This window comes from Panthera uncia, assembly GCF_023721935.1.
Source record: "Panthera uncia isolate 11264 chromosome D3 unlocalized genomic scaffold, Puncia_PCG_1.0 HiC_scaffold_8, whole genome shotgun sequence".
Taxonomy (NCBI): domain Eukaryota; kingdom Metazoa; phylum Chordata; class Mammalia; order Carnivora; family Felidae; genus Panthera; species Panthera uncia.
Genome location: NW_026057586.1, coordinates 60,954,035 through 61,025,110, shown reverse-complemented (window position 1 = coordinate 61,025,110; position 71,076 = coordinate 60,954,035). Strand labels below are relative to the sequence as shown.

At 42.7% G+C, this 71,076-nt stretch overlaps 2 protein-coding genes across 4 annotated transcripts; one reads left to right on the top strand and one right to left on the bottom strand.

Moving 5' to 3' along the window:
• Positions 1-13,017: 13,017 nt before the first annotated feature.
• AFG3L2 (AFG3 like matrix AAA peptidase subunit 2) lies at positions 13,018-52,781 on the top strand. Its single transcript, XM_049620453.1, has 17 exons — positions 13,018-13,349; positions 17,556-17,655; positions 18,067-18,144; positions 20,840-20,946; positions 21,085-21,237; positions 23,399-23,473; positions 27,071-27,195; positions 29,187-29,460; positions 30,844-30,981; positions 33,299-33,452; positions 37,148-37,255; positions 37,354-37,479; positions 39,946-40,056; positions 42,913-43,028; positions 46,356-46,556; positions 48,507-48,701; positions 51,970-52,781. The coding sequence occupies exons 1-17, from the start codon at positions 13,233-13,235 to the stop codon at positions 52,210-52,212; spliced, it is 2,421 nt and encodes an 806-aa protein (XP_049476410.1). The 5' UTR covers positions 13,018-13,232; the 3' UTR covers positions 52,213-52,781.
• A 2,182-nt stretch (positions 52,782-54,963) lies between these two features.
• On the bottom strand, positions 54,964-68,674 carry TUBB6 (tubulin beta 6 class V). Of its 3 annotated transcripts, none has more exons than XM_049620455.1 (4): positions 68,551-68,674; positions 68,061-68,169; positions 66,087-66,197; positions 54,964-56,472 (listed from the first exon to the last, which is right to left on the bottom strand). In XM_049620455.1, the coding sequence occupies exons 1-4, from the start codon at positions 68,605-68,607 to the stop codon at positions 55,409-55,411; spliced, it is 1,341 nt and encodes a 446-aa protein (XP_049476412.1). In that variant the 5' UTR covers positions 68,608-68,674; the 3' UTR covers positions 54,964-55,408. The 3 variants fall into 3 exon arrangements, with proteins under 3 accessions (XP_049476412.1, XP_049476413.1, XP_049476414.1); XM_049620456.1 differs by lacking the exon at positions 68,551-68,674 and adding an exon at positions 67,669-67,739 and having other exon boundaries at positions 68,061-68,144; XM_049620457.1 differs by lacking the exons at positions 66,087-66,197; positions 68,551-68,674 and having other exon boundaries at positions 68,061-68,140.
• Positions 68,675-71,076: the final 2,402 nt, after the last annotated feature.

Here is a 71,076-nt window from a genome sequence, read left to right as displayed (position 1 = left end):
TTTTCTCCCTCTGTGACTCCCATAATACATAATTTTATCCACTTATGGTATCCCACAGGTCCATTAGGCACTATTCATTTTTCTCCATTCTTTTTTCCTTTTGGCTTTTCAAATTGCAGAATTTCAATTTTTCTGTCTTCAAGTTCACAGATTTCTCCCTGCTCGAATGTGATATTGAACTGCCCTAGTGAAAATTTCATTTCAGTTATCGTATGTTTTGGCTCCAGAATTTCTCTATGGTTCCTGTTTATAATTTGTCTCTTTACTAATATACCCTATTTGTTCATACATTGTTTTCTTAATTTTTGTTTAGTTCTTTGTGCATGTTTTCCTTTAGCTCTTTGAGTGTACTCAAGGCAGTTGGTTTAAAGTCTTTGTCTAGTAAGGCCAATATCTGGGCTAACTAAGGAAAGGTTTCTGTCAGTGGTTTCTCTTAGGTGATTTGCTAATATTTTCTCCTGGACGTGCCTTGTCTTCTCATTCTTGTAACGATCCATTCATTCTTTCAAAGATATGAAGTTCTCAATTTTGATGAAGACTGATTAAAAAAAAATTTTTTAATGTTTATTTATTTTTTTTGAGAGAGAGAGACAGACAGACAGACAGACAGATAGAGACGGAGCATGAGTAGGGGAGGGGCATAAAGAGAGGGAGACACAGAATCCAAAGCAGGCTCCAGGCTCTGAGCTGTCATCACAGAGCCCGATGCAGGGCTCGAACTCATGGACAGTGAGAACCCAACCTGAGCCAAACCTCAGTTGGATGCCCAACCTACTGAGCTACCCAGGCACCCCTTGATGAAGACCAATTTATCAAATTTTCTTTAACAGGCCATATTTTTGGTGTTGTACCCAAGAAATCTTTGCCTAACCCAATATTACAAAGATTTGAAAATATATTTTCTGCTAGAAGTTTTAAAATTTGAGGCTTTAGATCTATGATCCATTTTGAGTCAAGGTTTGATTACGTTGTGAGTTATTATTCAAATTCCATTCATTTTGCATGTGGATATCCCAAATTTCCAAGACCTTTATTGAAAAGTCTGTTCTTTTTCCACTAACTTACCATTATGACTTTATTGAAAATCAATTTACCATTTATGTGTGGGTCTATTTCTGAACTCTATTTCATATCTGTTTGTCTATATTGACATCAATACATTGCCATCTTGATTACTCTGCCTTTAATATAAATCTTGAAGTTAGGTGGTATTAGTCCTCCAACTTTGTTCTCTTACAAAGTCATTCTATTTTAGGCCTTCTGCACTTCTAATTAATTTCAGAATCAGCTTGTCAATTTCTAATCCTGCTAGGAATTTCTAATTCTGCATGGATTTGATTGGGTATGCATTGAATATATACATTAATTTGGGGGAGAATTGACATCTTAACAATATTGAGTTTCCCAATCTATGAATGGTATATATTGCCATTTGTTTAGGTCTTTAATGTTTCTTAGCAGTATTTTTAGTTTTCAGGATTCAGGTTTTAGTCAACTTGGACTGCCATAACAAAACACCACAGACTGTGGTGGCTTAATTGGATGTATTTTCTCAATGTTCTGGAGGCTGGGAAGTCTAAGATCAAGGATCTGGAAGATTTAATTCGTGATAAGAATTCTCTTCTAGGTTTGCAAATGACCACCTTTTTGCTGTGTCTTCGTATAGTGGAGAGAGAGTACTATGGTATCTCTTTCTCTTCTTATAAAGGCACCAGCCCTTTTAGATTAGGGGATCACCCTTATGCCTAATATAACTTTTATCATCATCTCACAGGCCCTGTCCTCAAATAAGCCACACTGGAATTTGGAGCTTCAAACAGGTGTTGGGGGAACACAATTGAGTCCATACTAAAGTCTTTTACATATCTTGCTAGATTTATACCTATTTCACATGTTTTTATGATATTGTCAGTGGAATTGTCTTTGAATTTCAATTTTCAAGTGTTTGCTGGTAGTGTATAGAAGTACCATTGATTTTTGCAGGTTGATATTACATCCTGCACCCTTGCTAACCTCAGTTATTCTAGTAGATTCTGTGAAGATTTTCTACATCGAAGATCATGTTGGCACATATAAAGATAGTTTTTTGCCTTCCTTTCCAATTTAATGGAAAGAAATCTGCCTTACTTCCTTTTTTATCCCTCAGTGCACTGGCTAAAGCTGCCGTACAACATTGAACACAAGTGTTAGGAACGGATATCCTTTTTTGCCCCTAATCTTAGGGGGAAAAACATTCAGTTTTTCTCTATTAATTATGATGATAGCTGTAAATTTTTCATAGTTTTTTTTTTTTAAATCAGTGTAGGAGTTTCCTTCTGCTTTGAACATGCTGAGAGGTTTGTTTTGTTTGTTTTTATTATTTACTTATATCGTTTTTAAAATTTCTATTTAAATTCTAGTTAGTTAACATACAGTACAATATTGGTTCCAGGAGTACAATTCAGTGATTCATCATTTACATACAACACCCAGTGTTCATCATAACAAGTGCCATCCTTAATATCCATCACTTATCTAGCCCATCCCCCACCCACATCCCTCCATCAACCCTCAGTTTGTTCTCTATCATTAAGTCTTTTATGGTTTGTTTCCCTATCTCTCTCTTTATATGTTTTTTCCCTTTCCCATATGTTCATGTGTCTTGTTTCTTAAATTCCACATATGAGTGAAATCATATGGTATTTGTCTTTCTCTGACTTATTTTGCTTAGCATAATACACTCTAGCTTCATCCATGTCACTGTAAAATGCAAGATTTCATTCTTTTTGATGACTGAGTATTATGCCATTGTATGTATATATATATATATATATATATATATATATATATATACATGTATGTATATATATATACATACATATACCACCTCTTTACCCATTTATCAGTCAATGGACACTTGGGCTCTTTCTGTAGTTTGGCTATTGTTGATAATGCTGCTATAAACATTAGGGTGCATGTACCCCTTTGAATCTGTATTTTTGTATCCCTGTGAATACCTAGTAGTGCAATTGCTGGACCATAGGATAATTCTATTTTTAACTTTTTGAGGAACCTCCATACCATTTTCCAGAGTGGCTGTACCAGTTTGCATTCCCACAGTGCAAGAGGGTTCCCCTTTCTCTGCATCCTCCTCATCTGTTGTTTCTTGTGTTGTTAATTTTAGCCCTTCTGACAGGTGTGAGGTGGTATCTCATCCTGGTTTTGATTTGTATTTCCCTGATGATGAGTGATGTTGAGCATCTTTTTGTGTGTCTGTCAGCCATCTGGATGTCTTCTTTGGAAAAATGTCTGTTCATGTCTTCTGCCCATTTCTTCACTAGATTATTTGTTTTTCGAAGTTGGGTTTGATAATTTCTTTATAGATTTTGGATATTAACCCCTTATCAGATATGTCATTTGCAAATATCTTCTCCCATTCTGTAGGCTGCCTTTTAGTTTTGTTGATTGTTTCCTTTGCTGTGCAGAAGCTTTTTATCTTGATGAAATCCCAATAGTTCATTTTGCTTTTGTTTCTCTTGCCTCTGGCAATGTGTCTAGTAAGAAGTTGCTGCGGCCAAGGTCAAAGAGGTTGCTGCCTATTTTCTCCTGTAGGATTTTGATGGTTTTCTGTCTTCATATTCAGATCTTTCACCCATTTTGAGTTCATTTTTGTGTATGGTGTAAGAAAATGGTCCAGTTTCATTCTTCTGCATGCTGCTGTCCAGTTTTCCTAACACCATTTGTTGAAGAGACTGTCTTTTTTCCACTGAATATTCTTTCCTGCTTTGTTGAAATGAGTTGATCATATAGTTGTGGGTCCATTTCTGAGTCTTCTATTCTGTTAGTTGGCCATACATTTGTGGGCCCAATTCTGGGTTCTCTGTTCTATTCTATGTGTCTATGTCTATTCTATTCAGTCTGTGTGTCTGTTTTTGGAACAGTACCATACTGTCTTGATGGCTACAGTTTTGTAATATAGCTTGAAGTCTGGAATCGTGATGCCTCCAGCTTTGCTTTTCTTTTTCAATATTACTTGGGCTATTTGGGGTCTTTTGTGGTTCCATACAAATTTTAGGATTGTTTGTTCTAGCTCTGTGAAGAATGCTGGTGCTATTTTGATAGGGATCACATTGAACGTGTAGATTGCTTTTAACAATATTTGTTCTTCCAGTCCATGAGCATGAAATGTTTTTCCATTTCTTTGTGTCCTCTTCAATTTCTTCATAAGTGTTCTATAGTTTTCAGAGTATAGATCTTTTACCTCTTTGGTTAGGTTTATTCCTAGGTATCATAATGGTTTTTGGTGCAATTGTAAATGGAATCGATTCCTTGATTTCTTTTTCTGCTTCTGTTCATTATTGGTGTATAGAAATGCAACAGATTTCTGTACGTTGATTTTATATCCTGTGATTTGCTGAATTTAAGTCTTAGTTCTAGCAATTTTTTGGTGGAGCCTTTCAGGTTTTCTGCATAGAGCATCATGTCCTCTGCAAATAGTGAAAGTTTGACTTCTTCTTTGCTGATTTGGATGCCTTTTCCTTCTTTGTGTTGTCTGATTGCTGAGACTAAGACTCCCAATACTATGTTAAATAGTAATGGTGAGAGTGGACATCCTTTTCTTGTTCTTGACTCTAGAGGAAAAGATCTTAGTTTTTCCCTATTGAAGGTGCTTTTAGCTGTGGGTGTTTCATATGTGGCCTTTATGATGTTGAGGTATGTTCCATCTATACATACTTTTTGAGGGTTTTTATCAAGAATGGGGATGCCTGGGTGGCTCAGTTGGTTGAGTGTCCGACTTCAGCTCAAGTCATGATCTCACTGTTTGTGAGTTCAAGCCCTACGATGGGGTCTGTGCTGACGGCTCAGAACCTGGAGCCTGCTTTAGATTCTGTGTCTCCCCTCTCTGCCCCTCCCCTTGCTTGCGCTCTTTCTCTCTCTCTTTTTCTCTCAAAAGTGAATTAATATTTAAACAACAACAACAAAAAGCATGGATGCTATATTTTGTCAAATGCTTTTTCTGCATCCATTGAGAGGATCATATGGTTCTTATCCTTTCTTTTATTAATGTGGTGTATCATGTTGATTGATTTGCGATGTTAGTCTTTAATCAGGAATAGATGTTGGGCTTTGTCAAATATTTTTGTTCTGCATCTGTTGGGATTTTTTTGAAATTTTTTTGTAAATTTTTTTAATGTTTATTTTGGAGAGAGAGAGCGAGAGACAGAGGGAGCAGGGGAGGAGCAGAGAGAGAGAAAGACACAGAATCCAAAGGAGACTCCAGACTCTGAACTGTCAGCACAGAGCCCGACGCAGGGTTGGAACCCACAAACTGTGATATCATGACCTGAGCTGAAGCTGGACACTCAACCAACTGAGCCACCCAGGTGCCCCTATCATTCTTATATATTAGTCTTCACTACGGTGAATTACACTGATGATATTTGAATGTTAAAACATACTTTCATTCCTAGGATAAACCCCACTTGGTCATAATGTATTATGATTTTTCTATATTGTTTGACTCAATTTTTTAATATTTGGGTAGGAATTTTTGCATCTATGTTCATTAAGGATATTAGTATGTAGTTTTCTTTTCCTTTCAGTAATGTCTTCCTTTCAGTAATTTTGAAATCAGGGTAATGTTGGCTTCATAGAAAGAATTGAGAAGCATTTCCTCATTTCCTGAATTTTCTGTAGAACTGGTATTATTTCCTCCTTAAATGTCTGGTAGAATTCCCCAATCAAGCTATCTAAGCATGGACTATTCTTTGTGGAAGGTTTTTAACTAAAAAATCACTTCTTTCAATAAATATATGGCTTGTTAGGTTATCTGAAAAGTGAGCTTTGGTAACTTGTATCTTGTAAAGAATTTGTCCAGTTCATCTAATTTGTCAAGTTTATTGGCCTAAAGTTGTTCATAATATCAATTATTATCATTTTAATATATGCAGAATCTGAAGTGATGTCAACTCTCTCCTTCTTGATATTGGTAATGTGTCTTTTTTTCCCCCCCTGGTCAGTCAGGCTATTGATTTTCTCAAAGAAAGAGCTTTTACTTTCATTCATTCATTCTCTCCATGCTCTCCCACCCTATTTTCAATTTCATTGATTTTCACTCTGTTCTTGTCCTTTCTGTTTTCTTCTCGGGTCTTATTTCCTCTCCTTTGTCTTGTTTCCTAAGGTAGAAGCTAAAATCATTGATCTGAGAATTTTTTCTTTTCTAATACAAGTTTAGGGCAATAAAAATTCATCCAACTCCTGCTTTAGCTTTGTCCCACAGGTTTTGATGTACTTTAATTTTTATTTAGTTTTTAAAACTTTGTATCTTCCCTTTCCGTTTCTTCTGTGACCTATGGATTATTAAAGTATGCTATTAAGTTTCCAAGTATTTTGATGATCTTTTTCCAGATATATTTCCTGATATTGATTCCCAACTTAATTCCATTGTGGTCAGAGAACACACTTTGTATAGTTTGATTCCTCTTTTTTTTTTTTTTTTTTTTTGGCTCAGAATAAGTTTTAACTTAAATGCTCCATGTGCAATTCACAATAATGTGTATTCTGCCGTTGATGGGGGTTGTTTTCTATAAATGCCAAATAGGTTAAATTGGTTGATCATGTTGTTCAAATCTTCAGTATACTTGCTGATTTTCTAATTTTCTGTCAATTATTGAAAGAAGGATTTGAAAGCGCCAAATACAACTGTTAAGTTGTGGTTCGTCAGTCTGTGCTCCACACATCCTAAAGCTCTCTAGATGAGTGCAACGATGTTAGGATTATTATGTCCTCTTGATGAATTCACCTCTTTATCATGAAAAATTATACTTTTTCTAAGTCCTTGGTAAAACTGCTTGCTCTGAAATTGTCTTATATTTCTTTGCTTTGAAATCTACCTTGTCTATTCAGTTTTCTTTCGATTAGTGTGAGCATGGTATATCTTTTTCTATTTTTGTATTTTCCATCTATTTGTCTTTTTATTTAAAGTGGGATTTTGGGGGTTTCTGGTGGCTCAGTTCGTTAAGTGTCCGACTCTTGGTTTTGGCTCAGGTCATGATCTCATGGTTTGTGAGTTCAAGTACCACATCTGGCTCTGAGCTGATGGTGTGGAGCCTGCTTGGGATTTTCTCTCTGTCCCTCTCTCTCTGCCCCTCCCCTGTTCGTGCTCTCTCTCTCTCAAAATAAATAAATAAATAATCAACAAAAAAATTACTTTTAAAAAAAGTTAAAAAAAAATAAAGTGCATTCCTGTATGCAGATATGGTTGCATTTTTTTTTCTTTTTGCCATTCTGACAATCTCTGCCTTTAAATTAAGTTGTACAATTTAAATTAGGTTGTACAATTTACATTGAATGCGATTATTGATATGATTCATTTAATTTTTTAATGTTTTTTAAAATTTATTCTTGAGAGAGAGAGCACGAATGGGGGGTGGGACAGGGAAAGAGGGGGACAGAGGATCCGAAGTGGGCTCTGTGCTGGCAGCAGCAAGCCCAATGTGGGGCTCGAACTCACAAACCGCAAGATCATGACCTGAGCTGAAGTCAGATGCTCAACTAACTGAGCCTCCCAGGTACCCCTTATTTTATTGTTTTTAAGTTTGTTTATTTATTTATTTTGAGAGAGAGAAAGAGCATGCAAGCAGGGGAGGGACAGAGAGAGTAGGTGAGAAAGAGAATCCTAAGCAGGCTCTACACTATAAACCCGAAGCCTGACATGGGACTTGAACTCAAGAATCTTGAGGTCATGACCCTAGCAGAAACCAAGAGTTGGAAGTTCAACCAACTGAGCTACCCAGGTGCCCCAATATGATTGATTTTAAATCTATCATCTTGCAATTTGCTTTCTCTTTGTTTCATCTGTTCTTTTCTTTCTCCCCCTCTCCCCCTACCCTTTATTTTGGATTGAGTATTCTTTTATTATTTTTTTAAAAAATTTTTGATGTTTATTTGTTTTTGAGAGAGAAAGAGAGAGACAGAGTGCAAGTGGGGGAGGGGCAGAGAGAGATGGAGACACAGAATCTGAAGCAGGCTCCAGGCTCTGAGCTGTAAGCACAGAGCCCAATGCGGAGCTTGGGCTCACCAACCGTGAGATCATGACCTGAGCCAAAGTTGGATGCTTAACCAACTGAGCCACCCAGGTACCCTGAGATTTTAAAAAATAATAGAAAAGATCAATGAAATGAAAACTTGGTTCTTTGAAAAGATAAACAAAATTGGTAATACTCTAGCCAGACTCATCAAGGAAACAAAGAGGACCCAAATAAATAAAATCAGAAATGAAAGAGGTGAAATTGTAAAGGACACCACAGAAATATGAAGAATTACAAGAGACTACTATGAAAATTATATGCCAAATTGGACAAATCAAATTGGACAATCAAGAAAAAATGGTAAATTCTTACAAACACTAAATCTCCCAAGTCTAAATCATGAAGAAATAAAAAATCTGAATAGACCAATTACAAGTAATGATTTTGAAGCAGTAATTTAAAAACTCCTGAAAAACAAGTCCAGGACCAAACAGCTTCACAGATGAATTCTGTGAAACATTAAGAGTTAGCAGGGGGCGCCTGAGTGGCTCAGTCAGTTAAGTGTCCGACTCCGCCAAGGGTCATGATCTCACAGTTCGTGAGTTTGAGCCCCGCGTCGGGCTCTGTGCTGACAGCTCAGAACCTGGAGCCTGCTTTGGATTCTGTGTCTCCCTCTGTCTGCCTCTCCCTTGCTCAAACTCTGTCTCTTGCATTGTCTGAAAAATAAATAAACATTAAAAAAAAAAAAGAGGTAGTAGTTATTCTTCTCAAATTACTCCAAAAAATCAAAGAGGAAGCAAGGCTTCTAAACTCATTTTATGATGCCAGCATTACCCTGATACCAAAATACTAAGCCACTATGCAAAAAAAGAGAACTATAGCCCAATATCCTTGAAGAACATGGATGCAAAAATCCTCAACAAGATATTAGCAAACTGAATTCAATAATGCATTAAAAGGAGCATACACTCCTTTTAATCAAGGAGGGATTTATTCCAGGGATATAAGGATGGTTCAACATCTACAAATCAATCAATATGATACATCACATTAAGAAGATGAAGGATAAAAGTCATATGATTATCTCAATAGATGCAGAAAAAGAGCATTTGGCAAAATTAAACATCCATATGATAAATTCAGTATACAAGAAATGTACCTCAATATAACGGGTATGGAAGAAACAAAAATGGGTATAGAAGAAATGTATCCCAATGTAATAAAGACCATATATGACAAACATACAGCTAACATCATACTCAATGGTGAAAAACTAAAAGCTTTTTCTCTAAGATCAGGAACAAGACAAGGATGCCGGCTCTCACCACTTTTATTCAACATAGTATTGGAAGTCTTAGCCATTATATTGGGAAATAAAAAGAAATAGAAGGCATTGAAATTAGAAGGGAAGAAGTAAAACTATCATTATTTGCAGATGATATGATACTATACATAGAAAAACCTAAAGATTCCACCAAAAAAATATTAGAACTAATAAATGAGTTCAGTAAAGTCTCAGGATACAAAAATAACATACAGAAATTGGTTGCATTTGTATGTACTAAAAATGAGCTATCAGAGAAATTGAGAAAACAATCACATTTAAATTTGCACCAAAAAGAGTAAAATACCTAGGAATAAATTTAATCAAGGAAGTGAAACACTCGTACTTTGAAAACTATAATACATTGATGAAAGAAATTGACAACACAAACAAATGGAAAGATATTCCATGCTCATGGATTGGAAAGATTAACATTGCTGAGGTGTCCATACTACTGAAGAGGTGGAGGGGGGGGATTGATGAAACAGGTGATGGGGATTAAGGTGTATACTTGTCATGATGAGCACTGCGTAATGTATGGAATTGTTTAATCACTATATTGTACACCTGAAATTAACATAACACTGCATGTTAGCTATACTGAAAGTAACATTAAAAAAAAGAAAAAAAATGTCCATACTACCCAAAGTAATGTACAGATTCAGTGTAATCACCATCAAAATGCCAATAGCATTTGAACAAAGAACAAAGCATCCTAAAATTAGTATGGAACCACAAAGACCTCCAAAGAGCCAAAACAATCTTGAGAAAGAAGAACAAAGCTGGAGGTATCATACTCCCTGATTTCAAACTATATTACAAAGCTATAAAATCAAAACAGTTTGGTACTGGCACAAAAACAGATATAGACCAGTGGAATAGAACAGAGAGCTCAGAAACAGAACAAAACAAAATAATATGCATATATGGTCAATTAATCCATGACAAAGGAGGCAAGAATATACAATGGGGAAAAGACAGTCTCTTCAATAAATGGTGCTGGGAAAACTGGACAGCCACATGGAAAAGGATGAAACTGGATTACTATTTTGCACTATATACAAAAATAAAATCGAAATGGATTAAAGACTTGAATGTAAGACCTGAGACCATAAAATTCCTAGAAGAAACCATAGGCTGTACGCTCTTTGACATCAGTCTTAGCAATAACTTTTTAGACCTGTCCCTTCAGGAAGGAGGGCAACAAATCTAAAATAAATGGGATTACATTAAACTAAAAAATGTTTGCACAGAGAAGGAAACCATCAACAAAATGAAAAGGTAATATGCTAAATGAGAGAATAGATTTGCAAGTCATACATCTGATTAGGGGTTAATATCCAAAAGATAATAAGGAACTTATCTAACTTAATGTTTAAAAAACCCAAATAACCTGATTAAAAAATGAGCAGAAGACTTGAATAGACATTTCTTCAAAGAAGGCATACAGATGGCCAACAGGCACATGAAAATATGTTCAAAATCTCTAATCATCAGGGAAATGAAAACCAAAACCACAATAAGATATCAACTCACACTTGTCATATTGGCTATTATAAAAAAAATAATAATATGTGTTAGTGAGGATGTGCAGAAAAAGGAACCTTCATACACTGTTGGTGGGAATGTAAATTGGCTCAGCCACTGTGGAAAACAGTGTGGAGTTCCTCAAAAATTAAAAATAGAACTACCATATGATCCAGCAATTCCACTTCTAGGTATTATCCAAAGAAAACAAAACACCAATTGGAAGAGATATACATACCCCTATATTCATTGCAGCATTATTTATAGTAGCTAAACATGGAAGCAGCTTAAGCATCATAGATGAATGGATAAAGATGTGGTATATTACTCATCCATAAAAAAGAATGAAAATTTGCCATTTGTAATAACATGGATGGACTTAGAGGGTATTATGCCAAATGAAATAAGTCAGACAGAGAAAGACAAGTACCGTATGATCTCACTTATATGTGGAATAAAAAAAGAAAACAAACAAAACAGAAATGGACTCATAGATTCAGGAAACCACCTGTTGGTTACCAGATGGGGAAGGATTGAGTGGTGGATGAAATAGGTGAAGGGGATTAAGAAGTACAAACTTCCAGTTATAAAATAAATAAGTTATGGGGATGTAATGTACCACTTAGAGCATATAGTCAATAATATTGTAAGGACTTTGTATAGTGACAGATGGTATTTAGACTAATGGGGATCACTTCATAATATATAAAAATATCAAATCACTATCATGTGCATCTGAAACTAATAGGATACTGTATGTCAATTATACTTTGATAAAAAACATTTTTAATAACGATATGAATTTACCATTTTTTAAAAAAAAGTAGGCCTCATGCTCAGAGTGGAGCTTGAATTCATGACCCTGAGATCAAAAGTCAGATGCTTAACCCACAGAGCCACCCAGGTGCCCCAAACTTACCACTGTTTTAAACAGTCCCTTACAGATGAATGTTTATTTCCAATAATTGTGACTACAAACAATGCTGTAATGATTAACCTTGTGCTCACAGCATTTTGCATGTGTGCAAGCTCGTCATTAGGGTACATTTTCATAAATGGAATATCCAGGTTAAAGAATACACACATTTAACATTTAGGCAGACATTGCCAAATTCCCTTCTATAGGCTTTCACCATTCCGTGTGCTCACCAGTTATTTCTGAGAATGCCTAGCCAGCAGAGTGAGTTGTCAATATTTTGGATTTTGCCACTGTGACAGGTGAGAAATTTTGTTACCATTTTAATGTCTGTTCTTCCAGATCTTTCCCAACTGTATATGTGCATATACGACATTTCTGATGCCACCTTTGTACCCCTCCTCAGCCTCATCTCCTGCCTTTCCTGTTCCTCCCCATCCATAACATTAGCTATCATTTATATCATACATACTACTGGTAGAGCTAATAGGAAACAGAGGGACATGTAAAACTTGGCTCCCAAGTCCTCTCTCTACTTCACAGTCATGGTGTGCGAAACAGTGTGCAGTTCCACTGAGTTCATTTGAGAATCATTTTTCTTTGAAACGGTTCCTGATGGGCCCAAGCTTGATGTCCCAACACTTTTATTATTGCATTTAGCTCACTGGTTTGTGATTATTTGCGCTGCTCTCCTAGTGTTGGGGATGTGTGTTTTGGCATTTTCAGAGCCTTGGACGTTGCCGCCACTGACTGATTAGGCGCTCAATAAAATATTTCACGAGTGACTTAGCGTGTGTAAATGCCCAAAATGTCGAGAATGGCCTCGCACCTTGACAGGTAAAGGTCCATTTGTCTGGGGCCCCAGCAGCCTGGGCTGCTGCCTCCCGACAGCTCCCGGCTGGTCCCGCCCCCCAGCCTGCGCCCCGCCTCCAGCCCCCCCCTCCACCCGCCCTGTAGGCTCTCCTCCTTTCCCTTGGGCCTCGCCTCCAGCTCCACCCTCGCGCCCCGCCCGCCACCCCAAGCCTCTCCCCTTAGACCACGCCTCTACACCCGCACCCCTCACTCCTCCCTTAAGCCCCGCCTCTAGCCCTGCCTTCCTCCCTTCTTCCTTCTGCCCTACCCACTGGCTTCCACTCGCTCTCCACGCTCCTCCTGCTTAGGCCCCGCCTCTAGCCCAGGTGGAGAGAGGACGCTGCGGAGCCGTAGGAGCAGCTCTGGACCGGAGCGCCCGCCCTACGGCTGACGTTAGCACGCCGGGAGGGGCGGGGTCTGGAGAAGACGCGCGCGTCGAGAGTGTGGGCTCGCCTGTGAGCCGTGGGCCCGCAGCGTCGTTCACGAACTCTCTGCTCCGAGCTGTCTCCCGCGGCCCGAGGCCAGCCGTCGCCGCCTGCCCTACGCCGGCCGCCCAGCCGCGCCTGCGCAGCGCCCCCGGCCCGAGCGGGCGGCGCTGGCGGCCATGGCGCACCGCTGCCTGCGGCTGTGGGGCCGGGGCGGCTGCTGGCCCCGCGGCCTGCCACTGCTGCTCGTGCCTGGCGGCCGCATGGGCCCCACCGAGCGGTCCTGCCTCCGCACGGTGAGTCCCGGAGGCCCAGCGCCCTCCGCCTCCGGCCCGGCTCGGCCCTCGGGCCCGCTTCCGGCCCTGGAGAGCAGGGCGTCAAGGTCACCGGCCCCTGGGCGCGCTCGCGGGCGTCAGGGGCCGCTTCCTCGCGTGAATGAGGCCGCGTGCGCTGCGTGTTCCATGCCAGGACGCCCTGCGTTTCAGATCATTTATCTCGTGGGTCACATCAGCGTGTCAGACCCTTGGTAGAGAATTGGATTTTTGAAAACAGGTAGAATCAGATATTTGTGCGTCAGGGAGCTTCAAAATAATCATCTGGGAGGGTCCTCTGACTTGATTCAGGGCCGAACCATATTATAGGTAAAGCAACTGAGACCTACAAACGTTAAGGAATTTGTTATATCTCCAGCACGGGTTGCCTTACTTTGAGCTGCTTTCATGGTATTGGAAAAATAGAAAGCAGGTGCTGTGCATGTGTTTTAAGGGTCGGCAGCCTGAGCGTGATTTAATGATAGCACAGGTTTTGGAGGTAAGCTACTCAACCTCTGAACCCCCATTTCCCCATCTGTTGAATGGGACTATTGCTGGCATTCTGGATCTGCCCCATAGTAGATAATACATACTAACGATGATTATTAATAACGTCACCTCTTCAGAGTAGAGGATGTTTTTAGTTGCATAAGAAGCCCTGTCCTCAGTGGGAGGCTATTTCTCTCTTGGTGGTAACAGGGCACCACACGTATGGGCTATGGTAATACCGTTTTCTGGAGTGAGGATAGTGTGTTGTCACAGGACCGTGGCTGTAATCTGTCAAGTAAAGGTTCATGTGATGGGTAGGCGATATCAGCTATTTCAGTGACAGTTTCTTGCTGTCTGCCAGTTTTTTAGAGACCAACCTTGCATTGGTTCCTTGGAGCATGGGGCAAAAGAGCATGGTGGTTAAGGCCCTGGAGACAGTCACAGGAACCTGCCACTTACTAGCCAGATGCCCTTGAGGAACCACTTTCAGCCTCTCCACTTAAAAGGGCATATTAATAGTACCTGCATTCATGATTTTTACTCTTCGAAGCTTTGTTGCCTGTCTTGGGTATCTTAATTTGTTTCTTACTCCCTACTGCCCTGCACTAGGCCTCATGTTTCCTGCATTACATCCATTTTGCCATAGTATCTTGCCGTCTCCTTTTGTCCCTAGTAAATACTGGACTCAGTATTAGAAGATAGCAATAGCTGATTGATTGGGGAGTCTGTGACACATTCCCTGGGGACATTAGGGCATTCTTGTGCTACCTGCAAGGGAGTCTGAAAGGACTTTGTCCTTTAGGTTTGTGCTGCTGTTAAAGGTCAGAGACAAGAACGATTCTCACAGTTTTCTTGGGGAAGACTTTGATGTGAGATGTCCATTCTCAGGTTTTATGCTCAGAGAAATAAGACTGATGATAAAGCAGCTAAAAAGTGCTCCTAATGTCAAACATAAAAGATAATCCTCTAAAATGAGGTGCTCTGAACTTAAATCTTGTGAGTTGATATTTTTTTTATATTATCCTTTGAATGGGCTTGGATTAGATAAGCAGAGAAAAGTTTCATTGATGGTGCCTGTAGAGAAAATAACTTCAGCATTAAAAGTAGTTATAGGATTATTGCTAGAGGTATTCCAGGTCAACACGATTTGAAGATAGAGCCTGAAGGCGGTTTACTGGCCAATAAGTATTTATGGAGTACATACCTTGTGTCCAATTCTGTACTTTATGGTGACATAAAGACCTACTTGATAAGGTGATGATGAGCACTTACTCTCAAAAAGCTTTCAGAGTAATTGGAAATGATCATTTGAATCTAGGTATCATCATACGATTTTAACAGTGCTTTTTACATGCGTTACTACATTTGATCCTCATGGTAGCATCCCTGGGAACTAGTCGTTTTCTCCCATTATAGATGCATAACTGAAGTTCCTACCAGATGTGTTAAAGATCATCAGTCAAAAAATTCAGATTTCCAGCTTTAACAGAATTAAAAATTGTGACACCGTCTGCCTGGTGATTATGGTTCCTTCAAATTCCAGACCTAGATGTCACTACTTGTAATATCCTTAGGTCCCTTGAGCATGTAATCACTTCCTCTTCTGTGCTACCTACCTCTGTTGTATATACTTAGAGGTTTTGTATTGTTACATGTATTATACCATCCTGTGATAGATTTGTCCCCACACTCTCCCTTACACTTCTGAGCTTCCCGGAGGTAAGGATTGCTTCTGACCTCCAACCTGCCCCACTGGGGACTCCCCACCACTTAGCAGTGTGTGGCCTAGAGTAGATGGCCCAGTGAATCAGTGTGACTTGCTGCCTTGTCCATCTTGACTAACAAATCATTTTAATCTATACCCTTAATGGATTTGGTATTGAAAACTGTATTCGTTTATGATACGTTATTATTATTAGTGGTTGTTTCATAGGCCAAGTGTTCCCGGAGGTCGGGGAGGGCTAACAACAGAAGCTCCAAATTCTGTCAGACCAGCATTGCTGTCAACCAAGATCATTGTCAGTGTTTCTGTCTTATTTTGCTGTGTAGAATTGTATATTAATTTGAAGTAAAATCAGCTCATTCTTTAATTATTGACATTTTGTTATTCACATCCGATAGAATTAATCGTTTTAAAGTGTACAACTTAGTGGTCTTCAGTATATTCACATGGTTATACAACCATCGCTACTAATTCCAGAACGTTTTATCACCCCAAAGCCTGTAACCAATTAGAGCCACTCTCCATTTTTCCCCAACCATTCATTCCTCCAGCCCTCAGCAACTGCTAATCTACAGCTTCTGTAGATTGCCTATCCTGGACACTTCATATGAGTGGAATCATATACTATGTGGCCATTTGTGTCCAGTGTCTTTAACTTATTAACATAATGTTTTCAAGGTTTATCCATGTGGTAGCATGTATCAGTGCTTTATTCCTTTTTATGGCTGAATGATATTTCGTTTCTTTAGTGTGTCACATGTATCTGTTCATTGTCATTTGGGTTTCTACTTTTTGGCTCTAGTGAATAATGCTGCTGTGAACATTCATGTACAAGGTTTTGTGTGGACATATGTTTTCCATTTTCTTGGGTAGGAGTGGACTGACTGGATCATCTGGTAACTTTGCATTTAACGTTTTGAGAATGCTGAACTTTTCCAGAGGGGCTGTACCGCTCCGCATTCCCAGCAATAGTGCACGAGGGCTCTGCTCTCCACATTGTCCACATTCTCACCAACTCTTCTTACCGTCTTTTTGATCATAGTCACCCTAGTGGATGTGAAGTGGTTTTCCGATGCTGTGTTTTCCTCATCAGACCATAGAGGCAGCAATGCTGGTGGATGCTAATACAGATGAACTTCATTTTAAACATTTTCATCTGTATTTATAAGTTCATCCTCCCAAAAACTGGTGATGAAGTTTCACTTTGCAAAGGGATAGGATTACTTGAAGTTTTTCATTGCCAGATTTGGATGTATCCTCTCAATGAACCTTGCTTTTAATTGTGTGCCTAAAAATTTAATAGGGAGCTTGTTCAGTATGTTTATGTTATACTTTCACTTACCTAGACCTTACTTTAAAAAGTAACTTTTTAGCAACATATGTTATTAAGGCAGAGATGTATCTGTAATGGGACTTGTATCACCAGCGTTCTCACCAGGATGACAGTATATCGAATAACTTTAGCAAATGTTAACTAGAGTAAGGATTATCAGTGATGTGGGACTGTAACTTCCTTCTCCTGGAACTAGGAGGTATTTAGTATTATATTTACAAGCCACACTGTTCTGTAATTTCAGGTGAATGTCTTGCAGTTTTATAGACCCTGCCCACGGGACAGCATGAAGGAGCAGATTTCTGTGTCAGTTTGTCTTTTGAGTGCTACAAATTAAACAATGCCAAAGTGAATGTGTTGGCAGAGAATAGTAATGGGGCCACAATTCTAACTTAGGCATGATTTTGAAGTATTCTTGTCTTCTGGATCATACTAATGTCTCTTGGTTTGGTTACTGGAATAGAGTGGCAGAGTCCCAGGCAACCCTAGTCCTCTCTTTAAATGGGGGTGATGGCTGTGCTAGTCTGTAACCACCCATTGAAGGGAGAAACATTTAATTCACTTTGTGATATTAGGAAAGGAAGTTCTTCTAAACTTTTTTATTTTGATATAACCTTTACGCTTTTATTTATATGTTATGCTGCAGCTTTGTCGATATGCTACAACCCAAGCAACAACCAGCAGAAATTCTCTCTTGACAGATGTAATTGCTGCTTATCAAAGATTCTGTTCTCGACCTCCAAAAGGTAAGCACACTTAGGTGGGATCATAATGTTCTGCATTCTTGTTAAAGATGTGCTGGCAGCAGGTGTTTACTAAATAGATGCATAGTTGTTATTTCGGGTTGACTCTGAACTTCCGTCTCCTCCAGTAATCCCACCCCTACTTCCTTTTGTCTGATTGCAGTGATGAAAATGTATCCCCTTTGATTATAACACTTTTGTAGGTAATGAAATTGGCTTGCAAATCAAGCTTTTTTCTTTAACACCTCTGTTTTTGAACTGTATTATTTAGACCTTGACTTACTCCTACACAAGAAATGTTGCACTTATAGTTTATACTTTTTAATGATGTATCAGCTTTAAAAATGAACACGCATACATAAAACCTAATGAGTTTTAGTTTGAGGGTGTGTATTTTTTTTTCTTTTCTAACAGGATTTGAAAAATACTTTCCTAATGGAAAAAATGGGAAAAAAGCTAGTGAAACTAAAGAAGTTGTGGGAGAAAAAAAAGGTACCTTTTAAAAAGACTATGTTTGAACTTACTGTTTTCTAGTATATGATGTTGGTGATAATTTTTACCGAACAAAGCACATGTTCTCTTAAGGCAGTTCTGAAGTGAGAGGTTACAAGTACGTACAAAATTCTATAGACCCTGTGTTTCATTTCACCTTAATTTTCTGTTCATATTTTCTTGTCATTTTTTAAATCGAATTAATTTAAGGTCACCTTAGAGATATTGAGTGGTCAGTATCTGTTATATCATGCTTGGTAAATATATTTGACACGTAACCTAAATCATTGAGAAAAATCTTAGAAATCTAATACATGCAATTTATCTGATATATATTTTGGTGTGGTTCAGTGTTTTTGGTGGCTGGGGGGGACTATGTAGGCCCTGAGACTCCTGTCCCCATTTCCCACATGTGATAGCGTTTAGCACAATGCCTGGCACATTTCAGCTGGCATCTTTGTTTTTAGGGAAAAATGTAATTCAGCCCTTGTTTTTAAATGAACTTGGATCTAGTTGGAAAACAAATAGATACTCAAAAAATGCAAGGAGTGAAAGCGAGGCCAAGAGAAGGGAGAAGCGCAAGTGTGGTCTGATTGGAGCTTTGGTGACATGGGCAATTTGTGCAGTGTTTCCCAGGGGTGTGGTGGGCAGTCTTTTTATCTTGGTTTGGGGCAGAGTAATGATAGTAGGTCCGTTTTTAAACTACAACCAGTTGGGTACCTTTTGTATAGGTGCTCCTTTGTCCCGGAATAGTAGGGGATGTTGTCAAACAACTTCAGAAACGCACTTGACTCTGTTTCCTAGTGCTGTGCCTCATTACAGGTAGGGCTTTCTCTCTCAGGCCCTGCCTCACTTAGGACTGGTGCAGAAACTCCTTGTATGCATCATGGGGGGTGAATATGTCAGCCTCCCATCCTACACAATGGAGGGGTCCGCTTTGTGGTAGGTGAAGGTGTTAGAGTAGTTTTTGTGATTCTTTGAGAGGATGTGGGGGTGGGGAGAAAGGTGTTAGCTTCCCAGGGCTGCTGTAACAGGCTACCACACCTGGGTGTCGTGAGCAACACAAACGAATGCCTCACAGTTCTGGAGGCTGGAGGCCCAAAGTCTGTGTGTCAGCAGGGTTGACTTCTTCTGAGGGCCATGAGGGAAGGATCTGTTCCAGACCTTTCTCCTTGGTTTATAGATGACTGTCTTCTTCCTGTGTCTTTTGGCACCGCCTTCTCTCTGTGCAGGTCTGTGTCCAAATTTACTCTTTCTATAAGAATGCCAGTTATATTGTATTAGGACTCACCCATAGGACCTCATTTTAAACTTAAACTATTTTTTTTTGTGAAGACCCTATTTCCAAATAAGATCACAATTGGCTAGGACTCCTGACATGTGAATTGGGGAGGCAGGGGGCACAGTTCAACCCTTAACAGTGACTAATTTCAGATTCTGGGAAACTAATTTCATGTGGGTGAGGTGGGGTTTTTTTTTTTTTTAGTCAGTTAATCAAAATCACGCCTTGCCTACAGAAGAAAGAAACACTGTTAACAGTGTTCACTTCATGGGAGTGGGAAATGGGAGCACCTACCTTGTGCCTTCAACTGGGAACTCAGGAATTCATTTACCTGCATTCCAGTCACAGCTCTGTCACTCCTCAGTGTCACTTAACACTGCCTCCAGTTACTTACCAAGTTCCTTAAGCTACACCTTTTCATCTGTAAAACAGGTATAGTCGTATACTTACCTGGTTGTTGGTATATTGTGCAAGTATCGCGGATAACGTGTGGAAAGCACTGGCAAGCCTCCTTGAATGCTCTTAGTCTCTTTTCTTCCTCATGGCAGAATGATCGGTTGCCATAAGCTATTTTGCAGGAAGTCTTTTTTTTTTTTAGATTTGTATAATGTTTTGATTTTTTTCAGAGGCTGGAACTTCACTCATTTTTGATACTAAGGAAGGTGGTGTTATTCACATTTTATTGTTCCTACTTGGCAGGAGCATAAAGAAAGAAATTAAGTAAAATCTTAAGGTGTCAAGGTCATTTGAAAAAATGTGGATTCCAGTCCTAGATATACTTGTGATTCCTCAGACAAGGTCAAAACTTGTTCTAAAACCACAATAGCAACAAAATTGATGCTTTGGTTTCCCGGGAATATAGCTATTCTGTGCCCAGTGACTTTTATGCTTGGTTTAAATCTAGTTGAGGTACAGGATTGGATTGCCTTACAAGGACCTGGTGTAACTATCAAATAATGAAGCTAACCCTTAGTGTGTGCCCGTTGAAACTTTGCCTCCTTATCTTATAGTAACATCAAAGACATGTATGTTAGTTACAACAGAGTGAAAACAGTATTTCCTTCAAACTCATCCAAACTTTGAGTACAACAACGAATGTGGTCGGGACACCATGACAAAACAGGCTGATTCCAGAATTGCTGGTTGATGAGAAGCTGTGATAAGGGATGCTAAAGGGTTTCTTATTTCTGATTCCCAGAAGGAAACAGCCTACGTTTATTTCTAAGCATATAACCCAACAACGAGGTCACAGCTGTTAATAGTTGGCTCTAGATACTTCTTAATGAAAAAAGATTAACAAGTTATTGCGAGAACTTTTGCAGTAAGTCTTTTGTTAAGCTGCATTAATGAAAACTTTGTGGAGAGATGTAAAATGCTGCTGTGCTGCGGTATGTGCTCTCTGTTTATGAACAGAATCAAAGCCAGCTGCTACCCCGCGCCCTTCCGGAGGAGGAGTTGGTGGCAGTGGAAAACGAGGTGGCAAGAAAGATGATTCTCACTGGTGGTCCAGATTCCAGAAGGTTTGATTCCAGGCTGTGTGTTAATTTGGAGGATCTGGAGCGGCCCCAGGAGAGGTTGGGAGGGATTTGTGTCCAATATAGCATAGATCCTATTGTGACCTTTCATTCTTCACAGAGACTGTCTCTTTCTTTTTCCAGGGTGATTTTCCATGGGATGACAAGGAATTCCGGATGTACTTTCTCTGGACTGCTCTGTTTTGGGGTGGAGTCATGTTTTACTTCCTGTTCAAGAGCTCCGGGAGAGAAATCACTTGGAAGGACTTTGTCAATAACTATCTTTCCAAAGGAGTAGTAAGTATTTTATTGGATTGGTGGTTTATAGTGGTTCAAAAGGTGAAATTCAGTAGATTGGGCCGACAAAGTAACAGTCAACTAAGTTAGCCAGCTTGTCCGTTGTAAAGTTACTGTTTTCATCTTGATTTTTTTTTTAATGCTGTAAAGTATTGCAATGAAGAACAACCCTATTTGTTTTGGCCCAGCTGTCCCCACATTTACCACAAAATCCTTTTCTTTCACTTCTACTAGAACCTAGCTTTCACCTTGCTCCGGCTGTCCTCTGTCTCCTTTCATTTTCTTGTGTGTCCTCAGTCCCGCCTTCCCCCTGCTAGAATGTGCCAGCCTCTCCTGGCACCTTTATGACTCCACGGCTCTTAATCTCCCTTGAGCTTGGACTTGGGTGCCTAAGTGACTCCGAGTGTTGAAAGTGAGAGCGGATGGGCTCTAAGTGGGGGCCCAGGCAGGGCTGCTGGGAGCCTTTGTCACTACCAGTTGGACTTTACCCAGTGAGACTACTCCAGCATCTTTGAGATGCTGTGGCCTGTGAGATGCATTATTTTATCCATTCCTAAGAAAAATTTAGTAAGCTGCCAGTGAAACTAGAAAATACCAGTTGTCAAACATATCCTAATTTCTCAGATGTTAAAATATGAAAAATGTCCACCTTAGAATTGATGAAGTGATAGTGAGAAACCAGGTTAGGCCTGCTGTGTCACTGTGGGGAGATTACTTAACCTCTTGGAATTGGGCTTTTCAATGAAATTGATAAAATAAAGGTAAGATAGTAATACTTACTGGTAGCATAGAAAATCAAAAGTTATTTTTAAAGATTGTTCAATAAGGTGAGGATGGAAGTGATTACTTACTCACACTTTTGAGGTTAATGTTTCTCATGGAAGCCAGGATATTTATGTATAATACCCAGATGTTTTAGGGAGCCTGCCTTCTAAGAAGTAACTCCTGTCTGGTTGTGGAGGGGGCTACAGCTATCCTTCAAAGTGTGGTGACAGGGCCTCAGGGAAGATTCTCCATAGAGGCATCTCCTTTTGGCCTAGTGGTTCTTTGGAATCTGTCTACTGTTGTTCCAGCAGTTTTATGGGGGGTAGAGTACTTTAGTCCTTTCCAGATGACGTGCTTTGGGAACAGATAGTTCCCTGTTCCACCTCCTCCTGGAATTACCCAGGGCTCCCTCACAAACTGCCTGCCATTGCAGATTTAATGGCAGCAGAAAGCAAGCTTCTTCCAAAGGGCTCATGCTCCAGATCAACCTAGAACTTAGGGTTAAAGAACTTAGAAGGTCTTTAAAAGTGTTCTTAAGAATCCTATGTAGTTAGGATGTTACAGAAAAAAGCAAGTTTATATTATTTTATACCCATAGAATGGCGAAAATTAAAGTCTTCTGTTAGCAAGTGAGGATGTAGACCAATATGTGAGGATATAGAATATTTTGCTGTGCAGTGTGAATTGGAGAACCACTTTGGAGAGCAGTTTCATGTATAGTAAATGAATAGTAAATAATAGTATAGTAAATGTACTATTAATAGTATAGTATAGAATAGTAAAGTATGTGTACCCTGCAACCCAGCCTTACTGGATCTGTCTATAGGTACATGTTCAGAGAAACCTTTAAAGATGTGCCCAAGAAGTTATCTGCAGGAATGTTCATGACAGCATTGCTTACGATAGTGAACGTTTTGAAACAGCCTAAATGTCTATCAGGAGAATGGATAAATAACTTGGGGTGTGCTCCCAAAGTGGAGTACCCCGCAGATCTGACCTGTCAGCAGGGATGAACCTCAAAAATACGACAGGAAGGGAAAAAGAGTTGTAGAAGAATATACACCAAGCAGGACCATTTTTAAAGTCTAAAAGCAGGTGACAGTGAGTGTATGTTCAGGGTTACATCTGTGTGGCACAGGCACCAGGACAGGCTTTGGGACAGTCAGCACGTAATGTGGGGAGTGTCCACTTCTGGGAAGAGGGGGTGACTGGTGGCTTCAACAGCATTTGTGATGTTTTATTTTTCAAGCCAGAAGGGGAAACAACGGGGCCTCCTTATGTTGTTCATCATTGTTCTTTGTACATCTAAAATACCATGTGCAATTTTAATGGGCTTAAAAGAATATCTGTCTTCTCTGTAAATTTATGTTTGAATATTAACTTTTTAAAATTCCAGGTAGACAGACTGGAAGTCGTCAACAAGCGTTTTGTTCGAGTGACTTTTATACCAGGAAAAACTCCTGTTGATGGGGTAAATGATTTTTATTAATTGATGTGGATTAGCTGTAAATTCACTTTTCAGATTTAGAGTCAGAAAGCAAGTATTCCCTCACATTGCAGTAGCTCTGTGCACCAGCTATGCCAGATTCGGGCAGCACAGCACTCACAGGCCTCTCTAACGCACGCGGGGGAGAATGTGCATGCCGTACGTAGTTGCCTTATGAAGTTGGTCAGTTTTTTGGGGTTGGATTTGGTAATTGTTCTGCTGTACATTTAGGCAATGGTGAAATCCCAGTTTTTAGTATTCTAGTATCATCTATGAATTTTTCAAGACTGAGAGAACAGTTGTTTTGGTTAGGGAAAAACTGTTAAATCTGAATTGCGTATGTCTTGAGACAGCTTTTTTCAAATCAGTTTAAGAAGCGTTCTGATCATATCTCTCCCAAGTGTTTTGTGATATTTTATTCTTTTAATTTCCATTTCGTTTCTCATTTCAAAAAAAAAAATATGTATATCCTTTAAAAAAATTTTTTTTGTTAAATTTTTTTTGATGTTTATTCTTGAGAGAGAGAGAGACAGAGCACGAGCTGGGGAGGGGCAAGAGACACAGAATCTGAAGCAGGCTCCGGGCTCTGAGCTGTCAGCACAGAGCCCAACAGGGCTCAAACTCACGCACCTCGAGATCATGACCTGAGCCAAAGTTGGACACCTAACCTACTGAGTCACCCAGGTGCTCCTAATTTGTAAATCCTGTCCAGCCAGTTTGAACTCTATTCCAGATATCCTAGACTGGGTTGAGGGGATTGTGGGGGAGGACAGCAGTGGGGCAGATGAGGTTCCCAGGTGATTCCAAGGTGATTCCCAGCCCTCCCATCCCCCCATGGGGGCCCATCTCTAGTCCCTTGGTGTCCTGCTGTCTTACTGCCCTCCCCCAGGGTCAGACCTCCTTTACCATGTTGCATCCCTCCTTCCAGATGATTTTGTGTAACCATTTCCTGGTCACCTTGCCTGGGTGGGGCAACATGTAAAGAAAACTAGAACTGATGGTGACCATCTCTGTCTGAAACATGTCGACAAAAAGAGGAATGTCTCTAAAGTTGTGTGGGTTTGGTATTTCAGTCACTTTTAGGAGTAAGTTATTTTAATTGTCTTCATTTCTACCCCACTTCCCATTCTTTTTGCCTTATGATGAAATGTTCGTTAATAACCATGCTCCTTTTTTTTTTTCTCAGAACTGTTCCTCAGAGTTTTAGTGCTGGGAATTAAATTGGCACTCCCTTTCAAGAGGACAGTTTGGCAGTGTGTATATCAGCAGTTTTGAAAGTATGCACACACTCAGTAGTTTTGCTTCTAGGACTGTATTCTAGGGAAATACTTAAGGATGCACGTAAAGATGTGTATGCAAGATGTCCTCCAAAACATTGTTTATAGAGCAGAAAATTGGAAATCAGTAAATGCCCACATTAGGCACCTGGTTAATAATCAGGGCTCCTCATTTCTCTTGCTTTAATCTCGCCGCTGGAGCAGTGGCTCAGCAGGACAGTCCTCTTCCCTAGAGGGCAGTTTTTACATCTAGTGCTGGCATGCACAAACGTTTATGTATTGAAATTTGTACCATTTTATTATAAATTACTTTCCTTTTATTTATCCTTTATATTATGGTTAAGGTTTTATATCAATTTCAAAATTGTGCATGTATTTCAAGATAGTAAAGGGGCTATTATGAAATCTTGAAGGAATGGATTATGAAATCTTGAAGGAATGGCATCAAAGTTGCTACTCGTGTTTGTTTCTGGATGTTGAGGTTACAGATGCTTTTTATTTTATTTATGTTTATATTACTGTAGTTTTCCCCAGAGAACATGTAATACCTACTATAATAAAAACTTTATTTTGAGTTTTCAGAAATGGGTAGATGATTTTCGGTGTCCTGCTACTTATAGAGTAGCAGTGTTACTTATAGTGTTAGCTGTAGAAGCACAGGCTTTGGAGTTTGACAGACTAGGCTTCAGATCAGCTCTACTCTTTACTGGCTATATGGCCAACTCCCCTAAGCCTGGGTTTCTTTATCACTAAGATGGGAAGGGCAATAATAACGCTTTAAGTCTTAGTGCTGAAATGAGATCTTGAATGTCATTGGGGGTTTTCAAACTTCACTGTGTGTAAGAATCACTTGGAAAGCTGAGACCCACCCCCGGTGGGTCTTCTCTAGATCTTGTCCCCAAATCTCATGCTGCTGGTCCTCTTTATCTGCCCCATTTGTCTGATGTTGAGTCATGCACAGTGTCCAGTTGAGAGTAGGTGTTAAGTAAGGGAATGCTTAGTCACATGTGGCTAACCTATTATTGACTTGTTTTGGGCTTGTGATAGCAGGAATTTTGTAGGTTTGTCAGTGAACAACTTACCAAGAACTGTTATATAATACTATTAAAGAAACTTAAGAAAAAATATATCTGTTATAAAACTACTCTCCATCTTTTTTTTTAGATATTTGGAGAGAAATACCAGAGTGCTGTTCTGCACTCAGTAGCACTGGTTGGTGGGAGGACTTTGGGATGACATGTTACTCTCTTCTGTGCACACTTTTGAATTGAGTTTTTATGACATAGATTTATTGTTTTGATTAAAACTTTTTTTAAGTGATTACAGGTTAGAGGAGGAACAGAGTCTTTTTGTGCTAGAAAATGCTGCTAATACTTGCATAGGGCTTGGAACAGGTTCTAACATATTAGTAAAACTCCATAAATGTGAGCTGTTATAAGTACGTGTGTGGTTGTAGAAGAGAGGCAGTGTGACATGCTGGTTAGGAGCACTGGCTCGGGAGCCAGACTCCTCTGGTGCAGATCCAGCCTCTTACTAGATTTGTAACCATGGGCAAGTGAAGTCACCCCTGTAGTTTTCTCATCTGTAAAATGGGGACAGTAAGAGTCAGGGCTGATACTCAGCCAGTAAACAACTAGCACAATGGGGAATACTTTGGGGTGGGGGGGTAAGTAGCCATTGCCTCAAATCCTTCATAGGTTCCTCCCCAGGGCCTCAGTAACTCACCTGACCCAAGTGAATAGAAGAGTAACAGCTGGCACAGCGAAGGACGCTTCTGTTCTCATTGGGTGGTGGGGTGCCTTCCTCACGTTCAGATTTTGAGTATCACTTCTGGTGATAGTACCTGCTTCTTAGGGTGGTTCTGAAGATTGAATGAGTTAGTGTATGTAAAGGGCTAAGAGCCATGCCTGACCCTTAGTAAGTGCTCAGGAAACTTTGGCTGTTAGTACTGCATCACATTAGTTTTCAGTTTGGAAATAGCTGAGAAATACGTGGGAAATGAAGAAGCAGAAAAGGACACATATTTATGAAAAGGACTTTTAATAGATTTTTCATTTGAGTGTATAATTGTAGAACCACTAAGGAATATTGCTTAAGAAATGCTTATTTGCAAGGATTGCCAGGTGCTCTCACTGAGTGAAACTTAATCATTGCATCATTAAAACCAGTCCTTTATTATTGTGGGGTTTTTTTCACTTTCTAAATTTTCAGTATTTCTGAAAAATTCATTAAAAGTTGAACCTTCTGGTAAATTAAACTTTGTTTCCCCTTCATTCTTAGGATATTTTGTTTTGTGTTTTTATAGCAATACGTCTGGTTTAATATTGGCAGTGTGGACACCTTTGAGCGGAATCTGGAAACTTTACAGCAGGAATTGGGCATAGAAGGGGAGAATCGGGTTCCTGTCGTCTACATTGCTGAAAGTGACGGGTAAGACTGTTCACTGTGCTCTGTGTGGATTGCTGTGTGTTCTGTCACCAGATGGCAGGTGACATACGACATTCTCAAGTCTGTCTCAGTTGGGCCAGACTTCTTTTAAGTCATTGGTAATTTACTGGTTTTTGTTCATGACTGCTTTTCTACACATTTATATTTATCTTTGATTAAGCAATAGTTTGGGGGTATTAACGTCCTTTAGTAGGATTTTAGCATAAAGAGCCCCTTTGTTAAAGAATGGCATTGCCACCTTTTAACTGTCATTTACATTTATTTTTCAGAGTTTTCCAGGAATTTTAAGTAACTCTTTTTTCTCTTGTCAGAGCTTGCTTGTTCCCTTAGGGGTTATTTATCTTTAATAAGACCAGTTAGAAGTCTGAGGCCTCCAAGGAGGGCCCATTGATTTCAAGAGTCACTTGTCTTTGAGTTTCTATAGGAAATCTATGGCCTTTGAGTACTCATCCATGTATAACACCCAGATAGATTTCCTGGCAGTTACTCCATTCGCATTGAGGTGTACCTTGCTACGGAGTTAGCAGTTCAAGAGTGAAAGTACAAGTAAATCTTAATTTTTCTGAATAAAAGAGCAGAAAAACGGATTGCTAGGGGCGCCTGGGTGGCTCAGTCGGTTAAGTGAACGACTTTGGCTCAGGTCATGATCTCACGGTTCGTGGGTTTGAGCCCTGCGTCGGGCTCTTGTGCTGAACACTTGCTCGGAGCCTAGAGCCTGCTTCAGATTCTATGTTTCCTTTTCTCTACCCTTCCTCCACTTGTGCTCTGTCTCACTCTCTCAAAAATAAATTTTAAAAAATTAGGCAAAAAAGAAAAATGGATTGCTAGTGTGCTAATTGAGCTGGTAGTATTACTCTGTTTTAGAGACTTTCTTGCATCTTAGTTGTGTCAGCCTACAATTTACCTGTTTTTAGATCCAGATAGCTATCAAGATTGTTTCACATGTGCCATATCCCTTGGGCCCTGGGGCTGTCATATAATCATTTAACTGTATAGCTGCTGCTGAAACATTACAGAAAGTTTGGTTGCACCATTCCTTAAACATCTATGGTCAGTGTGTATCTTTTTTCCCCCTCCAGAAATAAACCAAAGGTAAATTTTTCTATGTTCTTACTGCCTGCTGTGGGGGGCCTTTAAAAAATTGTAAAAGATGAAAACTTAAAAAGTAGATCCTGGTTTTTTGGTTTTTTTTAGAGCTAAACCGTGTACAAGGTTATGATCCTAATTTCTTAGGATAATTTCAGCTAACTTGCATTATATTAACCAATATGAGTATATATCTGAGGATATACTCATATATATGAGTGTGCATCTCCAGGCTTTAAGTCCTATCTGAGCAGCGCCCTCCAGAGCATGAGCTTGGAGGACAAAAGATTGCTCCCCTGGGAGTCAGTCTGCTAAGTCTGCACAAGCTGCACGGAGTGGCCTGTGCAGCGCTCACCAACAGATTGCTGTCACCATTGTGTACAGGGCTTTTGAAACTGATCTGCCGTTAACTGAGCGAGGATTTGATATTTAGAAGACATCTCTTTAGAATAAGTCGACGCATTCCAATTAAGAGAACTGCAATTTCTGCCCAGGCTAACGCCAGGTCATGTTAAAACTTCTAAGTAATTCAAAAGAAGTTTCTTTGAAAGGCAGATATAATGATAGTAAATTACAGCTAGGTCTGTATCGTGCATAAATGGAGATTACTGGGATAGAAATAAAATCTCAGTGGACAGCATATGTGTTAAGAACAGTTTTTTCTTTGGTCTCGTCTTCTGCAATTCTACATCAGTGATATTGAGACACTGAGATTGTCTTTGTGCCTCAAATAAAACATTTAGAATATTCAGGTTTTACAAAAATAGAAAACATTTACAATTATATCCTAAGCAGTTACCAAAAAGTGTATCTTGCAAACATTTAAAAAGCCAAAGAGTAACCGTCTTAAAAACATGTCAGTGTTGTGTGTGGTTTCTTTTATTTAGCTCGTTTCTCCTGAGCATGTTGCCCACGGTGCTTATCATCGCTTTCTTACTGTACACCATACGGAGAGGGCCCGCCGGCATTGGCCGGACAGGCCGGGGGATGGGTGGACTCTTCAGTGTTGGAGAAACCACTGCCAAAGTCTTGAAGGATGAGATAGATGTGAAGTTCAAAGATGTGGCTGGCTGTGAGGAGGCCAAGCTAGAGATAATGGAATTTGTGAATTTCTTGAAAAACCCAAAGCAGTATCAAGACCTAGGAGCAAAAATCCCAAAGGTAAAAAGTGAACGTTCAGATTATTTTCAACGTATTAACCCAAAAATTGTTTGAAATTTTTATCTCTGAAGTTATACTTTTATGAAGTTTGATTACTTGTGACAAAGTAGCTGTTTTTCTCTTTCTGTCTTATTAGTCTCTGCTTTACTCCAGGGTTTTTTCAGGTCAGTTGTTCCGTGGGAATGTGTCTGCTTGTATGTGGTGTGTATATTCCTGAAAAGATTTGTGTTCTCTCCCCTTGGAAGCCTTCCCTGATTCGCCTTGCTTCTCCCTCCAGTCTGATTCAGATACCCCGTCTCTCAGCAACTGTGCACATGAGCGCGTTGCCTCCTGCTGTCACCCGCTTGTCCCTCCCTTAGCAGGTTTGAACAGACCATTTGCCTGGGCCTGGCACTCAGATTCGTGGCACAGGATTTGGTGGAGAAGAGATAGCACTGATTCTAGCCTCCTCCTCCCAGGAGTCCCCATGCCTGCTGCTGGTGACAGGCTGGCCTTACTGATCCTTATACTCCCAGGGCCAGGTTTGGTCATTAAGTAAATGAATCCAAGATGTTTAATTATTTAAAAAAATCCACTAATAAAGTTTACTTTAAAGGAATCCTTTGTAAAGGAAATCGTTTCCTTGATTTTCATATCATGCCTGTGTGGATGAAAAGTCATATTTGATAATTTTATAATTTTCTGACTTATGTAGTATCTGTGCACATCATGCCTAAACATCTATACAACTTGAATAATTAGACTGAGCAAACACATTTTCCCTTTTTAACTGCATTCATAGTTGGTCATTAGATTTTTACTTCATTTGTGAAATTTTAAAGGGAAGAAAATAAGCAAAATGTAATTTGGGAGTGTGGTGTTTGTGTCTCTTTGAATTATTTAAGTAAACCTCAGTTGGCTTATTTATTTTTTATACTTACCTGTTAAATTTTTAAAAATTTATTTATTTATTTTGAGATAGAGAGAATCCCGTCAGCACAGAGCCCAGCATGGGGCTCCAGCCCATGAACCATGAGATCATGACCTGAGCCAAAACCAAGAGTCAGAAGTTTAACTGACTGAGCCACCCAGATGCCCCAACCTCAGTTGGTTTATTAATAGATATTCAGCTTAAGTCTAAAGATCTGAAAAGCAGTGCTAAGAATCTTAAAGCGAAGTATGTAAGATTTTACATTCTTACTACATTTTTTAAAACAAGGTAGTCTCTAATCCTTTTCTTCCTCTTCTTACTGTTATAAAAATGTTTTGCCATCGTTGTTTAAGGAATGTTTGTTATATAATCAGAGTTTATAGACAGATTTATATCTTAGAATTGTTTGTGGATATGCAATTTACTTTTCTGAAATTCTAGCTAAATATACTTTTCCTTTTTTATATCTGAAGGGTGCCATTCTCACTGGTCCTCCAGGCACTGGGAAAACACTGCTAGCTAAGGCCACAGCTGGAGAAGCCAACGTCCCTTTCATCACTGTTAGTGGATCTGAGTTTTTGGAGATGTTTGTTGGTGTGGGTCCAGCTAGAGTAAGTCTTTCATTCTCTTATGATGGCGCACCTTCCTCTGTCTCCCCCTGATCTTCCCCCCAAATACGGAGCTGGTAAAGATGGCCCTGGACCAGACTGGTGCAGTCTGTTTATGGGTTGTCCTTTTGTTGTTGAGTTGTAAGAGTTCTTTATATATTCTGGATATTAGCTCCTAATCACATACATTATTTGCAAATAATTTCTCCCTTTCTGTGGATTGTCTTTTCCCTTTCTTGGTAGTGAAGCACAAAAGTGTTTAATTTTGATGAAGACTAATTTATCCATTTTTTTTTTGCTGTTGCTTGGGCTTTGGTATCATTTTCTAAGACTGTCACCATCCAAGGTCATAAATACTCCTGTGTTTTCTTCTAAGAGTTTTAAAAGTTGTAGCTCTTACGTTTAGGTCTGTGATCTGTCTCAAGTTAATATGATGTGAGGTGTAAGGGTCCATCTTGGTTCACTCTTCTACATGTGTATATCTGGGTTTCCCAGCACCATTTGTTAAAAAGATGATTTTTCCATTGAATGGTGTTGGCACCCATTTGTCTCTCTCTATACCAGTACCACAGTCTTGATTACTGTTCCTTTGTAGTAAGTTTTGAAATCAGGAAGCGTGAGTATGGGTTAGTTTTTAAAGAAACACTTAAATTTTTACTCTTGTGTATTTTACCAGTGTCTAAATATTGACTTTTTTTTTTTTTTTTTAACACTGTAGAAGTGCAAAGTGCTACCACAGTTGCTTTTCCAAACACCAGGATGCAACTTATAATCAGTAACTAAGTGTTGTGCCACCGACTGGCAGCATTTTTTGTCAGTGGGAAGTGTATTAATGATAAGTCTTACTATTGATGGCATCGTAATTTAAATGAGCTATGATAGGTAAAGTAGGTGGATTCATAGGAGGGCTGTCAGACGGCTAGGGGAGCCTGGGGGACTTGAGTATTTATGATGATGGATCATGGAATCTGGTACGGGTAGGAGTGGTGGGGGGTGGCTGAAGACAGGAGAGGAGCTGTGGGTGGTGGGGGTAAGTGGTGGGCCTAATGGGCTAGAGATCCAGGAGAAGCCGGCTATGAGAGAACCTTGAGTACATGAGCAAGCCAGACCTGTGGGAGGGGGCAGAGTAGACCACGGGAAGCTGGTTGTGTAGGGAAACCTTGGCATTGCTGGCCATGACAAAATAGAGCAAAAGGTGATTGAAAGAGGTGGGTCAGGGGACGGCCAACCAGGAATCACTAAAAAAATAGTGCCCAGTGGAGGGGGTGGGGGTAGGCTGGAAGAATGGGAAATCGGGCCCAGGAAGTACTACAACCAGGAGGGCAGGGTGTCTGCCACATGGTGGGAATCTCTGAGCAGGGGTTTTCCAGCAGAATTGTTTTGGCAGTAGTCATGTTGCGTGAGGTGCACTTCAACTCCTACTGGCTCGGATGGAAAGACAAAACCCCTTCCAGTTGAGAGCTTTGCAGGGACAGACAAGGAGGTGAAGGAGGTGTGAGAGGGTGGGGTCTGTTGATCACTGATCTGGAGTTCAGAGGGAGAGGCCTTGGAGGGACATGAGTTATCCTAGGGGATGTGTTCAGAGCAATATAGGAATGAAAGCTAGGAAGTCTAGGCAGGAAAGGACGATGGGGAAACTTGGACTTCTGGTGAATGAAGTGAAAAGGGATGTGAGGCATAGGAGATTGTTTCTGGATCTCTTAAAAGGGGCAGGTGATAGGCTGAGACCCCGGGGATGGCCACTCCTTCATCATAAGCATAAGCACATGCTTATTATCAGGACAGAATGTAGGTGCATGGGCCTCACACCTGCTCCTGTAGTGGCAGGGCACTGTATTATGCTCTGGGGGTGATCACTGTGTGGTCTTGTGTAGTTCACGGCCTTTGCGGTGTGTATACATGTTACCTAGATCTGTTAGTAAGTGTCTGCTTATTAACAGCCTGCCTCGGGCCAGAGTAGTTTGAACTTTTACACTGAATATAAAGTTTACACCTCTACAGTATTCTCTTTTGGTAGGGTAAAAATGTGTAGTATTAATTTGTTGCTATAAAAATAGCAGATATTGTTAGCACTTGTGATATATACAGTAAGTTATGATATTATAGAAATAATATTTACTCACCTTAAAGCAGTTACCCACCACCTTACTCATCATTTGCCACCTCTTTGCTTCTTATAACTCTTTTTAAATATGTAGTGCACAGTATCTAACACAAAAAGATCATCTTCCTCTTGGATGGAAGCATGATGTTTATTTTTTATTAGGAGGAAAATAATTTTCAGTTGTTAAGTGACTCTAGTGTTTATATTTTTATCCAGGTCCGAGACTTATTTGCCCTTGCTCGGAAGAATGCCCCTTGCATTCTCTTCATTGATGAAATAGATGCCGTGGGAAGGAAGAGAGGAAGAGGCAACTTTGGGGGGCAGAGTGAACAGGAGAATACACTCAATCAGCTGCTTGTGGAGATGGATGGTGAATATTCAAGTCTTTTGTATTTTAAACTACATTTTCTAATTGTTTTCCATATAGCTAAAGTGAGAATCCTTATGTCGATATTGAGTTCAAATTTTAAAAAAGTGTTCTCTAAAACAAACAGCCCTTTTTAAAGGCTCTTCTGTACCAGTATGGATAATGCCAAAATATTCTTACTTGGCAGCCTGCCATAACAATATTGGTATTAAGATGGTGTTTGCATCTGGATGTGAATAAGAGAAAAATTGGTGAAATGATTGCAAAAGAATTGTGGTCTCATTCTTAAAATCATCTATGATTCTGAAGCATCAGGAAAACCCATGCATAACCAAGTGTGTGAATTTGGCAGATTTCAAATACTAAGAGAGTAGCAGTCTTTCCACGTTAGTCAGCTTTTTCTTTTATTAGGAAAGCCATTTTGTGGGATGTGAGAATACTTTGTGCTGTAAGATACACGGATGCTGTTGTGTGCTCAGAAGGGGAAGCGCAGTGCTCAGTACTAAGCTGGTTTACGAGACTGAGCTGGGCATCGGGCAGGCATCCTCGGCGATACTGCGGGTTCAGTTCCAGACAACTGCTATGAAGTGACTATCGCAATAAGCGAGTCAGATGAATGTTTTGGTTTCCCAGTGCATATAAAAGTTATGTTTATATTATGTTGAGTCTTTTTAGGTATGCAGTATGTGTCTTAAAAAATTGTACATATTTTTTTGGTACATATTTTAATTAAAGAATGCTCAGAGTGCCTGCGTGGCTCAGTTCGTTCAGCATCCAACTCTTGATTTCAGCTCAGGTCATGATCTCCTGGTTCTTGAGTTCGAGCCCCACATCGGACTCTGCGCTAATTACACAGAGCCCACTTGGGATTCTCTGTCTTCCTCTGTCTCTGCCCCTTCCCTCCCCTCAAAAATAAATAAATAAAGATTTTAAAATCTTTTTTAGCTTCTATTGCTGAAAAATGCTAACCATCATCTGAACTTTCAGTGAATTGTAATCTTTTTGCTGGTGAAGGGGTCCTGCCTCAGTGTTGACAGTTGCTGACTGATCAGGGTGGTGGCTGCTGAAGGCTGGGATGGTTTGTGGCAGTTTCTTAAAAGAAGACAGCAAGAAAGTTTGCCGCATTGACTGACTTTCCCTTTCATGAACAGTTTCTCTGTAGCATGCGATGCTGTTTGATAGCATTGTTTACCCACAGTAAACTCCTTTCAGTTTGGAATCAGTCCTCTCAAACCCTGCCCCTGCTTTGTCAACTAAGTTTTTGTTACAGTCTAAATAGTTTACTGTAATTTCAACAATTTTCACAGCAACTTTACCAGGATTAGAGTCCGTCTCAAGAAACTACTTTCTTTGCTCATCCATAAGAAGCAACTCTTCAGACGTTCCAAGCTTTCTCATGAGATGCAGTAATATTCAGTCACATCTTTAGGCTCCACTTGTAATTCTGGTTCTCTTGCTATTTCTCCCACATCTGCAGTCACTGCCTCCACTGAAGTCCTGAACTCATCCATGAGGGGGCAAATCAGCTTCTTCCAAACTCCTGGCAATGTTGATATCTTGACCTCTTCCATGAATCACAAATGTTGTTAGTGGCATCCAGAATGGGGAATTCTTTTGATTATCTCTGGCAGCTATAGCCCTACGAAATGTATTTCATAAATCATAAGACTTAAAAGTCAGAATCACTCCTTGATCCATGGGCTGCAGAATGGATGTTGTGTTAGCAGGCATGAGACAACATTAGTCTCCTACATCTCCATCAGAGCTCTTGGGTGACCAGGGCATTGTCAGAAGTAATATTTTCTGAGCAGCTGTCTCAACAGTGGGCTTAAAATATTCAGTAAACCATGTTATAAACAGATGTGCTCTCATCAGGCTTTGTTCCATTTCTAGAGCATAGGCAGAGTAGATTTAGCATAATTCTTTAGGGCCTGAGGATTTTCAGAATGGCAAATGAGCACTGGCTTCAGTTTAAAGTCACCAGCTGCATAGCCACAAACAAGAGAGTCAGCCTGTCCTTTGAAGCTTTGAAGCCAGGCACTGATATCTCCCCTCTAGCTATGAAAGTCCTAGATGGCATCTTCTTCCAATCCAAGACTGTTTATCTGCATTGAAAATCTTTTACTTAGTGTAGCCTCTTTCATTAATTACCTTAGCTAGACCTGGATAACTTGATGCAGCTTCTGCATCAGCACCTGGTGCTGCACCTTGCCCTATTATGCTATGGAGACAGCTTCTTTAACCTCGTGAGCCACCCTCTGGCAGCTTCAAACTTGTTTTCTGCAGTTTCCTCACCTCTCTCAGGCTTCATAGATATGAAGACAGTGAGGGCTTGGCTCTGGATTAGGTTTTGGCTTAAGAGAATGTTTTGGCTGGTTTGATCTTCTATCCAGACAGTTAAAACTTTATCCACGTCAGCAGTAAGTCTGTTTGCTTTCTTATCATCATGTGTCCACTGGAATAGCATTTTAATTTCTTTCAAGAACCTTTGGTTTGTATTTACTCCTTGGCTATTTGGCACAGGAGGCCTGGCTTTCCAGTCTATCTCAGCTTTCAACATGCCTTCCTCACTGAGCTTAATCATTTCTAGCTTTTGATTTAAAGTGAGAGACTTGAGACTCTTCCTTTCACTCGAACACTTAGAGGTCTCTGTAGGGCTAATTGGCTTAATTTCAATTTTGTTGTGTCTCAGGGAATAGGGATGCCCAAGGAGAGGGGGAGAGGGAACAGTTCATTGCTGGAGCAGTCAGAACACACACGTAGTATTTATCAGTTAAATTCATTTATATGGGTGCAGTGTGTGGTGCCCTAAAGCTATTAAAATAGTAACATTAAAGATTACTGATCACAGGTCACCACAACAAATACAATAACAAAAAAGTTTGAAATATTGCAAGAATTACCAAAATGTAATAGAGACAGAGTGAGCAAATGCTCTTGGAAAAATGGCACTGATAGACTTGCTCAGCATAAGGTTGCCACAGACCTTCAATTTGTACAAAACACAGTATCTGTGAAGTGCAGTAAAGCAGAGTGCAATAAAACGAGGTCTGCCTATATCCGATTAAGGTAGAGCTCTTCCCTCACTCTTTGGTGGTCTAGTCCATGTATGGCCATATTTGTGGGCTATCAGCACCAAAGCTCTTTCAGGGCCGGGGTCCTGAGGGTGAAGGCTCCTGTAGCCAAGGCATTGACATTGGAGAAGAGACCAATAGAACCAAGCAGAGTCTGGCAAAGGGGCTGGAGTTGGAGGTTGATACCTGTCTTCAAATATTCAGTGGGTTGTCTTGTGGCCCAGGGAGGTTAGACACATTCTTCGCAAATTTAATCACCTCAATTTTAAAATGTTTAAAAAATGAACAACATATTCTGAAGTTACAGTTCTATAAATTACAATCTTGCGTGTGGTGTGTGTGTGTATGTGTTTTATTTTGACAGAATGCGCACTTGAAAAAGTGCAAGTGGGGGAGGGACAGCGAGAAAGGGAGAGAGAGAGGATCCAAGTAGACTTTGCAAGGTCCGCACAGAGCCTGATGTGGGGCTTGACCTCAAAAACCATGAGATCATGACCTGACCTGAATCCAAGAGTCAGGTGCTTAACCTGCTGAGCCACCCAGGCACCTCTTTGGCATTTGTGTTTATAGAAATGATGCTTAAAGCTTTAAGTCTGGCATTTTTTTTTTTTTTTATGTCCCTAGGTTTTAACACAACAACAAACGTCGTCATTTTGGCGGGCACCAATCGACCAGATATTCTAGACCCGGCACTGATGAGGCCAGGGCGTTTCGATAGGCAGATATTTATTGGTGAGATGACCTTCATCAGGTTCAGTCCAGTTCTTATGAGGAGAGATATAACTATTTCACTTTGATTTTTTTTTTTTCCTTAAAAATAATTTCTCAAGGACCACCGGACATAAAAGGAAGAGCCTCTATTTTCAAAGTTCACCTCAGACCATTGAAGCTGGACAGTGCCCTGGAAAAGGAGAAGCTGGCAAGAAAACTTGCCTCCTTAACTCCAGGGTTTTCAGGTGAGTGGAACAGAACCTGATGTCCTGTGTCAGAAGTCCTTTACCAGCTCCCAGTGAACTTTTACCTCTCACCTTGGGGCCTCTTCAGTGGGAGACTTCAAACATATACAGACATTGAGAAAATACTATAATGAACCCCTCTGCACCCATCACCTAGCTTCAGGAACAGTTCTCAGTGCGTGTTAAACCTTATTTCGTATGTACCCCACCCTCTTCCTGCTGCCTCTGGATTATTTGTATGTGGGTGTTTTTGTTTTGTTTTTTTTTTTTTTTTAACAACTCTACTGACATAAAATTCACATACCATAAAGTTCATCTGTGAATTGTAAAGTGTATGATTCAGTGGTTTTTAAAAAGTGTATTTACAGGGTTGCACTGTAACTGCTGTAGTCTAATTTTAGGTCATTTTTATCACCCCAGAAGAATCCATTAGCAGCTACTCCCTCCATCCCCAGCCCTAGGCAACCCCTCACCTACTTTCCATTTTTATAGATCTTCTTATTCTGGACATTTCATGTAAAAAGAATTACACCACATAGGATCCTTTCTCCCTGGCTGCTTCCACTTAAGTGTAGTGTCTTCAGAGTTGAGCCATGTGGCAGCAGGTGTCAGGACTTTATTCCTTTCCCTGGCTGGATAATATTCCAATGTGTGGATGGACCACATCTTCTTTATTTGGGTTGTTTCCATCTTTTTGCTATTGTGAATGATGCTGCTGTGAACATCCATGTACAGATTTTTATGTGGACATACGTTTGATTTCTCTGGCTATATACCTAGGAGTAGAGTGGCTGAATCACTTTTTAAGGAACTATCAATCTGTTTTCCAAGGTGGCTTCACCATTTTACATTCTCACCAGCAACGTAAGAGGGTTCCAGTTTTTCCACATTCTTGCCAACACTGGTTGTTGTCTATTTGATTGCAGCCACCTTAGTGGCATCTCGTGGTTTTGATTTGTGTCTCTAATGACCAGTGATGTTGAGTATCTTTGCATGTGTTTATTCCAAGAGTTTTAAAATGTAAATGTGAGCCTTTCTCACTTCTTCCAAACTCAAATTTCTTTTCTTCCAAACTCCTTTCTCCTATCTTTCTTCCAAACTCAAAATGAAATAAAAATGAACATTTGGAAAGTCTTAGAGGATTATATGTAAGTATATGGTTAGAAGAATATATTCATCTTAAATGTCCCAGGGTTCTAACTTTTTATTTGTTTTGTATCTTTGGACTTTGGAATTTATAACGTTTTAATGTTTGCTTATTGAGCTTATTTGTTTATAGCTTATTTGACTTACCATATAGTTTATCTGAAAAGTTAATTTGAAGAGACTTGGGGCACCAAAAGACTTGGGGCTCAGTCAGTTGAGCATCTAACTTTGGCTCAGGTCATGATCTTACAGTTTGTGAGTTTCAGCTCCGCATTGGGCTTGCTGCTGTCATTGTAGAGCCCGCTTTGGATCTTCTGTCCACCCCCTTCCTCTGCTGCTTCCCCACTTGCGCTCACTCTCTCTCAAAAATAAATCGTTAAAAAAAAAAAAAAATTTAAAGAGACTTATCGGGGCACCTGTGTGGCTCAGTTTGTTAAGCACCCGATTTCAGCTCAGGTTATGATCTCACAGGGGTTCGTAAGTTCGAGCCCCACGTTAGGCTTTCTGCTGTCAGTGCGGAGCCCACTTTGAATCCTCTGTCTGCCCCTCCTCTGTTTTCTCTCTCTCTCTCAAAAATAAAGAAACCTTAAAAAAAAAATAATAAAGAGACTTACGGATCTAGAAAGCATTTGACAAGCTTCACGTATTTAACTTTGGGTATTTAACTGCACCGTTATTTTTAGTGCTTATGTTTTTCATTGTATTTCAGCATATTGCCTAACGTCCGTATTAGTCACTCTCCCAACAGAGTTGATAGAACTAAGTTAGTTAATGGGAATTTTTTAAAAAAATTTTTTTAATGCTTATTTATTTTTGAGACAGAGAGAGACAGAGCATGAACAGGGGAGGGTCAGAGAGAGAGGGAGACACAGAATCCGAAGCAGGCTCCAGGCTCTGAGCTGTCAGCACAGAGCCCAATGCAGGGCTCGAACCCACGGACCGTGAGATCATGACCTGAGCCGAAGTCGGATGCCCAACCGACTGAGCCACCCAGGCGCCCCAATTAATGGGCATTTTTAAAGACTGTCTTAGTTTGTAGTTACATGAGCCATATTGCCTATAAAGGTAAATGGCTGCATGTAATTATCTATTTACTATTACTGATACTTGCATCTCAGTTCAAAGGGCCTGGATTGTACCAGGCTATTACTGACTGCTATAACAGCTTAGGGTCATCATGAATCAAACTGAATTATATTACATTAAGCCCTTATTTAGTCTACTGCTGGTTGAGAAACTGACTGGATATGATCATCCATAATGTGTGACCAATCAGTTCAAGTATATTTGGTGGTAAGCTGTTCTGTATTCATTTTGTAGGAGCTGATGTTGCTAATGTCTGTAATGAAGCGGCTCTGATTGCTGCAAGACACCTTTCGGATTCCATAAATCAGAAACACTTTGAACAAGCAATTGAGCGAGTGATTGGTGGTAAGTAAACTGAATATAACTCAAGTCAAAAGGCCAATAAAATCAGTTTGAGAATATAGGTTTCTCTGTTTTGGCAAGATCTAGAAGCAAAGAAAAGTCTATCCACCCCACCCTGGGGCTCACCATGCACCTGTTGTGTCTCTCGGTACTGTGAACTTCCCCTTCCCCCACCCACCCCATGGTCTGGTGGAGATGGGTGCTGTTGGTTTGGGTGAGTTTGAGACAGCAGCCCAAACTAGTCCTCACTTGTATTGGCAGCAAGCAGCAAGGTGTCTTCCCCTGAATTATACTGATGTAGTGTTTTGAGAATGTTTTGAAAAACAACCTTCCTGTTCCCAAATATTTTATTGCATAAATGTGCTCTGTGCTAGGTATAGGTGATGGATAAACAGCTGTAGCAGCTGTTTAACTAGGAAATGCTCACCCCACAAGCACAGTAGGGGATGTACATGTTTTCCATGCCTTCTAGGGAGCTTATAGTTTAATATGCATAAAAAGATAATTCCAGAGGGGCAAAGAAGGGAAGGGCACTATGGTCAGGCACAGCTCTATAGAAGAGGGGGGATTTAAACAGGTTTCAGTAGCGGGTGGGGGGGTAGGTATGGCATCAGAGTGGCAGGAACAGAGAAGGTAGTTTAGAGGTAGGGTTACAGCCTGTGTTTTGGGGAGGGAAAGCAAACCAGTCAGACTCCAGTTCTTTGGGAGGTAAGGCAAAGCTGAAAATATTTAAATCTAGATTTTAGAAAGCCTTAAATGTTGAGTTCAGGGGCTTTTGAAACTGTTGTCCTGTGGCTAGTATTAAACTAATGGATTTTTCCTGAGCTATTGAGTAGGCTTTAAGAAAAAGAATCTGACATTGAAGAAGAGAGTGGCATCTGAAGGCAGAGAACATCATAGTCATCAATGTGGGGTAGTGTACTTTAGCACAGGTAGTCCCGGCGATAATAGGCAAAAAAAAAAAAAAAGGACAGCCTTACAGGCCATAGGAAAAATGGGGTGCTTCGAGAGGCAGCTGGTTTGGCAGAAGATGGAATGTGCAGAATTTGAGACAAGCCGGGCTGTCCATGTGGAACTCTGCAGCACCACGGTGCCACAAGCTGTGGTTCCTGTGGTGTGGAGGTGGGTGAGAGAGCTTGGGGGGTAGGGGACGCACAGTAAACACTGCCTGTATTCGGTAGCGGAGGCGAGGAAAGTGAGCCAGCGAGGTCAGCAGAGCTTGTATGCCACAGGCCCAGGAGGTGCATCAGCGAGTAAGGCAAGGAATAGATGCCATTAGAGGAGATCCAGGAGGTTGGAAGAGATGGGAGACAAGGGCAAAGACACATTTACAAAGGACTTAAAGGCAGGGTCCAGTGGTATGGGACATTGAGGAGCATGACCTTGGATTTGGCAACAAGACTCTTCTTGGTGTCTTGTAACGTGACAGTTTCAACTGAGTGGATAATACGAAGCCAGATTAATGGAGATTCCCGTGAGGATCTAGAGGCTAGTATAGCAGTGTGTTTAACCTGGGTTAGATGCTAACTAACTAACCAACCATTGAATGAATGGACTACTTATTCTAGAAATTTGTTAATTGAAAAGAAAAAAAAATCTAAGTTGATAGAGTTGTGAGTGGAATTAAAACATTTCACTGTAGAGGCAGGTGAAAGCTGCATGTCTGTGCCTTTTAGGTGGGGGAACAGTCAGTGCTCAGTGTGAAAGAGATCAGGGCGGCAAGTCTAGGAGGGGCCCTTGCTCTGAGGTGGACGGACACTTGCCTGTTCACAGCTCAGCCACTGTAAACTGGCCACGAGCAATTGTTCTGCAGTAAGCATACTGGGAAAATGAAAAATTCCAGGGGTAAACTTGGTGAGGTGTGGGATTCATATTTTCTCATACAAGCAAGAACTGCTTATCTCTGGAAGACAGCAGGCTTACCTTCTGTAAATCTCCACCCTTCCAGCTCTGTGGTATGTACTTGTCTTGGGTTGTGTTATTGGGAACAAAGCACTCTCTCTTTTTTTTAATCTTTCGGACTCCTTAATACGTTATCATTTGAGAAGTTCTCTCAGATGCGTTACCTTGAACACAACCAAACTACTTTCGTCATGGTGTAATGATTTGTATGAGTACAAGCTATGTAGTTAGTGTCTATAGTGCAAATGAGTTTAGCATCCACCTTGATCCAGGCCAGAGAGGAATTGTACTTGGATTAGGGGTCCCCTGGCTGTGTAGTCAACACGTAGGCCCAGCACAAGGGGTCTCCTGGGTCTGTTTTCTCAGGTCTGCCCTGCTGCTCATTCTTGGAATCCCTAGGGTCAGTTGATTAGTGTGTTGGCCGCTGCAGCATTGGTCTAGCTGACTTGCTGAGTAGGTGTTTCCAGATCTTCATCCGGCTCCCTTTTTCCTCTCCCGTTTGCCTTCTGTCAGGAGCAGACAGCAGGCAGTCTCATCTTTGTTTACCCTGCACTTCATAATTCCAAGTACCTGGACTAAGCAGGGGTCATTCCATGAATGGGCATGGAATTTGTTTTCTGTGCTTTCTATGAATTTTATGTTTTTTGACCTACATGCTGAATTTTATCTTGCATTTCTGTTTCCCAAAACAAAATAGATGACTCAAAAGCGTGGGAGAGTTCAGAAAAAAGTAGTCCTGGGGGTAGTGAATGCATTTTGCAGGAGTTGGCTGTATTTTGAAGTTGGTCCTTTGCTCTTAGTCTGACCGTGGTTGGGAATTTCTGGATTGTCGCAGACAGCTTAGTCTCTAAATCATATTAGAGACTGTGTAGATTGAAGTGTGTAGATCAAAAAACCATCTTTTTATGACAGTGCCACTGAGTCAGTGTTTTTGGTTTTTTGTTATTATTTTGTCAGGCTTAGAGAAAAAAACCCAGGTTCTGCAGCCCGAGGAGAAGAAGACCGTGGCGTACCATGAGGCAGGTCACGCGGTTGCCGGGTGGTATCTGGAACACGCAGACCCACTCTTAAAGGTAAAACAGTTCGTGTCAGACAGATTGTGTGAGCAATTACTTGAGGAGAAAGTTGCACTCCCACAAAGATAAATATATGAAGAAATTTGGCCAAGATGTCTGGTAATGACAGTGGGATGAAGAGGTTAGCAAACCTTTCTGCAAATGAGTTATAAAGTTTGGAAAGAAGACTGCTATTTAAGGGGACTGAAAAGTGTCCAAAGCAGATCAAAGCTGGAGGAGAGTTTACTTTTGAAAAGCAGTAGTTATAGTGGGTTAGAATTGGGAGTTAGTGACTTTCTTGCCTGAGGATTTTTCCGTGGCCACAGTGATGGAAAAGGCTGGCTTTACCGTATTGAGGCGGCAGAGGAGAGAGTTCAGGATTTGAAGACTATTGGAAATTTAACAGGAAAATCCTGAAAGCAAGAAAATTACAGAGGAATGAGACCTAGGTCTGAGTTGAAACTGCCCAACTCCCTGGCTGACCACTAAACAATGCCTGCACAGGGAGACCCCAGAGAGCCTGGCAAAAAAGAAAGAAAACAAAGAGAAATCTCCTGAAAGATGGGTGTACCAAGTGAGATTGTTAAATTTTTGCTTTTTCAACCGAGTGGGGTCCCCAAACCGGTACAGCATGAACCACAGGAAGCAGCAGTCTGACTTGCGATGTCAGGGGACTACTGGAAATGGAGGGGGATCCCCTGAAGCAAGGTGACCACAGAGGAGATAAAGTGTGCATAAAACATCCTAGATAGGAGCCCCTGACTGGCTCAGTCCGTAAAGCATACCACTCTTGATCTTGGAGTCATGAGTTCAAGCCCCATGTTGGGGGTAGAGTTTACTTAAAAAAATGACAACTGGGGCACCTGGGTGGCTCAGTCGGTTAAGTGTCCGACTTGGGCTCAGGTCATGATTTCATGGTTCATGAGTTCGAGCCCCGCATCAGGCTCTGTGCTGACAGCTCGGAGCCTGGAGCCTGCTTCGGATTCTGTGTCTCTCTCTCTCTCTGCCCCTCCCTCACTCACACTTTGCCTCTTTCTCTCAAAAAATAAACAACAATAATAAACCATCCTAGATAACCTGCAGAGAAGCCATTAGAACCTAAAAGTGAAGTTAGTAAGGTTATAGAATGCAGGATCAGTATACAAAGATCAATTGTATTTCTGTATTTTAGCAGTGAACAATTGGAAAATGAAATTTTAAAAATTCAATTTCATTTACAACAGCATCCAGAAACATGAAATATTTAAGGATAAATCTATTGAAGTATTTGTAGGATCTGTACATTGAATTAAATAAGACCTAAATAAAAACAGAAATACACTGTGTTCATGAAATACCATGATCACCGTTCTCCCCAAACTCATGTATAGTTTCAGCTCACATCTCTGCCGTAAATATAGCAGACTTTTTTTTTAATAGAAATTGATAAGCAGATCTAAAATTTATATGGAAATGTATATCAACTAGAATAAGCCAAAACAAGTTTGAAGGGGTTACACTCCCAATTTTAAGACTTTGAATAAAGCTACAGTAATGAAGACTAATATTGCGGAAGGGACTAAACAGTTCACTGGGATGGAATAGATCCATCCCACATAAATAATTGATTTGTTGATTAAATAATCACACATAACTAATTAAATAATTGATTTTCAACAGAAGTGCCAAAGTAATTTAAGGTGAGGAGGATTGTCACACTGGTTCTGGCAACTCTGTTCATGTGGGGGAAAAAGCTAATGTTGACCCTTACATCATATGTAAAAAATTAATTTGAAATAGATTGTAAAAACTAAAACAATAAACTTTTAGAGGAAAACATAGGTCAAAAATCTTTGTGACCTTAGGCAGAACTGTCTTAGTATACAAAAAGCATGAACCACAGAAGAAAAGTTATGTGGGATATCATCAAAATTGAGAATGTTTTGTCTTTGAAAGGCACTGTTAAGAAAATGAAAGACAAGTCATGTACTTACAGTACATATATGACAAAGGACTTGTATTTAGAATATGTAAAAAACTCTTAAAATTCTGTAAGAAAATGAGCAACCCAGTGAAATGGGGAAAAGATCTGAGCCTATATTTCACAAAAGAAGGTATACATATAGACATTAAGCACATGCAGATACTCCATTAGTCATCAGGAAAGTGCAAATTAAACCACAATGAAATACCACCATATAACTGTCAGAATGGTTAAAGTTACAAAGTCAGTCCTTAGTGTTGGTTGGTTAAGATGTCAGTCTAGCTGGAGTCCTCATCCACTGCTGATGGGAATGTGAAGTGATACATCCCTTTTGAAAAACAGTTTGGCAGTTTCTTATAAGGGTAAACAAATTCTTCCATACAACCAAATGATCTCACTCCTATATATAATCACCCAAGAGAAATAAAAACATGTCCACACAAAGACTTTTACTGCTTTATTCATAATAGCAATAAACTGGAGACAACCCTGATGTCCCTCAAGAATGAAATGGATGTTTGGTATGTTTGTACAATGGAATGCTACCCAGCAGTAAAAATGAATGAACTATTAATACACACAGCAGTGTGGGTGAATCTCAGAAACAGTAAAAGAAACCAGACACAATAAAGTACATACTGTATGATTCCATTTATATACAATTCCAGAAATGGTGACTGATCCATAGGGACTGGAAGCATATCTCCGGCTGCCTGGGGCTGGAGGGGAAGTGTGGGTTAAGACTGACCAGAAGGAATACAAAGGAACTTTGCGGGATGGAGAAAGGATTTGTATCTTTGTTGTGGGAGGAAGTTAGGTTTGTCAAAACTCATTGGACTGTACACTTAAAATGGGTACATTTTACTGAATATAAACTATCCCCAGTAAAGTTGATTTTTTAAAATTTTAAGGAGTTTACGCAGTGGCAAAAAGCACTTAGAGGAGAAAATGAAGCCTGCTGAGCATCTAGGTCTGCCTTCCCCTTTGTCAGGTAAAGGAGGTTGTGGCTGGGGCTCACTCAAGTTGAATGGCGCCTAGGCCATATTTGAGCTGTCAGAAGGAGTCATCACTCACCAGTTGTCCTTTTGTCAAGACTGAATAATTTCAGTTGAGTCTTATAGAAAGACAAGAAATACTGTCTAGAACTCTAAGGTGAAGTTATCCTAAGAAAATATCCTCCCTGAGTGGTCACTTCTGCTAGATCCCCTCCTGCCAAGGCTGACGGAAATTCCCAGCTGTCATGCTTATTTTTCATCAGTGACCTTATCTACGTATAGATAAACATTGTGGTCAACATTTGGTGGTAGAATCCTCAACATTTTTGGTTTTGTTTTTTGTGTTTTTCTGAGTTGTCAGCATTTTGTATATTTTCTACTTGCCAGGTCTCCATCATCCCACGGGGCAAAGGACTAGGTTATGCTCAGTATTTACCCAAAGAGCAATACTTATACACCAAAGAGCAGCTCTTGGACAGGATGTGCATGACTCTGGGTGGCCGAGTGTCAGAGGAAATCTTCTTTGGAAGAATTACAACTGGTGCTCAAGATGATTTGCGAAAAGTAACTCAGAGTGCATATGCTCAAGTAAGTGTATGAAATGGAGTGTTTCTTTTTTGCTTTCTCACATTTGCACGAGAAATGGATGTTTGTGGTTGGCTCTGAAACAATACTGTTGTGTTTGACTGGCTGAGGCTTTTCAGGCAGGAATTAATTCTTAAATCCATTTTAAAGCAATCAAAACTTTTTCATAAGAAACTTTTTTTGTTTTTGTTTTTTGGTAGCACAGTATTTAAAGTTTACAGATTTCTCCCACTATCTGAAAGTAGAGCATTCCTATGAAACCTTTTGGAAGCTGAAATGGCTCAAAGCAAAGAAGCACTTACTATTAATTTATATGGAGCATTTTCTGAATGTTCCCACACCCAAAAAATAACCGCTGGGAGGCTATTAGAGCTCAGGACATGTCTTGCTAAGGGAGCCTGGCTGTGCCACTCCCTGTTTGCAGCACATCTAAGGTGTAACAGCTTGCTGCAAAACAAATGCTGAATGCTCTTTTCACTTCTTTTCGTAAAAGTGAAAGAAAGTCCCCTTCCAATTTCTTTGGGTTGGTGAAAGCAGGTACTGCCATAGGGTCTTTTGTGAAAGCAAGTGGCACAACGCGAACTTTGGAAAGGCAGGAGGTATCTATGGTACTAAGAGTCTGCGAAGTACATATGCGTAGTTTAAAGTTCCATTTATAAGCCTGTGTGTCCCATGGCACAACACTGCCTGTACCCTGGGCTGTCCCTAAGAGCGTCCCTTCGCAGTCCCCTCCCTTCCTGCGGGACCATCCACTCTCCTGGCTTGTTATCATCCTACCCAAATTTTCTTTATCCCTGTGTGTACATCCCCAAAGTTTTGCTGTCTTGGAACTTGATTGATATAAATGACTTTCTTTGGGAACTCCTGTTACCCATATGTCAGCCCTTCTTCTGGTCTGTCACTTTCTCAGGTCTTTTTTAATGACGGTTTTGTGTTTTGTTGTTTTTTTTTTTAACAGTTGTCCTCTTTACCTTCTGTTTCTCAGGACATTATTGTGGTTGTTTGCTCTTGCGTTCTTTGTACCTTAATGTTCATTTTTAAAATAGTGTTTTCTTTCATATGTAACTTTTTTCTATGTTTTAGCACCTCATCTAAGTGTTTTTGATTCTGATTTATATTACTTTTTCATGTTTTATGTTATTTTCCTGATTTCTTTCACGCTTTCTTAAGTTGTAGGTTACAGTTTTCATCTTTTTATGGGTGTCTTCCCATCCTACTGTCGTTATGTATGGAGATGTTATTCTCCTTTTTTCTTGTGACAACTTCTTAGACATTTTTCTGTTGCCCATTTTATATGAAATTTGCTTTCTTGACCTCTTAAGAGGGAGAAGCTAGCTTTTCTAGTTTTATAGCTTTAGAATTCCCTTTTCTGTTGTTTCATGAAGGTTTTAAGAACAGGGCATCCTGCTTTCTGAGTTCTCTTGGCTCTGTTCCTGCTCCCTACTTTCATCTTGGCTTTCTCTTTTCTAGTGCATTTGGATTTTACTTCCAGAAACTTCTTAACATGGGGCTTTTTAGTTTTGGGGGGTCCAGACTGGACCCCAGGGCTTCAGGGAACAGGAAAAAGCAAACTCCCTTCCAGGATCGCTTGTTCTCAGGTTGGCACACTTCCCTTTACAGGAAGAGCCTGGAGGGCTTGGGTTTTATCCTCTTGGGTCTGTCAGAGGCTGGCTTCTCTTGCAGTATCTTGCAGGTCTCGTAGATGTTGTCTGTGGGCTTCTTGTCTTGTGTCTCTAGTTGAAGACTTGAAAATACTATCCATCACTACCACTGTCTACACAGAACACCCTTGTCCACTCAGCCAATCCAGGGATGCCCTGTAGATTTTGCCAGGTTAAAGAGTAGTGAAGTGAAATGTGCGGAGTTAATGCCATTGTAAAGACTTACTGCCATTTTATAAATCAGCCTGTCCACAAACTGGACGCCCACCACTAATCACGTATTCTTTTTCAGATTGTTCAGTTTGGCATGAATGAAAAGGTTGGGCAAATCTCCTTTGACCTCCCACGTCAGGGTGATATGGTTTTAGAGAAACCTTATAGTGAAGCTACCGCAAGACTGATAGATGATGAAGTGCGAATACTTATTAACGATGCTTATAAAAGAACAGTGGCTCTTCTCACGGAAAAGAAAGCTGATGTGGAGAAGGTAGGTGCTAATTGTATGAATAATTCACTACACGATTTTGAAGGAAAAAAAGATTAAAGTGATGGCTTGACTATTTGGGTTGGTTTATAGACATTAGCGTTTCCTGGAACTGGCTAACTCTTGGTTCCTTTCTTTATTCTAACTTTGCTTCTGCTCTGTCTCTGTGAGGAGGTGGGAATGCAGTAGTGAGCAAAAGTAGAACACAGTCCCAGCCCCTGTGGCTTTTAGGAACATGAGTGCAGGATTAATCACGACTGTTCATAACCACAAAATACACAACTGAATCAGCCCTTCTCCCTACCATGTGTTTTACCCTTACTCCTCAGAAAGGAACTCAGCAGACAGATGGGAATTTACCACTGATTTTCACCCCTGGAATAAACAGGTAGTGACGAAAGGGCAAACAAAAGCTAGCCCAACTAGATAACTAGGAGTCGGCACATGCAGATTACCTTTGGCTTAATTATGAGCTTTGTGAATAAACGTGCTTTGTATTTTCTGTTGTACGTCATATAGATAGCACCTACCAAAGGGAGGGATTCTTCCCAAATTCAGTGGATTTCTCGCATCCAGTAAACCCTTAATTATTCAGAATCCATGCAACCAAAGTTAAAATTTTTCGTTCTTTGAACTTTTCACACTCCTGAGGCACAAATGAGAAAGCCTTTTATGAGGGGTTGACACAGGTAAAAGAGCATTCCAGCATTGCTCTTCCATCAGTAGGTCTTCACAGAGAGTCCTCCTGTGAACCTGCCCCATACTAGCCAATCCAGAAGCACCTGTGATGTCTTTTTACAAAAGTGCTCAGTGCAGGTGGAGAGAGCTGGCACCCTGGGACACTGGAAGGCATAGCCAGGAGCTCTGAGAAAGGAAGATAAGAGTGGTCAGCAAAGGCTTCTTGTAGAAGATAGGACAAGATTTTACCTAGAAGTCAAGCTACAGTGAACCAGGAGAGGAGGGGAGCAGAGAGAAGAACACGGCCGCATGGAGGCCTGGTGATCAGGAAGTGTGTGTGGAGCAGGGCAGGATTGAGCAGATATTTGGGGGGAGGGGGCTGCAGTTGCCCAGGTTCTCATAAACTAGCTAGAAAGTTTAGAAACAGTTTTAGAAATAAGAGTGACCTTCAAAACGATCTCATCCAGCCCCTTTGTTTTATACTAGGGAGTCCTTAAAGAGTCTTGAGTGGAAGTGATGAAGGTCATCATTTGAAGGAGAGTATGGCAGCAGTGTGCCAGTCCAGGGTGGTGGGAGAGACCAGCTCAGAGGCTGCTGTGGGTCTCTTCTATATTCCTGGCATGGTACTGGGAGTAGCAGCAGAAGTAAGGCACAGACAGATCTGAAAAACTGAGATTTATTGGTCAAATGTACAGAATGAACAAGAAGAAAGCCCTTGAGATGACTCCTAGTGGCAAACACAAAGGACAGGGTCAGTCTTGACACCCAAGAGACGCAGGCAATGGACATTTGCAGATGAGACCTGGATAGGAGGTCCAGGCTGGAGATGGGATCTCTTGGTGGTGCCCTCAATAGGCAGTTGTGGGAAAGAAGGACCTGAGCTGTGAAAGACAGTGGAGGAGCTCACTGAAGACCGCTGGCTGCAGGACACTGTGTACAGGGATTCGAGGGGAGGATCCCAACACGCACGCCGTAGATCCAGGGAGTTTCAGTGGATCCAGTTATCCTTTTGCGTGTATAATGCACGTACTGACAGTGGTAACAAAGACTTGTTTGGGAAGGGGAAATTCGTTCAACAGAGTGAGGATCTCGAAACACTGCAGAGTTCTGAAGTAACTTCCGGCCAGTTTGAGAAAATTAGATCTGCTATGAGTGATGTTTGAGCCAGCCGGGAGAAAGGGAGCCATCAAGAGGAGAGGTGGCTGGAGTCTTTGCTGCTCAGACTAGTGCCCTCCACATTCTGGGCCTCACTGTACTCCTTTGATAGGATAATCCGTAGGTGCTGAGCTTTAGGAGAGTAAGAGTAACCAGCTAGCATTCACTCATCGTCTCATGTGCACCAGGTACGGGCTAAGGTGCATGAACTTCTCTCTAAAATCCTCATTGTCATCGCATTTTACAGAAGAAACTAGTACATGGAGATGTTAAGTAACATTATTTCAACTTAAGTGGGTTACCCACAACTGTGTAAATAGGCAAATTGAGAAATAATGGTGATCTAAGAAGAAAACTTCATTATGTTTTTTAAGAGTTTTTAGCTCTTAGAAACAAAAATATATACAGATAAAACGACAGCTGGGATTTTCTTCAGAATAATTTGGGGAGTAGATGAAACAAAAATGGCCCTAAATTGATTAACCGTTGATAGTGGCTCCATGGGGATACGTTATCCATTTACAACTTTTGTGCATATTTGCAATATTACATAATAAAGTTTTTGAAAATTGAAAAAACAATAAAATTGCTTTATCTTTTAACACATAGTATCTTTTAAACACATAGCATTTAGTGTAAGGTACGGAGAAGTTAAATTTCTAAATAGGGAGTTACCTCAGGAACTAAATATATTCTATAGGTCAGTTTATATTTTAACCCGTTTCACTGTCTTTGTAATGGTCAGATGCTCTAATAGAACCACTCTGCCCTGCTCCCCTGATACCATCCTCGCTCCCCCGCATACACATCGCTGCTCAGGTGGCTCTTTCTTGGTGGCCTGTTACAAGGGGTACTGTCAAGTTTGTAGTTCGAGCGTACAAATGACTAGAACTTCAAGGTACATGTTTTTATATAAACCTTCCTGGCTTCCTTTTGTAGCTCTACTCTTGTCTTTATTTTTTCTGACTAACTTTAAAATTTCCTGCTTACCAATTTCTGCCCTTTCCTCCAACTCGCCCTCCCAGCCACTAGTGTATCCTTCCAGAACTTCTTTACGTATACATATAAGCACAGAAAAAGATAAATATCTTTCTCCTTTTAAAAGCAGTGTAGCATACTATACAAAGGTGTGCATCTACCTTTTCTCCCTGAATATGTCTTCCCATGATGTATGTAGAACAGAGAGATTCTTCCTTATAGGTACATAATTGTTCATTGTGTGAATGTATCACAATGTATTTAGCTGCTCCCTTACTGGTGAGCAATTGTTTTTCCAATATTTTGTATATTTTACTCTAAAATCATGGGACCTTATGTATCTCTTTTTCAGTGGTCTTAAATCCTATTTTGGAATGGGGCTAGCTATAAATAAAAATGATTAGCTTTGAAAAGACTTATACTGAGTAATTGTGTTTAACGGGAATTGTTTGTATTTCAGGTTGCTCTTCTATTATTAGAAAAAGAAGTATTAGATAAGAATGACATGGTTGAACTTTTGGGCCCCAGACCGTTTGCAGAAAAATCTACCTATGAAGAATTTGTGGAAGGCACTGGAAGCTTGGATGAGGACACTTCGCTTCCAGAGGGCCTTAAAGACTGGAACAAAGAACGGGAAAAGGAGAAAGAGGAGCCCCGGGATGAGAAAATCGCCAACCAGATCCGAGGAGGGAGGCCATTTTAGCTTGTTGTCTTATGGTCGATTCTGGCTTTCTCAGAGAAATAAGGACACTGCTAGGCTGATCAGAACCATCTGCTGACCCGGTTGAAATGGTGGGAAGAGGCGTCCTTAGTCCTCAGCCTCTGAAGTCATAGCCAGGGTGGCAGGGTGACTTTCTGAAGGCCCAGAATATGTCTGCGAGCCTGTCAGGCCCTCAACAGTGGCTGGGAGCGTGGAGACGGCACCCTGGCGCTGCTCCCTCCCCCCTTGGGTGGTGCCAGCCGCTGTGTTGGGGATCCACCATTGTGGAGGCTTGCCAGTGTGGGAGAGGGTGTATTTTTCTCTTGCCGTCACCCACTCTTCATTCCTGTTTCCCTTCAGTTTCCCTCTGTGGATGAGCTGTGAAATTACATTGGAGTCCTGATAAGAATATTTTAATTTGACTTAATACTTTAAAGATTGAATGCAGATCACACGTTGCTGTTTTAATGGAATGGTTTTCTACAGAGAGCTGTAACATATCTACAAATATGAATGTATTATGTAAATATGGCTTCTTTACATCAAAAATAAAGCGTACTGTACTTTTTTTCTTCGGAACTCAACAAAGGGTCACTGTTTTGTGCTCGAGATGTTTTCTTTTAGAAAACATAATGGAAAGGAATTAAGTGTTCTAACTTTGGAGAGAGAAATCCTCCAGAACCTCAGTCCTGGTTCTTAACCAGCTCCCACAAGAGGCCTGGCAACTTCTAGATTTGTACATTCTGAAATGATGAACTCTGGATATAAAGTACATTCATATCAAGTCAGTGCGAGAATCTTGTGACAATGGCATCGGTTTACATTCTCACCAGGCTGGTCATGACCAGACATTGCTCACACCACCTGGGTCTGGAAGTCAGTGTGTGACCATAGCAGGCCTGGCAGACTGTCCCAAGCCATCACGTGGATTTGTTATTTCAGCTTGCCTTGTGTATTCTTGATGCAGTTAAGTATGTTGTGGAAATGACGACTTCTTAGACTTAAGACATAGATGGCATTCCCGGAGCAGCACTGGACCAACAGTGTGGGAAGTGTGACGGCAGGCTGCTCCGTCCCAGGACCGCTCTTTCAGGTGGCCCAGAGATGCCGAGCTCCAGCTCGCCGGACCACAGAAGCAGCTGTGTGGGTGCCAGTCACTCAGTATTACAGGAGCCTGGGAGCCCTCCTCAGCTCATACTTGAGTCCCTCAGTGCTCACTGCTCTGCCCGGTGACCTGCAGATGTAACACATTTACTGCCTCCCTCCCTCAGGATGCTTGTAGTAGGTAGTTCAGTAACGAAGGCTGTATGATTCACTTGGCCGTCAGGGTGTTGAGTGTGCTGTTCTCCACACAACGAGGAGTCTATGCTTCCTCGTACCACTGCAAGGAGAGGTGCCAGCACGCGTGGAGCTCCAGTAGGCCTTGGCCGTGAGGCCCCCTGAGTGGAATAGGGTGGGTTGTGCCAAACATGAGTCAGGTTTGGTTCAGGAAGAAAAGGGACAAAGCTGTGCATGAGATGGTTGGTCAAATGGTAACCCGCATCTGCATGTCTAATGCGAAAGCTGCACTCAAACTTGTGGAGTCTGAGAAGGCAGCTGGCATGGCCTGGAGTAGCTAGCATGGCCACCTGTGGGTTTCCTGGTCTGCACAAGGAGGCCCACAGCACTGTGGTGAGCATTGCCCGTGTCGGGTCCTACGTGGAGCCTGACCCACAAAGTAGTTCAGATTTCTGCAAAAGTGAGGTCTGTCTTCACTGCGGTTCCAAATCCTGCTGCTGTGTTTAATGCTTACTTTTCTGTCTGCCCACGGCTAGGGCTTAGCCCAGAATAAATAGTTACTGGGTGTAAGCCATGGCATCACAGAGCTCAGGCCTTCTGTCGCGGGGGAGCTAGGTTACACTGTGGGGTCACCTCAGATGGAAATGGCTCCAGATAACAGTTCTTTCTCGCTCCTTGTCTGACAAGGACAAGAGGGCTGTGCTCCGCGGTGACTGAGGCCCAGACTGATGGAGGAATCCGGCAGAGGCAGAGTTGAGGGTCAAGCACTAGCATTTAGACACTTCCACCTGGAGTGAGATGCCACTCACATTCTTTTGGCTAAAGCAAAGTCACATGTTCACAGCTAACTTCAAAGGGGCCGAAAGAAAGAAACCAGAGACAAAGGTGAACAGCGATGTCTGCTAATTAGTAGGACTAGCCTGGTCATGTCCTGTGGAGTCTGGCTTTACAAGACCTCTTACAGAAGTTGTGTCAGGTTTTAGAAACTGTAAGGTGGTGATCTGTTATACAGAAAACAGCCCTCAGTCTCTGCCCTGGCCCTGAGTGCTCCTGGAAGGAAGCACACAGCTCTCAAAGCTGGCCCTGCCTGGTGCCCCCTCACCCACCAAGAGCTCGCACATCCCCCTGGCTTTGGCTGGAAGCTGGCAGGTCATTTTCTGTAGCTCCTCTGGCAAATCTTAGCCCAGCTATTAGGGAAGGTTGGGACTGACCAGGACATGACGCAGGGAGGTGAAAGATTCTGTGGGAGGTCTAAGTGCTGGTTGCGAATGGGGATGATGGGCTTTTATTTGTGTGTGTGCTGCTTTTATGCTGCCACCCTTAAAAAGCCTGCAGTTCAAGGAAAATCTTTCCTCTGAGTTCATTCACTTAGTGGCAGAGGCACTTCACCCCAGGAAGAGACAGGGTACCCAAGTAACCCTTATAACAACACAAAGTAACAAATCTCCTGGAAACAGAGGCTGGAAGAGGCAAAGAAACAATTTTAGTGTTTTATTACGAATAGGTTGTTTTAAAGTTCCATACTGCATTCTCAATATAAGGCAACACTGCACAGCTTTAGGTTTCATCACAGAGGATGAAAAACAGGGTTTCTGGCTTCCTTGTTAATTCTCAGCATGGTCGAACACTAAACAGAAGGCGAGGTCAAGTCATTTAGCCCTTCATCGATGGCCCGTTCATTGTTTCAAGTCTTCCAGTAGAAAATCTGTCGTCTGATCTCTTGATTGGGTAGGACTGCCAATTCTCTGCTATTCTGATGTACTTTCTTCATTCCAGAGGGCTGATAGTGCAATTCTGTAGCACTGGTGAGGGGCCTGTACCCACACAGAGCAGAGCACCGTGTGGCGGCTGTTAGGGTCACGATGCTCTGGAGTTAAAGGAAGAACATCTGAACTATGGTATCCGAGACAGGGAGGCGCCTCTATTCATTGATCTCCTCCTCATCGTCTTCAAAAGCTTCCTCGCCATCATTGGCCGTGGCTTCTTGATACTGCTGGTACTCGGACACCAGGTCGTTCATGTTGCTCTCTGCTTCTGTGAACTCCATCTCATCCATGCCCTCTCCCGTGAACCAGTGCAGGAAAGCCTTGCGCCGGAACATGGCGGAAAACTGCTCCGAGATGCGCTTGAACAGCTCCTGGATGGCCGTGCTGTTGCCGATGAAGGTGGAGGCCATCTTGAGGCCGCGCGGCGGGATGTCGCACACGGCCACCTTGACGTTGTTGGGGATCCACTCGACGAAGTAGCTGCTGTTCTTGTTCTGGATGGCCAGCATCTGCTCGTCCACCTCCTTCATGGACATGGGGCCCCGGAAGACGGTGGCCACGGTCAGGTAGCGGCCGTGGCGCGGGTCGCACGCCGCCATCATGTTCTTGGCGTCGAACATCTGCTGCGTCAGTTCGGGCACGGTGAGCGCGCGGTACTGCTGGCTGCCGCGGGCCGTGAGCGGCGCGAAGCCGGGCATGAAGAAGTGCAGGCGCGGGAAGGGCACCATGTTCACGGCCAGCTTGCGCAGGTCGGCGTTGAGCTGGCCGGGGAAGCGCAGGGACGTGGTGACGCCGCTCATGGTGGCCGACACCAGATGGTTGAGGTCGCCGTAGGTGGGCGTGGTCAGCTTGAGCGTGCGGAAGCAGATGTCGTAGAGGGCCTCGTTGTCGATGCAGTACGTCTCGTCCGTGTTCTCCACCAGCTGGTGCACCGACAGGGTGGCGTTGTAGGGCTCCACCACCGTGTCCGACACCTTGGGCGAGGGCATGACGCTGAAGGTGTTCATGATCCTGTCGGGGTACTCCTCGCGGATCTTGCTGATGAGCAGCGTGCCCATGCCGGAGCCCGTGCCCCCGCCCAGCGAGTGCGTGAGCTGGAAGCCCTGCAGGCAGTCGCAGTGCTCGCACTCCTTCCTCACCACGTCGAGCACCGAATCCACCAGCTCGGCCCCTTCCGTGTAGTGCCCCTTCGCCCAGTTGTTGCCCGCGCCCGTTTGTCCTGGGACAAAGCACAAGAGAGTGGCACACAATTTCAGTAGGGCTGCACGGGGGATGGGGGGTGGGGGTCGGGGTGGTGATGGTGTTGTTCACACTTTTAAGACGGTCGGGGGGAAAAAACACCTCTTTCAGCCCCAAACCCAATTCCGTGGAAAGCAGCGCTGGAAACAACCTGCGTTGGTTCATTCTCTTCTGTTTCTGGCAGATACCAAAAGGCTTTACCACCAGGGCTTACCACAGGTGGAGACCATTTTACTTAAAGGCACTTTCCTTAATCCAATGTACTTGGATCGAGTTGGGAAAATGGAAATATTCCAATACAACTTTGCCAATACGGTTTCTCTATTAAATGTTTTATATATATTTTCACTGGAAAGAATTTTTAGGTTGGAGTTTAGCTTATTCAGGTTATAAAAAATACGAGCCATATACTCTGACTGGCAAGGGCAGTCCTAATTATCAGAGCAATCATCCAAACTGGACTCACTTTCTGAAAAAAAAAAAAATTATAAGACTTTTTTAATCTAAATCAATATGTTAATACTCACTTCAAGAATTATTAGAAAAACCACTGAGAACTAAATTCTAGGGCACACTGTAGGGTAAATTATGAAAAGTAGTCAAGTCAGTGCTTGGTGCTGACCTCCTCAGGCTCATGATGAATGTGGTCCCTTTCCCCCACCTCCATGCCTGGATTTACTCCTCTGATGGATGGTGAGAGATAATATTATCAATTTTATTTAAAAAAAATTTTTTTTTAGAGAGAACACGCAAAGTGGGGAGGGGCGGAGGGAGAGGGAAAGTGAGAATCCCAAGCAGCGTTCACACCCAGCACGAGCCCCATATGGGGCTCGATCCCACGACTGTGCAGTCATGACCTGGGCAGAAATCAAGAGTCAGTCGCTTAACTGACTGAGCTACCGAGGCACCCCTAGAACTATTTAATAATAAACTATAGAAACAAGGCACTGCTGTTTCTCATTATTTTAACTGGTAACAAGGCAATGTAATATATAGCTAAAATTAAAAGTTAAGAAGCAAGGAAGATTATTAAAAAGCGTTTTGTGTATTTAGTAAGCAGGTGTATTCAAATCTAGTTTTGAAAAGGATCATGTATAAAAAATTTAAAAACAAATTTGTTAGCATCCCTATCAAACTTTCCCTATGTACCGAATTTCTGAAAAGGACCAGGATGTGTCATGGGAGCTGGCAGGTGATTGGATTGTGTCAAGTGGACACAGAAAATGAGAGGAAGAAGAGATACCGAGGCCTGTTTGTCCTTCCGCTCAGAGCTAAGCCAGCGCAGGAATCACACCGTATAGACCTCTGCCCACTTATTCCAAAGATGTTCACTTGATTTTTGTCTCTACCCAGCTGGTGGCAACAATCCACCACCACCGTCCAGAGACCAGCTTCTGTGCTCCGGGTGGGCAGGTTCATACCTGACGCCAGAGACACCAGTGGGGAGCTGAGCCGGGCAGCAGTGACACCATGTAGGCTGCCTCCCGGGAGCAGCCCAGTGCTGCGTCAGGTGAGACAAGCAGGCACTTTGGAGGCACTCACGCACTGTGGGGCGAGGGCCCTCTCACTGAGGTCTGCTGCCAGCCTCCCTGGATTCTGCAGTGCACTGTGGGCGTGGCCTTACACAAGGGCCTACTTTTGGAGGAATGAGTATTATCGCAAATTTCCTTGAGGTTTCCACAGCTTCTATCAGTGCTAAACACTGTGGGTGTTAAGTGGACGTCTGTAAAACAAGAAAAGCAACCCAAATCCTGTGATTCTTCAGTAAGTTTAAAATGTGTTGACTACCAGTGACTTGTATCACATACAGAGGGACACCCGCCTTAAATATCTAAAGAAGGCCTACAGATCAGTAAGGAAAAACTTTTAGGAAGATGGGCAAAGGACAGAAACAGTTCACAGGGAAGGAAATTCAAATAACTTAAGTATCTGATGTATTCCTCACAAGGGGAATGCACATGAAAACAAGGAGATTCAGTTTCTCCCTGTGAAGCTGAAAGCGATCAAAAAGCTTGCTGATACTGTTGGCCAGAGTTGGGGGAAGGCCCCTCCACACTGCCAGACTGCGGAGAGGCATAACAGGGACTACCCTCTATGGAGAACAGTTTAGCATATGTATCAGAATTAGTCCCCTTAGACTCAGCAATTTTATTTCTACAAAGTTGCCTGGATAGATCCACCCACACACGTGGAAAATGGCATGCAGACAAGTACTCGCAAAGGAGCAGTTTGCAATAGTAAAGAAAAAAGGAAACAACCGAAATACCTTTTAACAGAGGACTTAAATCAATAATGGTATCTATGTGACAGAATACAATCAGCCATCAGCCCTAGTCCTGCCTATATTGCTAAGGAGGAAAAAAAGAACCCCGAAGTACCAAATGGTGTATGCAGTTGGCTGTCATTGTATGCGTGTAACAGGTATGTATCTGCTGCTATAGGCACAGAGTGACTGCACAAATCCTGGAGTGCTGCCTCTGGGAAGGAGCCTGGGTGGGCACCAGCTCGGGGTCGGAATGAGACCACGTTTTCACTGTGCGCCCTTTTGCTCCCTTTGAGTCCTGGGCCAAGCAGATGTTTTACCTAGCTAGCAAAATGAATATTTTAGACTTTATTAGAACATTTAAAGTTGCATTTAGGAAATAAATTGAAGAAATACACAGCGAACCAGTAACTGTGGTTGTCTCTGAAGGATGGGATAATAGGAGAGTGAACTTTCCACATTCATATTGCTTATAAAAATTTAACGAAACAAACATGTCTCTTATGATAATCAAGAGAAAATTGGGGCGCCTGGGTGGCTCAGTCGGTTGAGCGTCCGACTTCGGCTCAGGTCATGATCTCACGGTTTGTGAGTTCGAGCCCCGCGTCGGGCTCTGTGCTGACAGCTCAGAGCCTGGAGCCTGTTTCAGATTCTGTGTCTCCCTCTCTCTCTTCCCCTCCCCTGTTCATGCTCTGTCTCTCTCTGTCTCAAAAATAAAAAAATAAAAAAAAGAGAAAATTAAAATATGAAAATGTGCCTTTACGGGGAGTTTTAAAAACAGCAGTAAGTGGGGGGATTACTACATGAGGACACCCATGCAGCAGAAAGGCACGGTGACAGTCACAGGGAGTGTCCCCATTATGTTAATGAACTCCTCAAAAAGCTGCAAAATGGTATGAGTAGCATGATCCCATTTTCTGAAAACCAAATCAACTGCCTGTGTGTGTGTGTGCGCATGTGCACGTGTGTGTGCATGTGTATGTGGGAAAAGGTCAAGTGGGACACATCTGCACCGTGTACAGCACTAGTTAGCCCCGGGAATAAAATCTCAGGGTCACCGGCACTAGGGATGAGGGGGATCCAGTTTTACCCTACACCCCTGTGTATTTGAAAAAAAAATTTTTTTTTTAACATTTATTTATTTTTGAGACAGAGACAGAGTATGAGCAGGGGAGGGTCAGAGAGAGAGGGAGACACAGAATCTGAAATGGGCTCCAGGCTCTGAGCTGTCAGCACAGAGCCCGATGTGGGGCTCGAACTCACGGACCGGGAGATCATGACCTGAGCCGAAGTTGGCCACTTAACCGACTGAGCCACCCAGGCGCCCTGACCCCTGTGTATTTGAAGAGAAAACTGTGCAAACAGTTTTAACTTTGTGTCGAAAACATGAAACACATTTCAATATTAAGTAGCAATGTGTCCAGGAAGGCAGGACTGCCCATCAGAAGGAGGCACAGGTGGCCCCTTGCTCGTCTGTCTCGGTCCCACCTCATAAGGGAGATCAGCCACTCACTCCTGTTGCCTTTGCCCTGTCTGGCTGGCCAAAGGTACCAAGATGACAGGCATGGCAGCACCATGTTCCATGTGGCACATGGGCACGGGGCAAGCCCCTCCATGCTTGCAGCTCATCCCAAGAGCACCGGCCACCTCAGCCCTCCTGGTGGCCACTTCCTCGTCCAGGAAGCAACTGCGTTCTCTCTTACAAACACAGATTGTCTGTTTTCCTGCCCAGCTGGCTCAAAAATGGTCGTTGCCTTCCTGTGCCCCCACTAACTACTGTCCACCTTTCCCCACCCAAGCTAGCAGGCAGCAGTCTGGCCAGACGCACCAGAGGAACCAGGAAGAACAAGGGCGGGGACCCATGCTCGTCCATGGAGCTCAGTCTAGGACTGGCGCACCTTCACGAAGGAAAGAACATGAGTGCAACTGTCAAATTGCTGGAGATGATTTCATTAAAACAGAGTAGAAACCAGCAATCGGCAGCAGGTAGGTGGCTGCAGGCAGACGGGCAATCATAGCAAGTCAAGCTCCCTGAACTTGACTCCTCGTCCAGCTCACACAGCTCACTTGGCTTCCTCAGTATTTACAGCATGATTAGCCACAAGGTTTTCTCTGCTCTTGACAAAAAAGAAACTAGTGACTTCTGAAAATATTTTGCCACTGTCTCGTAGCAACAGATGTTCCCAGTTAAATATTTGGGGGTCATGAGTTGAACATGTTCTGTAATGAGATGTTGTGACATTAATCGGTGGCTCGGGACCGTAGAACACAAGGCTACAGGCGGGTGGCAACAGGTCCCCAGGGCTTTCTGAGTCTATCCTCTGGTTTACCTCCTGCTCACACTGGGTGAGGGATCAAGTGCTCCCTGAAGCCCTCTAACCCCGAATCTGGAAGGGAAAGTTACATGTGCAGAAAGAGGCTTTCTGTTACTCCATTTTCTCCCACAAAACTCTGTCCCTGGGCATGACCACTAATACGACCAGTGATTCATTAAGAAAAAGGGTTTGTTTTTGTCAAGTATATTCATGTGCAAAACTTAAATGCAGATAACTTTCACTTTCAAAGTTATATACTACTTCAAGTCTGTTTTTTTAAAACCACCCCAAAATAAATAGAAATTAAAAAAACACTTCATCTATACCTAGAAATGGAATGACACTGGTTTACTGTAATTTGCCAGCTCTGAAAAAATGAGCTCTAAAGCTAATGGGGGATGAGCCATTTCCCAAAGACAATTTTACCTCTTTTATTAACTGGAGGGTGACTTAAAAACAACTATTTTGCCAAACAGCATAGTGTGTTTATACGTTGGGGACACTTCTCCATTCCTCATAACGAGTGTGCCATTTTAACAAAATAAGAACATTCATTTAAAAAACTCACAATTCTGAAGTAAAAATAGTGTCAGGCTCCAGGCTCTGAGCTGTCAGCACAGAGCCTGACGCCGAGCTCGAACTCACAGACTGCGAGATCATGACCTGAGCGGAAGTCGGATGCTTAACCGACTAAGGCACCCAGGCGCCCCTCTTCCTTATGATTTTCTTAATAACATTTTCTTTTCTCTAGCTTACTTTATTGTAAAAATACACTACAGAATACACACAACTTACAAAATATGTGTTAATCGACTGCTTATATAGTCGCTAAGACTTCCAGTCAACCGTAGTTAAGTTTGGGGAGAGTCAAAAATTGTAAGTAAACTTTTGACGTGCAGGGGGTCAGCACCCCTTAACCTCTGCATTTTTCAAGGGTCAACTATATACTTTTCTTGATGAATTCTATTAATTTTGTTTGGTAACACTTACTGAGACTGAGGCAGATTCAGCCAACTGTAATTCAGGTTTGAGAAACCTTAGCTATCCTCCTGAATATATTACATATTCCACATCTTCTTTACACACACACACACACACACACACACACACACACCCCTTGCCATTTGCAATGACGTGGTTGGAACTAGAATGTATCATGCTAAGCGAGGTAAGTCAATCAGAGAAAGGCACCATATGATTTCACTCATATGTGGAATTTAAGAAAAAAACAGATGAACATATGGGAAGGGAGTAAGAGAAGAGAGGGAAACAAGCCACAAGAGACTCTTAACAATAGAGAATAAACTGTGGATTGATAGAGGGAGGGGTGGAGGATGGGCTAGATGGGTGATGGGTACTAAGGAGGCACTTGTGATGAGCACTGGGTATTGTAGGTAAGTGATGAATCACTGAATTCCACTCCTGGAACCAATATTGCACAGGATGTTAACTAAAATGTAAATAATAAAAAAAAAAGACAACTTAGCTATCCTCTCAGATTCTTACCAGAAATTAATTGAAACTTTAAGGGAAGAAACCGAGCAGAATTCTCTGTGGAGGTGTAGTTCTGTGCAGGTGGCAGGCACAGGCTATTGCTTCCCTCAGATTCTTACAGAGGCCCAGATGCTTGGGGGCCCTTCATTCCATAGACTGTTAAACTGAAGGAGCCCAGAGAAGGGGACTGATGGCAGCAGAGGTGGCAGAGCCGAAATTAGCCGCCAAGTTTCCCTTGTCCCCATTCAGCGCTCTCTCTCTTTGGGTAATTTCACTCAAAGGGCTTACAAAGAGTCTACATCTGCTAAAAATCTAGACCCACTTACTAAGAGAAAGTGAAAGACGGCACTGATCTGTATTAAGCAAACAGGGGGGAGTCATCCTTATGCTCGAGTCATCTCGAGCATACAGAATATTGTTCTCCAAGCCAAGTCTATTTATCACAAGGCCCCGAGGGAGCAGTCCACTGAACTGACAGAGACTGACACCAGCTGGAGGTAAGGGCAAGGGGGTGGGGGTGGGCAAAGGGGTTCAGCTCTTCTAGAAACCAACATGCATCGTCCATGGATGCATGAGCAAGCATTTCTGTAGGACAAATTCCTTGAACTGAAACTGTTGAATCAAAATTCTTGATTTGCTGAATCCATTAAGCTGTTCTCTGACAATGCTTGAAACTGTCATTTCCCCCAAACACCTTCACCAACACTAGCTGTTAGATTTTAAACTATTAGCCAGTCTGTTGGGAGAAAAATATCTTGTTTTAATGACTCCTCCTCATTCTCAATTACTGGTAAATTTTGTCCCTAGGTATAACTTTTGTTATCCTAGTGTGAAGAGGGTATTTTCCCATTATATTTTACAGTTGATTATTGCCTTTAAGGAGATCAATTTGTCCCAGTTTGCCTGGAACTTCACCAGTTTCAACACTGGAAAGTGTAGTGTCCTGGGAAACCTCCCAGTCCCAGGCAAATCAGGACAGTTGGTCACTCATAGCAATAAGGTCTGAGTCTTTTTATCTTGTGTCTGGTTGCCTTACGGAGGTCTTATAAATGCTAATCACTGTTCATTGGACAGCCTATCTGGAAAATCCAAGAGGATCATTCCACCTTCAAATAACAATTTTGTCTTTTCCTTTAAATGGTTTGTATCTCTTTTCTTTCTCTGGTCTTTATGCACTGGCTAGAACCTTCGAAACATGGAATATAGAAGAGACAGTGGACATCTTTTTCTCATACCTGACTTTGCTGGGAATACTTCTAATGTTTCACCAGTGAGTATGACATAGTTATGTATTTTGGTAGATAATTCTTTTTTCTTTAATGTTTCTTTATTTTTGACAGAGAGCATGTGGGGAGGGGCAGAGAGACAGGGAGGAGGAGGAGCCAAAGCAGGCTCTATGCAGACAGTAGAGAGCTTAATGTGGGGCTCAAACCCACAAACCACAAGATCATGACCTGAGCTGAAGTCAGACGTTTAACTGACTGAGCCACCCAGGTGCCCCTTAGTAGGTAATTCTTAAATTCTATTTCCAGCTTGTGCAGAAGTGTTTTTGTCTTATACAAGTCAGGAACACATACTGAGTTTTATCAAATATTTTTGGGCACCTATTAAGGTGTTGTTTCTCTTAATCTATTAGCTGACTTCTCAATGTTGAACTATCCTTGCATTCCTAGGATGTTGATCATATGTATCAAGCACTTTGCATGAGAATACTCTAGATACATAGGGTTTAAATGACAAAGGATTATCTGTTACCCTCAGTGAAGCTATCTCTATCCCTTCCAGAGAAGGGGTTGAAAAGTAGATCTTTGACACATTTAATTTCTATACCATAGTAACTTTAAGCCACAGATCAGCCTTAGGAGTCTCTCATTTGCTTGTAAGACACTTTGCCTTTTACAGGCACTGAAATTGCGTTTGTTGATTGAGGTATATCGGTTGATAAGTAGTATTGTTCCCTCCAGGCATATTTCTTACTCTGTTACATTGGTAATTTTTGAGAAAAGAACATAAGTGAAGTGAATGTGTGGTATCTAACATTAAAATACAATTGTCAAGTGGAAGACTTTCACATCTACCACCATCCTGTAGCCTCTACCTTGGCTCTTAAGATAGAAATGGCTATGTATGGCCACATGTTTACACAGTGTCTTTCCATTTTCTCTCTTCGTTCCCCCAATTTGGTAGAGTATCTCTACTAAGTCCTGAGCACTGCTATCCAATAGAGCTTTCTACAATGAAGGAACTGTTCCATATATCCAATATGGCAGCCACTGGCTATATGTAATTATTGAGCACTTGAAACATAGCTAGTACAATGGAGGAAGTGAACTGATTTTATTTAATTTTTTATTAACTTTAATTTAAATAGCCACATGTGGCTAGTGGCTACCACATTGGGCAGCAGGGTCCAGAAGAGTCTCTGCTTAGGGTCAATTATGGTCCAACTCTTGAAGAAGTTATTATCGGAAGCTTTCCCTGTCTCATTGGTTGTGTATGTTGTCAGGGTGACAGGGAAGTAGATGATACCCAAAGGATTCGTAAACTCTGTGAACGTTCATCTTGCTGAGTCACCTTTACAACAGGTGCAGAGTGATTCTGCTACAAAGGAGCAGAATAAAATCTTTCAAGATTCTGTCTCTTCTTGAATATTTTGAAAATTCCCCCTTTGATTATTTTGTCAAGTAACCTGGACTCTAAACACCATGGCTACAGGGTGATGGAGACTGGTAGCACTTAACAGTACCATTTCACTTAATGTTATATAATTTTATTTAGGAGTGTGTAGAGGGACAGGTGCTTTCTCTTATCATGTTTTAGGTGGAAGAAGGAGGGAAGGATTTGCCCAATTCTGACAAAGCAAAATTCACATGGTGCCAGCCTTTAGAAAGAAAGCAAAATAATTGTCTATAGGAAATGGAAGAAAAATATAGGTCTAAAAACACTGAAGTTAAAAAATGAGTAACACACCAAAACAAATTATCACTGTCATATTATGATAGCAATTTATAAGTGGAAGAAAGAAGTTAATGTCTAAAAAATTTGTTAAATCAGTAACTATTGGCTGGGGCACATGGGTGGCTCAGTTGGCTAAGTGACCGAGTCTTGTTCTGCTCAGGTCATAATCTCATGGTTCATGGGTTGGAGCCCCATGTCGGGTTTTGCACTGACAGTGTGGAGCCTGCTTAGGATTCTCTCTCTCCCTCTCCCTCTCTCTCTCTCTCTCTCTCTCTCTCTCTCTCTGCCTTTCCCCTGCCCCTCTCAAAATAAATAAATAAACTTAAAAATAAAAGAACTATCAATATAAGCATTTCATTTAGAGACACAGACATACTTTCCTAAAGAAAATAGAAGAATTAAAAGGGGCACCCTATGATGACACTAGGGACTGTTGATTTCCATTCTAAGCTTTTCTTTGCCACATGATGCTTTTAATCTTGCACATAAATTAGTTTGGTGTTTAAAAAAAAAAGAAAAAAAAAAAAAAGAGAAGCAGAAGCAAGCAGGAAAGATGGAACCCACCGAAGATGAAGTTGTCAGGCCTGAAGAGCTGCCCAAAAGGCCCGGACCGCACACTGTCCATGGTGCCCGGCTCCAAGTCCACCAGGGCAGCCCTGGGCACGTATTTTTGAGCTGGAAGAGAACAAAGCCCACCCACAAGGGTTACTTTCTGGTTTCCAGAGTGATGGGCTTCCCTGTAGCAAGTCCCCCCAGCACAGCTGCCTGGGTGCTACAAAACAGGGTTTCTTTAGAGACAGACTCGGCTTTCTTCAAATCACAGAATCTTAGCACTGGGAAGGGCCTTGGACAACACATTCTCACCTTAAATTGTTCAGATGAGGGAACCGGCCCAAGCGTGAATGGGCAGAGCAAGGAAGTTCCGGGAATAAGCAGGATGAGAAATCCGGTCTCCTGACTTCCTGCCTTCTGTATTTTCCACTTCACCCTGACACCTCTTTCCTGCTGGGTGGTTTTACTTTTTTAGCTCCATGGAAATAAACTGTATCTGTTGCAGCAAACTGCTGTGTTGCTGTGACATTCTTTCCACTTTTCGGCACGTCCCTCATACGTACACACTAATGGATCCAAGCTATAGTCTGAGCACCTTGTTGCAGGTGCCAGCCCACAGGCTGTTTCTGGAAGACACTCTAATGAATGAGATTTGCTGTGCAGCCCTATTGTTAGCAAGCACATTTTCATGCCTCTTGGGCAGGAAATTGTCCCCTAGTGAGGATGGGGTTAATATGATTGCCCATAGGCTCTGCTCTACAACTCCAGTCCTATTAATGCACACACCCCACTGAAGCAAGGATATAAACAAAGTGGACCTAAGGGTTAACGGGAAATGCAATGTATCACTGGATTTTTTAGTGCTATCTGGAAATTTCATATTCTATGTCCTGCTGATCCAGACCTTTTCTTACAGCTGCTGAGTGAATAAAACCCAGTGCTTTATGTATACTGCTCTTCCCAGCTCTTTTGTGGACAAATAGGAAATGACTCCAAAAACCAAAGTAATTATTTCTGGGGCTATGTGTCACGTATATGGAAGTGCAGCATCTGTCATTTTCTGAGTGTTTTTTCAACATCTTCATTTTTTGTTGTTTTGGGAAGGGCACAATTCCACCTTTATAATAAAATTGTTACAGAAATAGTGCATACATGTAGCCACAATATATATGTAGATCTCCAGGGCAAGGGTGAGATGATTCCCAACCCTGGATAAACGACAGCCTGCGGTTTTTACCCAACTTCAGCAACTACCCGGAACTTCAGCTTCCAGGGAGCATTAAGAGTTTTGGGAGGTTGGTAAAGGGGCAGAGGAGACATTTAACGGAGCGCTTTTCAAATTTTTAGCCAAGAATCTCCATTAAGAGATACATTTTAAACTGAAGAAAAAAGCAAAACAGAAAGTCGGACAAGACCCAGTAAGTGATTTCACAACACCAGCTAACGGGTTGTCTGGTTCAAGAGTTCAGAGCCGCGTGATAGGCCAAATTCGGCTTTTTGAAATAAACTGACGGCGGATTTCCCGCCCCATGGGGAGTGAGGAAGGAACCGGGCATCCTGCTATATCCCGGGAAATTTTCCGAGAGCAAACTACCCTTGCGCGGAGGGCGGCATCCAGAGAGCCAGTCTGGGATCGGGCGGAGAAGACGCGAAATGGCCGGGGTCCTAGAGGAGGAAGGCCGAGTCAGGGAGACGGATGGCCAAGGTCCAAGAGGGGGGTGGCCGAGGGTCCGGGGAGAGATGGCTAGGATCCTGGGCGGGAGCCGGGGGGATGGTCAGGATCGGAGGGGCAAATGGCCGGGGGACGGCTGGGGTCCGGGCAGGGGGCGGCCGAAGTCTGGGAGGGGACTGCCGGGGCCCGGGCGGGGACGGCCGAGGTCCGGGAAGGGGACGGCCGGGGTCTAGGCAGGGGACGGCCAGGGTCCGGGCGGGGACCACCGGGTCCGAAGGGGAAGGGAGGGGTCCCGGCCGCGCCGCGCTACTCACAGGATGACTCATTGTAGTAGACGTTGATTCTCTCCAGTTGTAGCGCCGAGTCACCCACGTAGCCTCCGGCCGGGTCGATACCGTGTTCATCGCTGATCACTTCCCAAAACTTGGGAAGGGCGAGGCAGGGGGACAGACGGTCAGAACCCGGAGCCTAGGGCGCCCTCCCCCGCAGCTCACTCCAGGGCTGGCCGGGCGGGGCAGGGCGCGCGGGGCCCGGCTGCCGAATTCCAGGCGCGCCAGAGCCGCGGGCGGCCGCTCCCAGCTAGAGCGGGGATGGGGTGAGGGGCAGGGGGTCCCCGGCTGTGACGCCCCCTCCTCGGCCGCGCCACTCCTCGAGCACTTCCCGGGTGCCGCGCAGGGCAGGGTTGGACTCGAGGACCGAGGGGCACGGAGGGTGCGCACCGGAGCGCCGGCACCGGGGGGTCGAGCCCCGACACCCTAGGCCTGCCAGCTGCCCACCCGCAGGGAAGCCCAGTGCCCGGCCCACCTTGGTGCCAATCTGGTTCCCGCACTGGCCCGCCTGGATGTGCACGATCTCCCTCATGGCGGGCGCCGGCTCTGCGCTCGGGGCACTCGCTGTTCGGACCGCGGCGGAGACTGCGGGCCCGCGGCGCGCTCCCCGGGACTCGACCCTCCTCTCACTCTCCACCCCCCACCCGGGCCTCCCGGACCAATAGCTGCGGGCCTCGCCCTCCCCGGCCGCGCCCCCTCCGCCCCCCCCCTCCCCCGGTCCCCGCGCAACTCCGGCTCCCCAGCTCCTCGCGCGCCCCCACCCCCGGCCTCGCCCTCTGGGGCCGCGCCTCCTCCGGTCCTGGCGGGCCTGGCGCCTCCCTCCTCTCCGCCGGGCTCCCGCTCCTCGTCCCCCAGGCCTACCTCCCCCTGCACCCCGCCGCCGGTGCCCCACCTAGGCTCGCCTCCCTCTGGGCCCTCTTCCTGGGGCCGCCTCGACGCCGCGCAGTCCTAGGAGAGAAAACAGAAAGGGGAGCCGAGGGACCCCTTGCTGGGGAAGCCTGGCCTGGCCGGGAAATGAGCCGGTCCCTGGGGCGCCCACCGAAGCGGGTTTGGGAACCGAGATAGGATGAGACGGTGGAGACTTTAAAAGTGGGGAGGCAGGCGGGAAGGACAGGGCTCCGGCCCCTCCGTGTCCCACTTTGCTGCCTCCCCCCCCCCCGCCCCCCGCTTGCCCTTCCCGAAGGGAGGCTGTTCCCGCTGAGCCGCAGAGGGCGGACGGGGTCCCACCCAGAGTCGCTCGGGAGGAGGGGGGCGGGTTCCAGGCCCGCGCGGACCTGGCGGGGCCGGCCCGGGGCGCTTTGCAGCTGCGGGTGCGCTAGGTCCCCGCCGGCTCCCCTCCCGCGCCGCGGGGTTAAACCCTGCCGGAAGAAGTGCTTTGGGACATGAAAGTGGAGTTTTTCAGTGTGACTGTGACACTCGTCCTCCGCACCCCCTACACACACACATCTAACCGCGGGCTTTTGTTCTTATGTCCTCGATTTCCCGCCTCTCCGTCTGGAAATACAGATATCATTCCATTTCGACAACTCTGAATCATTTGTAGTGGGATTTAAAGTGAATACCTGGCTCCATCTGACAATGAATACACACACGCGCGCGCGCGCGCACACACACACACACACACATGCACACACACGCACCCCACACAGTCGTCTAGGAAGCCTCTCTACTGGGAATCAGCGATGAAAAGCTCTTTGGCCCCAGGAGAGCGTAGAGGGCCAGGTTCTACCCCTGCCGGCTCCGTAGCCTTCTCTATTCCTGGGTGCCATGGACTGCCTTCTGCTGTTGGGACGGAGGTGTGCCTTTGCGGATGTTCTTTGAGTAAACGCAGCTCTGGAGGAGTGAGGACGTTAGAAGGAATGTTTAATCATACAGGTCTCTCTTCTCCATCCTCAAGGGGCCACCAGAAGGCAGGCAGATTTCCAACCAAATGAACCAAGCCCTCTCTGGGGACTAGGAGACAACTCTCTATGCAAGGCATGGCTCCATATTTCTTTCATAACCTGGTGCAGCCCTGACCTGTCTTTGAACTCTGCTCCTCCTGCTTCCCAGTGTTTGCTGGACAGCCCCCGCCTTGGGCACCTGTTTCCTTCACACCCTCCAGCAGGTAACAGTCCCCACTTGTTAGGGGCTGCCATCCGGGTTCTCTAGGCTCTGGCCCCTAGCCTCCTTGCTCAGCTGCCTGGTTCTTCCCCTCCCCCTAGTGTCTGCCCCACCCAGCCTGGGCCCCTCTGCTGCATGCTCACCACCTACACCCACCCCTAGAACTCTCTCCAGTCCGTTCCTATGGACAGTTCCAGCTGGCAGGGCTCACTCACTCCTGTGCCTGGGCAGCAGATACTCAGCATATTCCCTTGGGGAATCAAGGTTACTTCTGGGCGTGAATTAGGCGCTTGGGGTGCTATCCTTCCTCTTCCAGGCGGTCTTGTGTGGTAGAAAGGAGTGACTACCGGCGTGAGTCAGGTTGACTTGGATTTCAATTCCGGTTCCGTTTCCAATTAGCTTTGTGTTCACTCAAATTCTCTGGGCTTCAGTTTATTCATGTGGAAAATGAAAGGATTATCCGAGGGACTCTGATTCTGTGGCACCTTCAGTTGGAATGTACATCCACCAGAGACTTTTGCATGAGTTTCCCTGTGTGAGCAGTTTAGGTAGGGAGACTCCGGAAGGCCTGGACTGGACCCCCTCCCAGGCCAAATGGAAATGCCACACAAAGAGGAAGCAACAATGCTCTTTTACCCGCACCAGCAGTTTCTTTTTAGATATATGAACACTTTGGGAAAGTCCTAATGTGGGTCTGTGCTTGGAAAGAGGTAGAGAACTTTAAACTTTTTTTTTTTTTTTTTTGGAGTTTTACAAATGTTTCCAGTTTTAAGGATTAACTTCTTTAACCTTGGGGTCTCTGGCCCTGACCCTCTCCCTCACCCTCTGCAATGCCAGGAAAGCAAGTGAGGGGCTCACAGCCTTGCCCACACTCTGTCATCAAACGTTAAGCCTGAGA

What these genes read in the sequence shown, in the direction of transcription:
- AFG3L2 (XM_049620453.1), top strand. Translation starts at nt 13,233, where the DNA reads ATGGCGCACCGCTGCCTGCGGCTGTGGGGCCGGGGCGGCTGCTGGCCC. An exon ending in GCTGCTTGTGGAGATGGATG is followed by an intron (nt 33,453 to 37,147) that starts GTGAATATTCAA and finishes TTATGTCCCTAG; the next exon opens with GTTTTAACACAACAACAAAC. An exon ending in CGATAGGCAGATATTTATTG is followed by an intron (nt 37,256 to 37,353) that starts GTGAGATGACCT and finishes TAATTTCTCAAG; the next exon opens with GACCACCGGACATAAAAGGA.
- TUBB6 (XM_049620455.1), bottom strand. Translation starts at nt 68,607, where the DNA reads ATGAGGGAGATCGTGCACATCCAGGCGGGCCAGTGCGGGAACCAGATT. An exon ending in CTACTACAATGAGTCATCCT is followed by an intron (nt 66,198 to 68,060) that starts GTGAGTAGCGCG and finishes GTTCTCTTCCAG; the next exon opens with CTCAAAAATACGTGCCCAGG. An exon ending in GCCTGACAACTTCATCTTCG is followed by an intron (nt 56,473 to 66,086) that starts GTGGGTTCCATC and finishes GCTTTGTCCCAG; the next exon opens with GACAAACGGGCGCGGGCAAC.